At 32.7% G+C, this 72089-nt stretch overlaps 1 non-coding gene across 1 annotated transcript; it reads right to left on the reverse strand.

Moving 5' to 3' along the window:
• Window positions 1-23137: 23137 nt before the first annotated feature.
• Window positions 23138-23324, reverse strand: LOC111721376. Its single transcript, XR_002770609.1, has one exon. It is a non-coding gene; the product is annotated as a U2 spliceosomal RNA (small nuclear RNA).
• Window positions 23325-72089: the final 48765 nt, after the last annotated feature.

The following is a 72089-nucleotide window of genomic DNA, read 5'->3' on the forward strand; positions in this document are numbered from 1 at the left end:
TGGATAGGTAGTCTAGAACTTGATGTAATAAGAAAGGTCATCTTATCATTACCCCAATCCCTATTTTGAAGAAAATGAGACATGATTATGTGATAGAATTTACCATAACATATATATATATATATATATATATATATATATATATATATATATATACACTAGAATTTGGGATTCCTAGAATTTGGGATTTTCAAAAAAACCTTTTTTCTCTTTCTTTCCTTCTTCCTTTCTTTTTTTTCTTCTTTTCTTTCTTCCTTCCTTCCTCCCTTCCTTCTTCCCCCTCCCTCCCTCTCTTTTTCCTTTCTTTTCTTTCTTTCCTGCCTTCCTTACTTCCTTCATTAATCCTTCATTTCATTCATTCATTATTATGATTATGATTTATTATTTTAATGTCTCATAGACATTCCCATCCCCAAATTTTACACATTTTAATAAAAAAGAACAAATTTCCCAAAACAAACCTACATAATCAAGCAAAACAAATTTTTTTTATTGCTTATGAAAAAAGGAAGTATTTCTAAGCCTGGATTTTTAAGTTCATCACCACTCTTACAAGAGATATATTTCATAATTTATATTTACTGGTTATTCCCTTTTATTTTCTAATACCTCATGTTGGGTTGGTGAAAATGTTTACATCTCATTTGCCAAGGAAGAAAATATAAAAGTAAAAGGGAAATAAAGGAAGCAAAGAAGAAACCAATCAGCAATCATATGGAAGTAATCAATAGACAACAAGACAGAATTAATTAATCAGTTGTAAATATTTCCACTTGATCTGTTGGGCTTCCTCTGGGGAATTTTCTTATGACCTTTTGAACAACAGTTAAAGACAGAATCGGAAAGCAACACATTGCAACTGACACTTAATGGAAAAAGGAATAGTTTTAATCAATAGAAAATTATCATGTAATTTATTTTTGCTATGTTTATATTTAGGAAGGCAGAAGTAAAAAAGAATTGGAAGGAAGGAAGGAAGGAAGGAAGGAAGGAAGGAAGGAAGGAAGGAAGGAAGGAAGGAAGGAAGGAAGGAAGGAAGGAAGGAAGGAAAAGAGGGAGAGAGGGAAAACGGAAAAAGAGAGAGAAAGGAAGAAAGAAAAAGAGAAAAAAGAAAGCAAGAAAGCAAGCAAGAAAGAAAGAAAGAGAGAGAAAGAAAAAGAAAGAAAATGTAGGAAGGAAAGAAGGAAGAAAGAGAGAAAAAAGAAACAAAAATAAGTAAAGAAAGAAAGATATACAGAGAGACAAAGAGGGTAGAGGGAGACAGAGAGACAAAAATAATGAAAGGGATAGGGAGAGGGGGAGGGAAAAGAGAGAGAGAAGCTTCAGGTAATAATTAAGACAACTCTTTCTTTAGTTTCATCAAATGGAAAAAGAAAGAATGACAATCTCCTGTATAAATAAATTTTAGATTAAAGATTGAGAATACTAAAATGCAAAAGTATCCAAAGTCAATCTAGCAGAGAAAAAGAAGTAAAAGGAACACATTTCATTTGAGTTGAGTTTATAAGGAATTGGATTCCTTATAAACATCATTGTGAATGTGGTTTATTTTGTTTGTTATTAGTAGAATTATAAATATGTATGATATGTAATTTCCTTTCATCATTAGCAGTAGCAGCAGACTCCTCATAATAATAATTAATGCCAAAATCTCTGACAAGATCAAGTGAAATAATACATGTGAAATAAGTTTTGAAAACTAAAAAACTACATAAAATTGTTAGGGATAATTACTAATATGTGTGCAGGAACAATGTTGTTTTCTTGCACCTCTACACTTGGCAGGTGTATTTGACAATTTATTGGGAGGTAAAAAACTAAAGGAATTCCTTCTCATTATATAGGGATATATTACTATGGCTAAGTTTTCTCAGATCTTCTCACTCTAAAAGCAAAAAAATAATTGAATTATTTCTATGACTCCATTCATATTGCAGAACTTATAGGTTGGCTACACTGAAACTCCTTTCCATTTAAGATGCTCCCTCATGCTTCTCTATATCAAAGTCACCATCCATCTGATCACTCCAGAGAACTCGTCTGTATTCTCATACCAGACCTCTCAGAAGTTCAATTCTATTTGTAGAGTATGTGTATGTAGATATGTATATATGTACATATTTATTTAACTGTTCCAGAACATAAGGTTACCAAGATGCTGAGCTTTTATCATTTTAAACACCTGGTTACTTTTGTTCTTAATGTTCTTATTTGAGTTAAATCCAGTTTTCATCTTGAGCATTCTTGGATGCTGCTGTGATGCACAAAAAGCTAACCTCAATGAATCTTTAGGCAAAATTTCTTCTAAAATGGACAAAAAACTTAATTTTTTTTCCCAAACTCTGATCTCTCTCCCCAACCCCTTCTCTTGAGAGAGAGACAGAGATAGAGACAAAGACAGACAAAGAGGGAATTTATATGACAGAAAAGTTGCATACTTTGTGCCAGATTATTTCACCTAATCACTGTGGAGTTAAGTGTCTTGTAGGGAAGAACTCTGCCTATAACACAAATTATCATTTTACTAACTCAATTTATAATGCCACATATATTTAATGAGGTGTGTTAGAAAACAAGTAGATTTTTAAATATTTCCGGTTTTTCCTTGTTTAGAGATAATATTATATCCTTAGCTGAAACTTTCTGATTTAAATGGAACAATTGGCTTTCTACATGTTAATTACCAATTCTATGTCATTTCTCCTGAAATTTATATACCTAGAGTCTCTCTCCACTTTATTTATATCTAATCCTACCCACCACCTATTTCTACCTCCACTTCAAAATATCAAATCCTAAAACCCTTCCAATCGACATCTTAAAATATCACCCTTGGAAAATATTTTTGGTTAAATATACCCTACTCTGATCAATACTTACCTATTCTTTTGGCCATGGATAAACTGTGGCTATATAATTCATCTCCTTCCCAGTCCATCTTTTGTACTCCCAAATTACCCCTCCTTTTACATTACTTTAATAATATTACTACTGCTTTAAATCATTCATTACTATCTCCTCTATATTATATTTCCTATTGTGCAGTTATGAATTTCTTTTATAACTACAATTTGTCTTTTCTAGTGACAAGGAAAGAAAATGGTAAATTCTGCAGAAGTTGTGATAAAACATACATATATAAGCATTGATGAAATTGTAGATTGGCACAACTCTTTGGGAAATCAACTTGCTCCTCATGAATAATGCAAAACACAATTTCATCATTTATTCAAAAATCAAAATAAAATAATAAAATCTTTGAAATAGCAACTTAAATTGAATTTTTAAAATCTATCCAAATACAGTTGCTTTGTGAAGCAATTCAGAGTTCTATTGCTGGAAATCCTAATCACTCTAGGATTAAGATCCCTTGAGTTCCCTCTCACAAAAAGTTCATAAATGGCAATTTTGAATAACAGAAGAGAAAATATTTTGGCAGTGTAATTTTAAAAAATCTATAAATGATTAATCACATCTGTCAGCATAATTGATGTAAATTAAAAATCTATCAATTTTCTCAAACTTTAGAATGATAAAATTGAAGTAAATAAAATAACCTTAATTTTCATAAATGCTAACTAGAAGAAATGTTGGATATTTATAGGTCAATTGATAATGCCAACTTTTATTACTGTATATCTAGATAGAGTTGTAAAAAGTTCATAGTAATGGCTATCCACTTAGTTCTAAATTGAAACTACTGTTTTCATTTCAATTTAATGTGGAAGTTTAAATATTTTTAAAAAATAATATCTGGAGAAAGGTGAGATAAGATAGATCTAAGATATCATTTCTAATGTAATTTATTATATCAGTATTTTGGAGTTTTACATTTTGCTTTCATTCCAGTGTTTAAAAATTAAGTAGCAACCTAACAGTCACACAAAGAACATACATGACTAGTAGTACTGATATAAATTATATGATTAGAATGAATTTACTTCATATAAAAGTTGTACTCCAGCAACAAGTCTACTTTGACAGTTGTAAAATAGAATTGTCAGAGATTAACCGGTCCCTCTCCCAAATTTTCCTGTTGAAACAAACAAGCCAAAAATGTCAGGAGCAAAATTATTCAAAATACTCTAAAATAGAGAGTAACTTCTTTCAGAATTATTAAGATTTAAGGAGCAGAGAAATCTAAAGCTAAAGATAATTATATTAAACATTTACAGGCATTTTAGGGTAGGGATAAGTGCTCAACTTTTAGCCACTAAATCATTATAAAGGGAAATTTTGCTGGTGTCATCTGTGATAACAATACTTGGGAGTGATATCCTCCCTTATTGACTTCATCCTGTTGAATTTATGTGATTTACAATTTACTAAAAGACAATGATGATATAACAGATCAGAAAATCAGAGATTTAAAGCTGACAAAATGTCAATAAACATCTACTCCAAAGTCCTTACATTAAACACAAGGAAACTGAGGCTAAGGGAGATTAAATCATTTTTCCAAGGTCATGAATATAAGAACTAAAGTCTTTTCCATTGCATCACATCATCTATCAAGGAAAACATCATTTAAAAATTCAGAACATTGACCAATGCACTTAATTAAAGGACTACTTTTAGAGGACAGAAATTGAAACCTATATTCCACCTTTTGACAGATGTCATAGACCCTTGGTAGAAAATGACACATATATGTTGCCATACATGAAAAAATAAAAACTTCATCATTTTCCATTTTTTATAATGCAGACAAATTTACCTAGTCTTTGTTCTTTATACGTGATATTGTAAAGATACTAAATTTGGATGTACCAAGTGGCAGAACAGGTACATTCCTAGAGAAGATTTTAAGCCAGTTAGAGGAAGAAATAGATGCAAAACTATTTTAATCAGGGACATCAACCTTCTCATCTTAGAATCAGACAAATCTAATTATAAAATAAACAAGAAAGAATTAGGGAAGTTAATAGGATTCTAGAAAATTTAGATATGATAGACATCTGGAGAAATCTGAATTGAGACAGAAAGAAATACACCTTTTTCTCAATAGTCCATGGCACCTACACGAAAATTGATCATTTATTAGTGCACAAAACCTCACAATCAAATGCAGAAAGGCAGTAATAGTAAATGTTCCTTTTCAGATCAGAATGCAAGAAAAATTATATTCAATAAAGAACTGATGATAGACAAAAATCCAATTGGAAATTAAATAGGCAAATTCTAAAGAATGAGAGGATCAAACAACAAATCAAAGAAACAATCCATAATTTCATCCAAGAGAATTCTAATAATGAGACAACATACTAAAACTGAGGGGATGCAGCCGAAACAGTTCTTAGGAGAATTTTTTTTTTTTGTCTCTAAATATCTACATAAATAAAACAGAGAAAGAAGAGATCAATGAATTAGACATGTGTGATATCTAGGTTAGCACACTGGATACTTTAGAATCAGCCAATGTCAGGATTAGCAAAAGTCCTTGATCTTTATTCTTTGTGGATGTGATGGGAATGGCAATACAAGTGAGAGCAATCTCAACAGGAATCTGGCCAGGGGTCACTCTCACTTTCTCAACCCCACCTTCTAAAATCTTCCACCTAATCTCCTATATAACAAATAAAGCTCTCACAGAGTAGTGGGCAGGGCCATTCTTTCTCCAGGTGTATACTAATAGAGTATTGTCCAATTGGTAATTAGCCTCAAGTGCTGGGATCTCAGTGTATGGGCTCCGTTTCAGCCCATTACAGGCATGCAACCAAAAAAACTAGAAAAAGAACAAATAAAAAACTCCAATGAGATACCAAATTAGAAATTCTGAAACTCAAAGGAGAGATTAATAAAATACAAACAAAGATGACTATTAAATTAATAAACAAAGCTAAGAGTTGGTTTTATGAAAAAACCAAAAAATTAATTGTTAATTTGATCAGAAAAAGGAAAGGGAAAAAAAATCACCAGAATCAAAAATAAAAGGGGAAAAGGGGTAAACTTACCACTAAAGAAAAATAATTAACGTAATAATTATGAGCTATTTTGCCCAACTTTGTGGCAAAAAATCCAAGAATCTATCCAAAATGGATGAACATTTACGAAAATATAAATTACCAGGTTAACAGAAGAGGAAATAAAATAATCAACTAATTTCAATTTAGAAACAGAAACTGCATAAGTCATTAATGAACTTCCTAAGAAAAAAATTTCAGGACAAGATGAATTCACGAGTTCTACCAACAATTTAAGAACAAATAATTCCAATACTATGTAAACTATTCAGAAAAATAGGTAAAGAAGGAGTACTGCCAAATTCCTTCTATGACACAAATATGGCACTGATACCTAAACCACAAAGGGCCAAAACAGTGAAAGAAAAATACATACCAATCTCCCTAACAAATATTGATGCAAATTTTAAAAATAAAATATCATCAAAGAGGTAATAATAAGTTATCATCAGGATTATACACTATGAGTAAGCAGGATTTATACCAGGAATGCAGGGCTGGTTCAATATCAGGAAAACTATTACCATAATTGACCATATCAATAAAAAACCAATAGAAATCATATGATAATCTCAATAGATAGAAAAAGCTTTTGACAAATATAGCACCCATTCTTACTAAAAATACTAGAGAGTTTAGGGATAAAAGGAGCATTCCTTAAAATAGTAAGCAATATCTAGCTAAAACCCACAGCAAGAATTATATGTAATGGAGAGGAGCTGGACATTCCCAATAACATCAAGGGTGAAATGAGGATGACCATTATCACCACTATTATTCAACATTGTATTAAAATTGTTGGCTTTAGCAATAAGAAAAGAAAAAGAAAATTAAAAGAATTAGAATAGGCAATGAAATAAAACTATCATTCTTTGTAGATGATATATGTCCAACTGATATACTTAGAGAATCCTAGAAATCATTCAAAAACCTATAGGAAACAATTCATAGCTTTTTTAATAGCTTTCATAATTTTGGAAGATATAAAACAAACCCACAAAAATTGTCAGTATTTTTATATATTACTGACAAATCCCATCATCAAGAGATAGAAAAAGAAATTCCGTTTAAAATAACTAGACTAAATAAAATACTTGGGCATCTACTGCAAAGACAAACCCAAGAACTATATGAACATAATTACAAAACACTTTTCATAGAAATAACATGAGATGTAAACAATTAGAAAAATATAAATTGTTCATGGATAGACTGTGCTAATATAGTAAAAATGACAATTTTGCCTGTTAGTCTACTTGTTCAGTGTCATAGCAATTAAACTGCCAAAACATTATTTTATAGAATTAGAAAAATAACAAAATTCATCTAAAAGAAACAAAAGTCAAGAATATCAAGGGAATTAACAAAAAAAAAATAAAAAATTCAAAGGATGGTGGTTTAGCAGTACCAAACCTTGAACTGTATTATAAAGAAGCAATCATCAAAACCATTAGGTTCTGGCTAAGAAATAGAATGTTTGATCAGTGGAATAGATTAGAGACACACAACACAAGAATAAAGACCTATAGCAATGTAGTATTTGATAAATCCACAAATTCTATCTTCTAGAATAAGAACCTACTATTTGACAAAAATTGCTGGGAAAGCTAGAAAATAACATATCAGAAACTCGGTATAGACCTGCATTTCATACCACATACCAAAATAAAGTCAAAATGTCTATATGATTTGGGCACAAAGTATGATAACATAAGCAAATTAAGACAGCAAGGGATAATTGCCTATCAGACTTTGGGGAAAGGAAGGAATTTATGAACAATGAAGAGCAATAAAACATTATGAAAGACAAAATGGACAACTTTGATTACATTAAATTAAAAAAAGTTTTCCATAAAGAAAGCCAACAGAAACAAGATTAAAAAGAAAATACAAAGCTGGAAAAAATCTTTACAGCCAGTATTTTTGACTAAAATCTCATTTCTAAAACATATAAAGAACTGTATCAAATTTATAAGAATACAAGTCATTCCTCAATTGATAAATGGTCAAAAGATATGAACAGAGGTATGTGAAAAAATTCTGTAAATCATTATTGATTGGAGAAATGCAAATAAAAACTACTGTGGGATACCATCTCAAACTTCTCAGATTGCCTAACATGATAGGAAAGGTAATGGTAAATGTTGGAAGAATGTGGGAAGACTGGGACACTAATGCATTATTGGTGGATTTGTGAAATGATTCTGGAGAGGAATCTGGAACTGTGCCCAAAAGGCTATAAAACTGGGCATTGCCTTTGCCCAGCAAGGTCATTAGTCACTCTTTATCCCAAGGAAATCATAAAGAAGAGAAAATGACCCACATGTGTAATTGTTTGTAGCAGCTCTTTTTGTGGTAGCAAAAAATTGGAAATAGATTGGATACTCATTAATTGGGGAATAGTTGATCAAGTTGTGGTACATGAAAGTTATGTAATATTATTTTACTATAAAAATGATGAACAACCTGATTATAGAAAAGACTGGAATGATTTACATGAACTAATGTTGAGTGAAGCAAGCAGAAATAGGAATGCATTGTACACAAGAACAGCAAAAATATGCAATAATTTCCTATGAAAGACTTGGTTCTTCTCAGTGGTTTGGTTCAGTGATCCAATGTAATCCCAATAGACTTTGGACAGAAAAGGACATCTATATCCAGAAAAAGAACTAAGGAAACTGATTGTAAATCAACACAAATTTGGTTCACTCTTTTTCTTCTTTTTTTATCTCTTCCATGGTTTTTCCCTTTGGCTCTGATTTTTTTCTTCCAACATGATTCATAAAACAATGTGCATTAAAAATATAATACAATAAAAAATAAAAGTAAAAAGGAATGAATCAGAAACAGAAATACATATATATGTATGTATGTATGTATAAAAATTTCTTAAATTCAGTAGAAAAAATTGAAAGTCTCTTACTTTAGTGAAGCTCCATTGCCTTCACTAAAAGATGATGCTGAGTCTCATTGGATAGTTAATTCATAGTTGTAACGCCAGGTCCTTTGAGTTCTGGAATATGGTATTCTAGATCTTTGGATCTTTTGTTGCAGAATCTGTCCTATCCCTGGGTAGATAACCCCAGTTATCCCTGGATAATCCTGACTTTTGTTCCTTGATATTTCAATTCTTTTTGTGTGACAGCTTCCAGCACTTTTTCTTTAAGATTATAGTTTTGGAGTTTTGCAACAATATTCCTTGGGGTTTTCCAGAGGTGATGAATGGATTCTTTCAATTATTATTTCCCCCCTCTGTTTCTAGAATATTGAAGTACTTTTCCTTAATGATCTCTTGTAGAATGCTTTCCAGGCTTTTTTTTTTTTTTGCTCATGGCCTTCAGGTAGGCCAAGAATTTTAAATTGTCTCTTCTGGATCTATTTTATAGGTTGACTCTTTTTCCAATGAGGTGTTTCACATTTTCTTCCATTTCTTCATTCTTTTTAATTTGCTTGGCTGATTCTTGCTGTATCGCAGAGACATTAGTTTCTATTTTCCTTGTTCTAGTTTTTAATGTGTGGTTTTCTTTAGTTAGCTTTTATATATCTTTCTGTTTGGCTAATTCTACTTTTTAAGGTGTTTTTTTTTTCCAGAAATTTTTTTCTTTTCTTTTCCAAGCTATTGACTATTTCATGCATATCTCTCGTTTCCTTTCTCATTTTTTTCTTCTACCTCTCTTATTTCCTTTTTGAAGTCTTTTTTATGAGCATTTCCAAGAAGCCCCTTTGGCCTTGAGACCAATTTATCTCACTCTTTGAGATTTCCTCTCTGGACATTCTGTCCTCATCTGAGTTAAATGTTTTGGTCTGCCCTGTCACCATAGTAGTTTTCTATGGTCAAGGCCCTTTTCTGTTTCTTGCTCATTTTCTTTCCTTTTCTTTTAATTCTTCCTTTTTAATTTACTTTTAAGATGGAGCTCTGCTCCTGGGATGTGGATTGTACTGTCACAAATTTCTTGTGCAGCTCTGAGCACAGGATACCTTTGTGTTTACAGGACATATCTTTGGCTGCTCTTTTCAGGAAACAGTCTGTTTGCCTTCTAAGCTGGGACTGGAGGCTGCCCCACTGATTTGCTCCTCTACTGAGCCAGGAGTGACGATTTTAGTTGCTGATTTGATGTAATTAAGACCATTTCACTGGCTTTCCCACAATCTATCTGAGCTGTATTGTATACCCTTTTCACCCAGTAAATCTGACCTTTCTTATAGTTTTTTCAGTCTATCTTGAGTTAAAGAATGGTTTCATTCCATCATACTAGAGTCTATTCAGAGACTTGGTTTCATGCAGTTTTCGAGGGAAATGGAGAGAGCTTTCCACTTTACTGATTTTACTCTGTAATCTTGGCTCTACCCACGAAAGTTCCTAAATCTTCTATATTCATAAATAAGAGGCATAGGTGATATTGAGGGAGGACAGGATGCAGAAGGGATTTTAGAGGGAACCCTACTCACATCACATGCATGGGTTAAAAAGAGAACAATTTATAAATTTGTAAAGAAATAAAAGTGGGAGAGAATAGGAAAAGGGGGATATAGACATAAAAGGGTATGTAGATTAATGGGAATGTGATAGAGGAGCAAAGGATAGGATAGCAGATGAGGGAGGGATCCTTAGTGGAAGAATAAGTTAAGTAATAGGAAGCAAGATAGTAGATAGAAACAAAGCAGAGGAATCAGAAGGGATAGAAAATACAAGACATACAAACATAATAATAAAAAAGAGGTAGAATATATTAGTTTTAAAAAGCATTGGTAGTAATCATTGATCTCAGACAAAGTTAAAGCTAAAATAGTTTTCAAAACAGAAAAGCAGGAAAAGGTACACTACATGTCAGCTATATTCATCAATATTTTAGACTATTTAAAATAATTAGCCAGTATAAGGTTGGATATTGCTATGGTATAGGAACTTATGAGTTGATGGAATTAGAAAAATATGAAAAGAATTGATCCTAAAAGAGATGATAGTATCTACCTTAAGAGAAACTGAGTACAAACAAGTATAATATGGTCTTATGTAGCTGTATATTAATGTATATATGTGAATGATTACAGATGACTATATAAACATAAGTATGTCTATATATACATACACATATGTATACATATGTGTGAAAGTAATAACAATAAATTGACCTTTTTTGATATCTATAAAGCTGATCCTTAGTGAAAGAGCTAATTCACTTCATTTATGTAAATCCTTATTGGATTTTTTTTTTTTTTTTGCTCCTATAGTAAAAATCATCTCTCTCTTAACTAAACAGGTTAAAAGGATATTTTTTGGCCATCTTCCTAAATCTGAAGTACATGAGTTGCTGGACCTAATAGATTTGGGAGTTTACTAGATGATATGGAAGGAAACTCTGAGCAACTATAATGAGCCATGTTTTCACCACATTTGAACCTAATAAAAAATTTATTTTGTTTTGACTACATTCCCTATATCTCTTGTTGATTTTATAGTATTGACTGAAGTTAAATAACAACATTTTGTTTAAAAAGATACATCAATTTTAGGAAAGAGGAGAAGTAGAAATGGTATTTTCTAATTGTATCCTATATTATTTCTAATAGTTAAAGCAAGAATTAGAATAATATTGCAAAAAGCTTTTATGATACTGGAGCAAAAGATAACATGTTGAGCTTTATTAAAATGTGTGACTCATCAGGACAGGGAATAATTTATGCCTTTCCAGTCTCACTAATGTTGAATTTTAAAGCTAATTGTAATGCCCTAAATGTTGGATGGGGATGATGAAAAGGCCAGCTGTGTGTCTCAATACCTCATTAGGAAGCTGGTTCTTAGGAGCAGGAGATCAACTCTAAGTTGACTAAGTCGGTATGAAGACAGCTTCAGTTACTCCTTTGTGAGGCTATTTTAACAAAAACCTAGTGGGTGCTCTTTGTGTATAGGGAAAAGAGGAATCTGGAGAGAAGCCTGGAAGAATTGCATGTCTTTGTCTATTGTCTTGCCTTTAGGAAGGATTTGCCTGATCACAGAAAAGGGAATCAAATGATGGGTTTTGATTTTTCTTCTTTTGTTTTTAAAAGAATGGGATGCTTTGTAATAAATCAAGAGACACCAAACCTTCCTGTACTAGAATCTGAAGGTAGTGGAAAATGACTAATGTAGTACATAGTTATATAAGGATTTCTGAAGTCCTTCCTTGGATCCCCAAGCTATTCTTGTGAGCTATTCCTTTATACTGTACCTTTAATCTAAACTCGGCATCTGTTTCTACACAAATTCAATTTTATTCAATATAACAAGATTTCCTTAAGACTTTACAATGTGCCAGGCACTGAGGATACAAAGTCAAAAAGGAAGTAATTCCTGCCCTCAAGGCACTTACATACTACTTAGATTGCATCCCTTTAACAAACAACATATCATTTCCCCCTGGAGACTCAGAGTAAGGATTAAATTTCCTACCATCAAAAAATTATTATTTTAAAATTGTATCCTTTGTCTAGGTAGGAGGGATTTTTTTCCTTTCCCTTTAGAACAGGGCTTCTTAATCTCCTTAATGTTATGGACCTTTTGGGAAGTCAGATTTTCCTTTCCCAAAATAATATTTCTAAATGCATAATACAAACTACATAGGATTATAAAGGAAATGCAAGGTTAGTGAAAATCTGTATGTACTTTTCCATCCAATTTTGTGAACCCCTGAACTTGATCCAAGAACTGTCCTGGTTAGTGATGGTGGTAGTAGCCATAGTTGAATGCTTGTTTAATCTACCTAGAACGCCGTTGTTATCATTTCAATCTTCTGCTCCTTCCAATGATAGAATCAAAGGCACGCATTTACCCTTCCATAGCTTAAGTCCAAAATGAATGGCCAGTATAATTACTTGTCACTTCCCACAATGTACCCCCCTTCTGTGATATTTCCCTTAATTAGAAGAGAAGCTCCTTGAAGGCAAGAATTGTCTTATGTTTTTGTTAGTTCCCAGCCTATAACCAAATACTTGGATTATGATAGCAGATTCATAATTTTTAATCATTTTGAACAGGTCAACTACCTTACTCTCCCTCCAAATATGTCATGGTCATTCTCTATACTCTTCTTCATATTGCTTTCTTTATCCAGAATAAATTATTTCCCTCCATCTCTATAATTCTCATTCATTTTCAGTCTCAGATAACATCCTACTTAAATCTGAGAAATCTTTTTTTCTCCAGAATTCAAAGATCTTCTCTTGATTTTCACAAAATTATTGCCTATTGCATCCATTTTAGCACCAAATGATCTGGCCATATTTGATCTGGCAAATTAAGATATTGTTCCACAATTGAACATTCATTTTACCCCATCTCCTAACTATCCTATAAGCTACTTGATAGCAAAAATCATGTCCTATATTTCTATATCCAGTCATGCAACCAGCAAAAAGCTGAGCATACAATTCACTCATTGAATATTGGTTTCTTGGTTGATTGATTAGGATGATTCATCCCAGAGCAGTGTGTTTCAGAACAAGCAGGGACAAATCTGCCAGGCTCAAGTCAAGCCAAAAACATGGATCAGAGCTCCTGGTAAGGGACTTAACCCTCTAATGAACAAAGAACTATGCATAGACTTGTGGTGGAAGTTTAAGGACTTTCATTATTTTTATCTTACTGATACACACAACAGAATCATAATTATATTGGGGAGAGGGCTGATCTGGGGTCAGGAAAGCATGGATTCGTGGACACTTGATTTGGAGATATATAATAACTTTGTATACCTAAGAACATCACAACCTTTCTGAACTTCGGATTTGTCAACAATATAGGGGATCCTGATGCCTGTAATAACTTATGAAAGTTCAGATCATTCATGCACGGCATTTTGTAAACTTCCAACTGCTAAACAAATGTTAGTTACTGTTATTAGGATATGTGGGTATTTTTACAGCTGATTTACAAATGAAATGAGGATCCTGAGATTTAGAAAGTTGTAATAACTTTCCCTTATTAACATGGTTTTTTGGGGACTGAATCAGGGCCTGAATTCCAGTATTTTGATTCTTTAACATTGTTTTCTACTTTCCCTGCTCCACCCCCACTATATCATGGTGCCTTTATAAATCTACTGATTATGCAACTGCTGTTGTTGCTGCTAGTTTCTATTTGATCAGTGATTTCCTTAGTGTGCAGAAGTTAAGGTGAACAAAGTCTCTTTAGCATTATAATTTAGCATCTCCTCTATAATTCAGAGTCTTAGATGTTTGCTAGAGCCACATAATCAATATGGATGAAAGGGAGAACTCGAAACCAAGACTTGTTGATCCTGAAGCTGGTTCTCAATTCATTGTGTAACACTGCCTCTCCTAATATTGCTATTACTGATAACATTGACAATGAAATTTAGATAAAGCCATTTATTTAACTTTACCCTATTGTTATAGTTTTAATGAATTAATTATGTCAAAATGAGCTGTATTTATATTGTTATTGCATAAAGTTGTCAGCTAATTTTGGGTTTTCTTAATACATACTTTATTCTTTGTCTTTGTTAAGCTAGAAATCTTAATTAGAAGTCAAGAATGTTTCTAAGTCTACAATATTCTTTGCTATTCTCTTCAACGTTGGGCATTTCATTAAATCCCTCTTCATTTTAGATTTTTCTGTGTTTGAAGCTTTCAAAGAATCTGTGATTTCATTCATGTATGGGTGTTTTCATTGCCAATCAGATTGCAACTCCATATGCCTATATGATTAGGATCCAAAAGAGATCATCCCCTGGGAGGCTGCTCCTTGGTTGGGTGCTTTGTTGAAAGTAATTGGGATGGTCTCATATCGAGAAACAGACATATTATTGCCAGACCCATAATGCAAGTCTTTTTTGATTAGACAGACAGTAGAGAACTTATTCTGCGTTATGCTTTGAAAAGTGAGGGCAACATCCATGCTACAATAAAATATTAGAATAAGACTGAAATGGAAGAGTTGTTTTTTTTTTTTTTTTTTTCCTAACACTGGGAAAAGAGGCAGAGGAAATGCATCAGTTGAAATTCCAGTCAATATATTATATTTATTTGCTGCTTTCTGATTTTCAAAGTGCTTTGCACATGCACATACACACACACACACACACACACACACACACACACACACTGTGAGTTCGATAACACAATTGTTGAGGGAACTGGGTGTAGTCAGACTGCCCATACCAGACCATGAAGATGTTGAGGTTATCCACCAAAATGATGGGGTACAGGATAATTCCTCAAAAGTATAATGGGGTTACAGGATAGTATCTTGAGTCATCTCAAAAGAATGAGCTTAGACATCCTCCAAATCAAAGAGCAAAGATTTTATTGTGCTGCAGGAGAGGTCTAAATCCTAATTTAGGTTATCTTCTCTTTTCTTTTCTAAACTCTCATTGCCCCTCTCATTACCACTCCACCTCCACTATTCCCCATGCTCTTATATAGCCTCTACAATCCATTTTATCAGGAGAATAAGAATTCAGATCTTAAAAGTCAATAGGACCTTAAGGTAAACTAATGCACTGTGTTATCTATACAGGAATATTTGGGTTTTAAAGAAATGACTCCCTAATGATAGCATCAGGGGATGGGAATTACCTGGGGACAGTGGGACTCTGCTGCAACTCATCAAATCAAATGTTATACTCTGCCTTTGCTTAATGTCTATCCTTTTTACTAACAATAATGATAATTATATAGTTCTTGCCATATTGCTTCTGGGAATCACATTATTCAGCTTGGCAACGGACCAGGTCACATCTACATTAGAAAATTGTATCACAATTTTGGCTCAATATAGCTGGTCAATGAAGTGTCACTGCAACCCTTTTAGGAAGTGGAAACTAGGTGTTATCATAAGTTCCTTCCTGTGTGAATAAAACCCACACGTTTGGGCCAAGCACCGGGTAAAATATGTTTCTTTGTCTCTGCACAGTTTGGTTAATTTCTAATTAAGAATAGCATGAATTGTTCTTTACAAAAAGGCTGCTCCTGCTCCTACTTTCAGTCCAATTGCACCATTATAAACTTCATACAAAAGACTCATCTGACCTTTGGTTGATGAGAAAAATAAATTTAAAATGCTAATTAAGAGGGGAAATGAGACTGGTCTTAAAGGGAAGCAAACCATAAGTCACCTGAGGAGCAGTAGCCCTTTAATAGTTGCCCTCTCCTACCTACCCAAGGTAACATCAGGAAGGGCTGAGTTATATATACTAGCTATGCAACCTTCAAAAACTCATAAAATTTCTCAGTCTCAGGTTTCCCTTTTGTAGAATTGGGATTATTAATAGTACCTACCTCATAGTATTGTGATACTGTTGGAATAAGTTAGTATATCTAGTGTTTTGCAACTCTAAAAGTACTCTATAAGTGCTTGCTTTAGCCAGAACTATTTTAAATGCTATGGGGAATAAAAAAGTGTAGTTGTCAATGACTTTATACAATTTTGGGAGACGAGTCATATTCACACATGAAATGAGGAAAGGATAACAGACAATAAAGAGAGTGAAGAGTCACTTAATCACTATTTTGATTCTGTTTTCTTTTACTAAAAAGAATGATCTTAAGACCAAAAAGTTTAAAATATAGTTCAAAAGTAATGTAAGGAGTTAAGAAATAGTTGAAATGTTCTAAATAAATCCAAATTTACTGGTCAGGCTCTGGAGAAACTATATGATCACTAAATCATCATCAATTACCATTGAGGAATAAAGAGGAAGAGAAGAAAACATGAGACAAGAAGTAAGTAAATATTTTGAATTTCCAAAGAAGAAGCAATTGGAAAACTCGATTGTGAACTTTGTGGAAATTCTTGGGGGGATGCCAGGGTACATTTTTATTAAAGTCATATATTTATCATCATCTTCTTCTTCAAGAGAAGTCATGTCACTAATAGCCAGAATGGATTCAATAAGAACAAGTCAAGGAAAATGATTCTTTTTTTTGGACAGGTCTATTAGGGCAGAGCAAATAAGGACGATACTGTAGATACTGAATATTTGGGATAAAGTAAGGCATTTGGTTAGATAATGAGTAGGAGAAACTCCTCTTCCCTTTATCAAACTCAATTGGAAAAGAGAAGCATGATTCAGAGGCACAGAAGAAAGCAAGGAATATCCTGTGGCATGGGGGGTTATGATAATGATGATGATAAAACAGCCTGGAACATAGCCCCATGGTAGAAGATAGCACCTTAAGTTTGAAAGGTGTTTAACATACGTTTTCTTATTGTCTTCCCAATAACTCATTATTGTTCAGTTATTTCAGTCGTGTGTGTCTTTATAAACCCATTGGGTTTTTCTTGGCAAAGATACTAAAGTGGTTTGCCATTTTGGACTCCAGTTCATTTTACTGTTAAGAACACTGAGGCAATGGCCTCAGTTTGCCCGAGGGTTACCTAACTAGTGTCCAAGGATAAATTGGAACTTGTGAAGATGAGTCATCCTGATTACATGGTCAGTGTTCTACCCAGCATTATGTCCATCCTGATTTCATGTTCAGTGTTCTATCCAGCATTATGTTCATTTTATGATCAGAAAACATTGAAGCTAAGAAAAATTAAGTTGCTCAGGCAATATGTGAGAGGATAACCTAGGTGTTCTTGACTCTAATTGCAGTATTTTTAACACTATTTCAGAGAAGGTAGGTGGTACAGTGGAAAGGGTGCCTGGAGTCTGGAGTCTGGAAGTCATGAATACAGTTTTGAAAGTAATATGTAGAATTTATTATACACTTTTCAAAAAAGTTGCCTGTTTGGAATATACATTATAATCCTTTCTTTAAAAAAAAAATTCCTATGTGCAAGAATATGTTCTTTTTTTGAGGGTGCTTATGTTCAGAATTTTTTTTTGTTATTAAAAAAGAAGTGTGCAATAGAGAGAAGAAAGCAGATCACTTGGTAATTGATAATAGGCCCAGAATGTAGGTATAAATTACTAAGGATTTTAGCATTCTGAAAAGAGTACCAAAATAGGAATCAGAAGACATGACTTCTGATCTCAATTCTGCCACTGTGACCTTGGCAAGTTATTTCATCTCTTTGAAAGTCATGTTCATTGTCTGAAAAAATGAAGGCATCACATTGAATAATCAGTAAGCAAAATTATGTTTTAATGATGCTATGATTTTAATGCATGATTATGATACTGAAGAAAACAAAAGAATAGATATATCAATAGATCAATGTATGTGTGCCTTAGCAACATTTAAAATGAAAAAAATCAGGATTTTGTCACTAAGGCAAGAAAGATGAATGGATCAAAGATGCCTGGAATGGCAAATGTTATTGTCCCAAAATGGGAGAAAAAATAGAATGAAATTTTCTCCTATATTAAGCATTTTGGAGGACAGTAATAGAAAGTTATTCTCACATAGTTTCCTCCCCAGTGAAAACTAATGCACACAAATAAAATAAAAGGCATAATTTAGCACAAAAAATAAAATACAGTGTGTTTCAAACTTTCCATCATGCAAACAAATCCTTAGCTTCCAAATTTAATTATATCCTTCAACCATCATATTGGTAGTCTACATTGTTTATCACTAAGAATATGATATACAGCTGAGATGAGTAGAATTTGATGAAATTAATTAGTAATCTAAAATCCTGAAATATAATGTGTTTAAATATAATTAATAGAGATCTTTCCACTAGCTCTCTACTTAACATGAATCCTTTGGTACAAAAGTAACCTCTTTCATGATTGAACATATTAAAGGAAATTAGTGTTCATAGGTTCTCTGCCCCTTTATCGGTCTCAATGTCCTGCCTGTTTCATTTTATTCATTGAATTCTTTGTTGAAAGTATATTTTTTCTATGTCAACTTGTACCTTCATAATCGCAGACAGCATTGTCTAAGGCTGGCTTTGGAAACAAAAAGATCATAATCAGCCAAGACTGACAAATAAGCTTTACTAGGCAAGTGGGCTATTATTGTGAAGATTTTCAACAACAATAAAAAATATTCCACCGGATAGTTCCCCAATACTATAAAATACCAAATCAAAAATTAATAAAAAGTATGAATTACTGAATAATTTTTAATAAATGAGGTTTGATAACTCCAAGTACATTTGGTCATTAGCAGACTGTTGCCAAGTTGAAGTCCATAATAAGCTGCTTTTGTGAAGAGATAAGAATATTTTATAATTTGGAGATCAATGCATTATGAACGTATACTTCCAAAGTGCCTATTCCCACACCTAGACTAAATTGTCACCTATTTAATGTTTAGTTTTTATCAACTTGCTTACTCTATTACCCTCCCAACCTTCTTTTCATTATTTAAATAAAAATGAATGATAGACTGGCTTTTTTTGAGCCATGGTTTAAAGAAAATTGTGGGGAGTGTAGATCTGGGTGGTTTCTCTTACACATCACAAGGTGAGGGGATTTAAACCTGAAAGGAACTTCAAGTTCGTCTGCTACAATCCTTGAATTTTGCAGATGAAGAAGCTGAAGACAGGAGATCACAATATTTCTATTACATATCCTATAGAATTCTTCAGAAGATTAACTGAAGTAATGTATGTCAAGTGCTTGGCAAATTTATAAAATCCCACGTTAAGTATCTTATGATTCCTAATTTGAACATTGCTTTAAAGAGGTGTTTATGTTGTTCAGGATATTCTTTAGCTAGCTCTATGGCAATCTTTTACATTTATAGTTGGTCAATATTTTAAAAGATTGATAAAGCTTAAAGAAATTAAGCTGCAAATAGATAATACAATTAACAGTTTAAAAGTACTAATTACCAAAGCTACTTAGTAATGCTTAAAATAGAAAAGTCCATAAAACAGACTAGGCAATGAAAAATCAAAAGTAATTTAACAAAACATTCCAAACATAAATTATGTGGGAAAAAAACTTTCTAAATATCCAAAAATTTCTGAGAAAACTGAAAGAAATTAGAATTAGACAAATGGCTTATACTGTGCAAACCATAAAATAGAAATAGTCAAACTATTAAAATTCATACTATTTCAAAAAAGAAATAGACCAGGTAACTTTTACTATTATGTTTAGGAAGTTAATTCTTAAACAAGCACAGTATAGAGATCATTGCAAAAGATAACTTTGAGTACATGAAAATGAAAATGTTTGAACATGAATACAACTAGGACAAGAAAATATGTAGTCATCTAAGAATATATATGGATACATATTTTATGCTATGTAACAATATATGTTAAAATTAATTATTATGATCTGATATCCAAGCCATATGGAAAACTAAGAAAAATTATCTCTTCTATAAATGTGGTCAAAGTATAATGACAAATTGTTCTCAAAAGAATAGAAAAATTGAATCTTATGAAACAATATTCCAAGTTATTAAGAATATGAATAATGATAAGCATAACAAATCAACTGATCTTTTACCTCATATTTAGCAATTTGGTAAAAAAAAAATTAGCCATTGCTATGGGAGTTTTGAAAGAAAAACACACTAAAACATTGTTAGTGAATCTGTAAATTGGCCTGTCATTTCTTGAAAACAATTTAAATGGTAAGAGAATTAGTAAATTATTTACACTTTTCACTCAGCCTTTCTATAGTTAAGTAAAAATGAAAGGCTGCATATTTATATTCATATACATAGTATATATTCATATGCTAGTAAAGAACATGACATTAAATAGCTGCCCATGGAGTAGTGAATAGCTAAATAAGCCACAAATGTAAAACACGATTTCTGTGCTGTAATGCAAAAACTCATTATCAGACATGTGAGCTGATAAAAAGTGAAGAAAAAATAAGCTAGAAAACAATATGCACAATAGTAATCATGAATTATATGGAAACAAGGAAATCGGAACTACATGTTATAATATAATAATGACCAAGCTTGGGCCCAAAGAAGAAATATGACAGGGCATCTCTCACATTTATTCACAGAGGTATTGAACTACGGGTATGAAACACTGAATAAAAATAACAAATTTTTGACATATTGGTTAGTTTTGCTGATCCTCCCCCAGCTCTTTTTAAATTTTGTTATACAAGATTTTGGTTGCTTCCCACTAATTGTTCAAAGCACTGAAAGGTTATGCAAACTAGCAAGGGTCATACAAACAAAAAGTGTCAGAGCCAAAATTTAAATCCAGTTCTATTTGAATTTGAGGTTAGCACTTGTTCCACTACGACACAGTACTTCTTGACTGAATTCATACTTAGCCCTGTTTGTTTGCTTTTTGCCAAGCTGTAAGAGTATGACACAAACCCAGAAGAAGCTTAGAATGTGAAGTTTGGTTCTGAAGTCCTGAATGGGTCCTTGATAGCAAGAAACCTGGTAACAGTTGGAAAATTAGTTATTTAGTTAAAAAAAAACATTTATAAAGCAACTACTGTGTACCTAGCACCATGGGATATAAATGTAGAATCAATTCTGGCTTAAAGCATAAAGAGTACATAATATGATTATAAATGTCAGCAGGTTCTGGGTTGAGAAGGTTCTCAAAGATAGTCTTCAAGAGCAGCCAATGATGAAGGATGCATAGAGGCTAAGGTTTTGTAGTATTAGGCACCCCTATTTTCCTAGACATTTAGAAGTTACAGAAAGATGACTTATCATTTCTTCATACAGTTCTACAATAAGTGACAATTATTGCCTCCATAAATGCCATTAGGTTTTTGGCAAGTCGATTTCCAAATTCAGTCCTTGGGAAAGGCTCAACTTGGTTTACCAGCCCTAATCAGTTCAAAAAATTCAGCCCTGTATTAGCCCAAATAAGTAGCAGTATCTACCAAACACTGTACAGCAAAAAGTAATGGCCAGTTTCACTTTGTATTTGAATCATAGACTTACTCATTATGAGATCAGTTCCTTGATTCTACAGCCAAAAATCACTGGCATTGGAAAGCATTTTGGAAAGACTCTGATGATTTCATTTCTACTGGAGAGCAAAGGGGCATTGCTCAGTTAATGAATAAGGCCCAGGATTCTTGGTGCAGTGACACAAATCAGTCACTAATTATACTGAATAAGATCCTACAACCATGGATACAACCAACTTTAGAGACCATCTAATACAACCTCCTCATTTTATGCAAAAGTAAACCAGAATGGTTAATTGACATCTCCAAGGTCATGTAGGATTTAAGTACCAAGTGTAATATTTGAACACATACCAAATTAAAAACCCAATACTCTTTACCATACTTTATTTTGTTTTATCTTATATATTCTCTTAAATGATCTGGCAATGAATAATTACTGTATTTGAAGGATAGGAGTTTAAGGGTTATACTAAATTACTCTTATTTATACCAGCTTTTGTTCACTTTGGAGGGGGTTTATAAAAAGCACACATGGTAGATCAGCACATGTAGAACAAAGAGAATTCCCATACCCATCAGTTTTGCTTTTCTTTTCAGCAAACCTACTATTGCATTGTGAGGGATAAAGACTGTTGTAGTCTACCAAGATCATTGCTTTTTTATGATTTCTAGTTATATAACACCACTGAGGGAATACTAGAGTTAAATATTGATTTTTTGCCAATAAATATTTTCAAGTTAATTGCCAGGCATTGTGCTAAAGACTGAGGATACAAAGTTAGGCAAAAAGCAGTTCCTTTTCTTAATGTGGTTGCTAAAGATTACAAAGGAAGCAGAAAAGTGGATCAGAAGAGCATGAGGGAGAAAGACAAAGGATTAGAGCTGGGAAATGAAGAGGTGGCTGACCTAAACTTGTTCCTTAAAAAGAAATTCTTAAATGGAAACTCCTTAAAGCAAAGTTCCCTTAAATGAGAAGTTCAAAAGTGCTTTCTGTTCTCTTTAATGAGAGGGATGGAATTCTAGGGACAGAGGGTACTTATGAGATGTTATTTCCCAGTTTGAAATTGTTCATACAAGATAAAGAGAATCCTGGGCATAATAGAGATGTATAGAGAAGTATTACGGGGGGGAAATGAAGAGCAAATGTGAACATTTAAGTACAAGATGGATGAAGGTATACATAAACAAATGGATGCTCTTATCTTGTAGGACTAATTTGGTTTCAAATATATAAAAAATAAATAAAATGCATTTTTATTAAGCAGTTATCCTATGAAAAGTATTGTTTGGGTGCCTAAGGTAAATTCAGCAAAAAAGGAAAAAAATCTAGAAGCTTATATTCATTTTCAAAATACATCCCCAGCTGACAAACACTAAATGTAGCTCTTTTACATGGAGAGTAGTTCCCCAAAGAGAACTCCCATTCTTGGAGGTGCTACAATGCTGAGTCAATACATGAAGTGAATGGAGTAGGTTCCTGTTCCATCTCCCAGCTTCATAAATCCATTTGTTATGTTGTCCTCATATGGACACAGACATGTTAAACTTGTAGGAACAGATACTCCACTTGGTCTTCTCTGGAAGAATGAGAAGAGTTAAACAGCATCCCTCCTACTCTCCCTACCTTTCCTGAATATCCCTTTCTATTCACACCCTATAAAACCTCTGACCAAGTCTCAACTGCCTTCAACTACTTCCTTCACCATACAAAACCATTCCCAGCCTTGTGCATTTACTGAACCAGATCATTGCCTGCTGCCCTTTATCAGTTTTTTAGCTCTTTCTTGGGCAAAACACTTTCCTGCCACCCAGAATCCCTTGCCTACTGTTTTGTTCAGCATTGTATAGCCCTACTCCCTTTCTTACACACTTCAAATTTCCCTTTTTTGAGGGCCTTCAAAAGAAAAATCCACATAGCAGGAACTGAGCCAGATTGCCTTCACAGGGAACCATCCAACATAGACACAGTTACTTATTGATGATGAAATATTCCTGGGCAAGTAAAACACATTAGGAACAAGCTACTCCAGCTCCCTTTTCAATAACCCATTTCACATCTAGTCTTTGGCTGGATGACCTACCAGATTTCCAATCCATAAGCACAGATATTGACAGAAAAGACTGAAAGCATGTCAGGCAAGTTTTCATCAAAATCCTCAAGAGCAGCAACTGTGTTTTGCCCCTTATTTAATCACCAGCATTTAACCCAGATCATGGCCGGCTGGTCAATCAATGTTTCTTGAGTGACTTGAGAGAAGTTGTTTTGTTTAGATGAGGTCTCAAAATTAGGTTATTTGTCAAGAGGTGGACTGGGGTGGAAGGGAAGAATTATAGATCTCTACATAGGAGCAAGCTCCAGTTCCATCTCCCTGTTCCAAAAATCCAGTCAATGTTTGTATATGTTTGTGTGTGTTGGTGTCTGTGTATAGAATATATATGTGTGTGTGTATATACACATGCCTACATATATAATGGAGAAAATAACAGATATTTTACCTTCAATCAATCCTTTTTAAAAAGGTGTACAGATTTACAGATATTTTTAGTTCCATAGTTTCCTTCCATGATTTTTTTAAATGAACATATACTTGATAATGCTAAAATGTGCAGATAGAAAAATATCTTAATGTATGAAATATAATTAATGATCAAGCTACATATTAGGAAATATAAATTGGCAATACCACATAGGTTATCACACCTACATTAAACATAGAGAAGAACATTGTAGAAGTCAATGAAATTAAAAGGGCTTAAAATGACAATGACAGATATGGATGTTACAAATACATATAGCTGCACATATATAATTTACTTATGATTTTAAAACATAATTTATGAAGAATTTATAATGAAGACAAAAACATTCATGTGGCCATTAAATAAATTAATAATCCCGTCTCAGTTCTTTACTGAAATTCAATTCATTCCTGATGCCATACATTTCTTTTTGATCATCCAACTTTATCCACTCTGGTGATGAGTCCCGGTTATTTCCATTCCACTAATTATATTAGGAACAATCAATTTGTATATAATCTTCCAATATGTTGGATAAATTTTGAAACTTGATAGCAACAGCAACAACAACAATAAATGAATTAATCTCTGTGAAACATTTTAAAATACACAGAAGAGAGAAGACTTTAAATAGATAGAAATATTGAAATGTGTATTACTATTATTTTAAATTGAACAGAGGCTTTAAAAACTGGAATATCAGTATAGAATCAAATCAAATCTTTTTTTTCTTCTTTTTATTTTGAAATGCTCAAGGTTGTGGGGTTCATAATAAGAAAGAAAACATCTTTAAAAATTTTACTCACAAGTACAAAAGGAAACTTGATTAGAACCCTGAGACCTGGGGAACTTCAAAAGATTTCCCATATGAGATGACATTTAAGCACAGGCTTAGAAGGATGCTAAGGATTCTAAGAGGCAAGGATGAACAAAGAATATATTCCAGGAAAGGGAAAGTATCAGAATAAAGTCCATGAAATGAGACATGTAAACTTGAATTAACATCTGGTTGTCTAGTTTGAAAGGAACATTGATGTGTATATAAGGGAGTACTATGAAATAAGACTAGAATAGCAGACTACAGCCATAGTATTAAAAAAAGTAAACCTGAGAAAACTGAATTTTATATGTCCTACAGAAACCCTGGCAATTTTTGAAAAAGAAAATAACAAGACCTATAGGAGGGCAGTTTGATACCCACCTTTGGTTTGTATACTTCTAGATGTTCAATAAATGTCATTTAAAAAAGAAAAAAAAAAAAGAAATGTGCTAGTGAACAAAAGTGTTGTGGAAACAAAATATCATAATGTGTGTAAGTCATTTTGAATTCCTTGGAAGAAAAATACTATTTCAGTTGGAAATTTTATTTTTACTTTTACATTAAAGAAAATACTCAGATATATTTATTCAACAGATAAGACTACTTTCTACAAATGAATTGATAGGTTTTCCTGAAAACTCTACAATCTTCATTACTTACCATTGTTGTTATTATTAACATTATCTCAAAACAACTACTAATTTTAATTGGTTTTTTTGCTAGTACATTTTTAAAAATGTAATGTTGCCTAAAGCAATAAAAAATTAAAAATTGGTTATCAGAGCTAGAATAACTCACTCCTCTTCATACATGAATAAAGCAAAAGCAATGGAAGGTAAAAAATAATTCATTTCTCAGGGCAACCACAGAAAAGAAGAAACAGTGAGGAGACTTATTTTGCTGCTTTCAGATAAGTATATCAAAACAGAACTTCTTCTGCATTACAATGTAAAGAGAAAAAAATTAAGAGGGAAATCACTCTGGACTATATTTAATAAAGGTTTCAGATTCCTACTGAGAAGGCAATGTGACCTATTTCTTGTCTTCCATTTTTGTTTTAAAGAAAAAAAATTAACATCTACTCCTGACCTCAGAGGAAACCTAAATTTTATTGATTTGTTGATTCCCAAATGTTTTTGAAGTGCCCATTATGTGTAGGACGTTGTACAATGTATATGGGGAATTGTAAAAATAAAAAGACAATGGGATAGAGATGAGTTGTTCACCAATGAGTCAAGCAGTGGAAGGGAGGATAAGCCAACATAATATCAATTTGATGATGCTCATGTAGGCAACTGAACCATTTTTACAACATTTCCTTTGCTGGTCAGTGTAAATCTTGGTTTGGTTCCTAGAGGTGATATTCTGTCACACATCACTTGATTTCAACCAAGGTGGAAAATAGAATAAAATAGATTGAAAAATATTGACAACCTTCTGCCAAAGGCTTAAAGAAAGCCTGAAGAATAGTTTCATGGTAAATTATACAATAGTCAATTTAATTCTCCCATATACTAAGTACAATGAGGTAATGGACTTTGTCTCATTTAAACTCTGCATCTCCCCCAGTGTTTAACAGCTCTACACAGAGCTGTTTTTTTTTTAAATAAAAGATTACTGAATTGAATTACTTTTCATTATCACCTTTGGATTCACTCTTTCCTTCTCACAATTCACCCATCATCTTTGTCACCTTGTCCAGTTTTCAGTCTACTTTTTCATATATACCACAACTTACTAACCATGGAGAATTCAAAATTCCCTTGTTCCCCAAAGACACATCCAGACTTTCCATTAACCACTTTCACTTAAGAATGTCATCTTCTTGGGAGTTCACACCATCAAAATTTGTCATCTCATCCAGACCCTAGTTTCAGATATTCATTAACCATCAGAGCATTCATCTTTCCTCAATAATTGCAATGCCCCATGGGGACCTCAACATAAATCTTTTTACCACCGAAAATGCCCTTAATTATTATTTCCTTAATCTGCTCACTTTCCATGTGTGAACCACTTCTCCAGTCCTCAGAGAGATGACCACTCCCTTAAGATTACAATTGATCACATATTCCATGTGTTCAAACTCCAAAAAGCATTTATTCAATATCCAAATCTGTAATCATAATATCTTTCTCCATTTCTTATAACCCCTTGTCTTATTCTTATTTCCATCATGATATTTATTCCCTCTATTTGTCAGTATTTTATCAGGCACTGGACCCATATCCTGATCTTTCTCTCCTATAAATCCATTTGTGAACCTTTTCAACTCTATACTATTTTCCAGACTTGATTTTTTTTATTCTATCACCAATCTATTTAATGCCTCACCAATCTACTTCACTCCTATTCATGTTAGTAGAGGTAAGAGAGCTAATGAGACCACGATGATTGGTCCCACTACAAAATTTTGTTATCTAATTTCACCTGGTACTTTACCACAGCTAGGCAAATGCCATACATCTACCTAACTGATTCCCTCTTCAAAGTAGCTAATAAAAAACTTCTCATCTCTCCTCAATTCTCCAACTAAACTCCTTCTCAACCTCTCACCTAAGATTCACCTAATCTTTCAATGGCTGCAGCAGCAACAGCAGCAGCAACCACAAAAGAGGTCATTTTCTAAGGTTCTACTTTTTCATTCTACAACATAGATCATTCATTTATTTTCTTCTACTCCTTCTTTACTTTAACCTCAGATGAATAAGTGGCCTTTCTTCTTACTAAGGGAAAATCTCTTTCTTTATGCACACTCGATAACATCTTTTCTCTATAGTTCTAGCAAATTTTCCTAAATAAAAACTCCAATCTCTCTTATCTTCCATGAGTCAATATCACACCTGAATACAGCCCAATTGGGCTATTGGATACAGCAAATTAAAGTCAATGCTGTGAATAAGTACACTTATATTGCTATCATACTTTCCACAGATGTACCTATAAATGAAGAGTCTTTGGTAGGCTCCTAAAGAATTTTGGAAGAGAAGAGGTAAGAGGCTATCTACTAAGCTGAAGGTCTACAGAGACATTATATATTGACCTATTTGTTCTGAGTCTTGTGAAAACTTGACAGTCTACCAGCTCCATCAAAAAAAATGAATTGTTTCTATTTGAATTGTCTTAGGAATATTCTGAAAATCACCTGGCAAGATAAGGTAACAGCTGCTTAGATCCTTTTTTTAAGATGAATTGGCAAGCATTCAAATTCTACTGCGGTGGTGACCATTTTGTCTGAATGCCAAAAATTCATTTCTCAAAAAGGCTATTTTACCAAGAGCTCAAATAAGGGTATTCACATGGTGGTCAGAAAAAAATAGAAGCACTCTCTCAAGGTTGCTGAAGAACTTTGGTATCAGTTGTGAGATATGGAAGACACTGGCACAGGATCATCCAGCATGTTGTGCCCATCAAGGAAGACACTGAACTCTGTGAAGCTGATTTTCAGTATCTCAAAAGAAATGTGAGATGCACAGATTTAAAGAAATCTCCCTCCCAAGTCATCATATTGACTATTTGTGCCCAACATGTGATAGAGCTTCCTGAACTTGCATTGGTATGATGAGACATAGCTAGACACACAACAGACTTTGACATCATACGTCCTTCAAACCTGAAGGACAAACAACAATAACAATACTACCTATTATCCTATTCACAACAAATGTTATCATGTCTATCTTATCCTTTAAAAACTTTTACATGAACCAGCCATTCTGAATATGTATAGTTCTTCATCACTATTCCTCTTTGAGACTACTTGGGAAATCTACTTATATCTCTCCACTCTCACTCTATTATAAACTCTCTACATGATATCATTCAAATTAAAATGCTCTTTTCAAAGTTATCAATAACTACATCATTGTATCTAAGGGACTTTTCTTATTTTTATACTCCCTGATTTTTCTACATTATTTATCATTGTGAATCAACATCTCTTTTTCTTGATCCTCTCACTTCTCTAGGTGTTCATGATACTGCTGTGTCTTGTCTTATCCTCGGACTCTCTATTTTTAGCTCCCTTTTCTATTTCTTTGTTTATGTCATTCCCACCTAACTTTGGGAGTTTACAAAAATTCTAGCCACAACACCACTATCCTTCTATATCATTTGATGATCTCATTTGCTCCAATGACTCCAATTATGAACTCTGTGTAGACAATTATATACTCATATACCCTAATCGGCCTGCTGAACATCTCCAATCACCCTTTTAAACTAGAAGTCAATAGTCATCTGTAATTCAATATCTATAATCAAACATTTCTCTTTATGCAAAACCTTCCATCTCCTGAATTTTCCTGTATCAGCAGCATCACTATCCTCATTGAAACCATACCTAAAACCTTTATATTGCATTATACTTCTCATTCCCACTCATCCCAAATATACAATAAGCTATTAAATGTCATTTATAATGTCATATTATCTCTAATATGTCTCATTCTCTTTTTCATACAACTACAGTCCTAATTTGATCCTCATCAACTCTCTCATAGATTAATGAAGTACTCTTCTAAGTAGTTTTCCATCAAGGAATTGGAAATTGCTCACCATTTGGAAAATGGCTGAATAGGTTGTGGTACATCAATGTAACAGAATATTACTCTTCTATAAGAAATGGTGAACAGACTCACTTCAGAAAAACCTGGAAAAACTTACATGAACTAATGTTAAATGCAGTAAGCAGAAGCAAAGGAACATCACACACAGTAACAAGATTATATGTTGATCAACTGTGATGGACTTGACTATTTTTTTTCTAAGTGTCTAAAAGTAGATTTTTTAAAATAATAATATCTTGTATCTGTCAAAATACATGAAAAGATAGTTTTCAACATTAATCTTTGCAAAACTTTGTATTCCAAATTTTCTCCTTCTCTTCTTTCTCCTCCTTCCTTAGACAATAAGTAATTCAATGTAGGTTAAACATGTGCAATTCTTCTAAACATATTTCCATATTTGTCATGATCAAATCAGATCTAAAGGGGGAAAATATGACTTGGCTCTTTCCAACAATAAGGTGATACAAGACAATTCTAATAGACTTGTGATGGAAAATGCCATCAATTCCAGAGAAAGAACTGTGGAGACTGAATGTGGATCAAAGGATAGTATTTTCATCTTTGGTTGTTGTTTTGTTTTCTAGTTTTTTTCTCTTTTGATTTGATTTTTCTTATTCAGCATGATGAATATGGAGTTATATTTAGAAGAATTGCACATGTTTAACCTATATCAGATTGCTCACTGTCTTGGGGTAGAGGGGAAAGAGGGAGAAAAATTTGGATGGAGGGTTTTGCAAAGGTGAATCTATTTGGAAAAATAAAATGCTAAATAGTTTCCCATTTTTAAGTCACTTATTATTCTATCTCAGTCCCAAGATGATCTTTCTAAATTACAAGTGTGAATATGTCAACCTCTAAGCTCCAATAGTTCCCATTATCTATTGGAGAAAATATAAATTCCTCTATATGACATTTAAAGTCATAATCTTTCCCTTTCCTACATTCCCAGACTTTTTACATCCCTTCTATGATCAAGTACACTATAGTACTTGAAGTTTCTTAAATATGATGCTACATCTCCTTGTTGAGCCTTTGTACCGCTGTTATCCATGTCACCATGAGGAGGGCATTCAGTTTTTCTGAGATTTAGACAATTTTCTAAAACTTTAAATTATAGATGGTTTATGACTTGCCTTGACTGAAGGAAATACCACAAACACGATGTGTGGGGAATTGATGAACTCAAAAGCCCTTTACTTATCATTTTATCACACTGCAGTCACTCAAGGTTGAAAAATTAGTGGATTAGTGACTGAGTTTCTATAACAGAAGTTGTAAAATGCTTATTTAACCTTGACAATAGAATAGGTAGATTTTTGATTTCTTCATTTACTTAAATGCAGAAACTTGATGTAATATATGGAACATGGTAAGAATTGAACAAGGCTAGGTTTTATCCTAGGAAAATAATAAAGTCAAAACTTTTGTTCTTTATTTATTAGGGGATAGGATAATGTTTGATACTTGGATAAACATTTTTTCAATATATCAGCCTTGAGCTTAAATAAGCTGTTCTCTAAATATCAAGCATTCAGTTTTTAAAATAAAGGTCTTTCTAAAATGTCACCTTAGAGTTCAGTTAAAATCTCAAATGGGTCAGTTTAAATATCAACACAATATCTAGCATTTGACTACATTATTCCCTGTGATGTTTTATTTTCTCAACAATTTGTCATATGTTAACTATAAAATAAGAAGCAGGATAATAAAGAATTAGCCTTAGAGTAAGAAATACCTGGCTTCAAATGCTGTCTCTGACATAATGGCCTAGTCATTATATGAGTCACTTAGTCATTCAGTGTTCTAGGGAAGCCTTTAAAATCACAAATTAAGGGAGACTTGCAAATTTATATAGATAGAAAAGGTTTCCTCACTTGTAAGTCCCTAAATAAATGTCAGAAGAGTAATGGGGGGAGGAAACCTCGCTTTTATGAATTTAAAACCATTTCTAGGCAGAAATCATCTAAGATAAGGCGTATTAAGATAACTTTCTATATTTTACAAACACAAAGGAATACCATTTTTATCATTTTTTACTGGATGGACTACTTTATTTTCCAAAGTAATTATCCATTAGTCTCTCTCTAAGAGAGTGATCTGATTTGATCAACCAGCAAAAGAAATGAGGAGGAGGCACTAGATTACTTCAAGTCAACCAAAGTGAAACCAAAGGTTGAACTGGATGAGTAAGAAACCTCAGAATCCTTCTCAGAGTTGAAGCAGATGATTTTGCCATTTTGTCAGCATCTTAATGTTTCTGCTCAGATACATAAATATCTTAGTGGCAAAGTCTCTTCTTCATCCATAAAATGGCAATGCACCACAAGCAGTTTGTTAGAAATGCCTGAAGGAAAGTAGGCACATAATGAAGTGAGATGCTGAAATAATAGACCGTGGGTAAATATGGGAGGCAAGAAATTGATGAATCTCCAACTCTAGTTAAAACCTTTGCTGCTGCTTGCTTCTTTATCCTTTCTTATTTTATATTCTGTCAGCATGCAAAATGACAGAAAGGCATCCCAGAAGATTTAACTCATTCAGTAACAGCAGTAATATAATTGAATATTAAAATATACAGAAAGCATCATGTGGAAAATGCCATCCACATCCAGAGAAAGGACTGCGGAATCTGAATGCAGATCAAAGCAGAAATATTTTCATTTTTTGTTGCTTTTTTTTCTCATGGTTTTCTATTTTTGTTGATTCTTCTTTCACAACTTGAATAATGTGGAAATGTTTAATATGACTGTATAGAGAGGCAGAGCCAAGACTGTGGAATAAAAGCAAGAACTCACCTGAGCTCTCTCCCTAAAAAAAACAAATACTTTTAAATAAAGACTATAAACAAAATTAGAGAGCACTGAAATACAGCATGAGCTGTTTCCAGCACAATACAACTTAGAAGGTCACAGAAAGGGTCTGTCACACCAACATGAGAGTGGACCACAGTCCAATACAGCTTTGTCAGCATAGTCCCAGCCCCAGAAAATCAGGAACACAAATGGTTAGCCGTTGAATTAGTATTTATTTTGTATATATTAGCAGCAATATTGTATTAAGAATAACTGTGAATGACAACTATTTTCAGAAATACAGACTGAAGACAATCACAAACAACTGATGAAAAATGCTCTTCATTCACCTCCAGAGATTTTTTATTGTTGTCTAGATACAGACTGACGCACAAAATTTTTCACTTTCTTCCCTTCCTTCCTTTTTTTCTTTTTTTTTTTTTTGGGGGGGGGGTGTGAGGTGTAATGGGCTGAGGCTTGAGTTGATGCACTAAGGTCCCAAGCGGACTATACTCTATTAATATACATGCTTGGATAAAGAATGGCCCCCACCCACTCTTTGTGCAAGTCCTGATCTGTTATGTAGGAAATGATGATTTTGGTGGGTAGAGGCTGAGAGAGACAGGAAGAGAAGCTGGGAGAGATTAGGCCTGGATTCTATGCTCCTAGCTGATGGTCCTGTGGTTGCTGGTCTAGCTAGCTTCTTGACTCAGCTACACACATTGCTATTGCCCATTCTCTTCCACCTCCGATCTTTCTTCACTGAGAATAAAGAATGACGATTTTCCCCTAACCTGAAATTCCTGACTCCAGCTGATTTTAAAATACGCGGTCTTCACAGTGAGGCTGTTCAAATAGAGAAATATGTCTTGCATTGCTGCATATGTATAATCTACATAATACTGTTTGCCATCTCAGAAAGAGGAGAATAGAGAAAAGAAGACATAGAATTGGAACTCAACTTTTTTTCAATTAATGTTTAAAATTGTTTTTTCATTTAATTGGGAGAAAAGAAGACATAGAATTGGAACTCTTTTTTTTTTTCAATTAATGTTTAAAATTGTTTTTTCATTTAATTGGGAAAAAATAAAATATTATTAAAAATAAAAAGGCCTAAAATAGAACTAGCCAACTGGAAACTAAAGACTTTGTTACACAAAGAAGCAATATAACAAAGTCAAAGGAATGAAACAAAAGTAAAATAATGAAATATTCCAACAAAAAAATCTAACCTGGAAAATAGATTGAAAAACACAATTTAAAGGCAAGGACTTTAGACCACTTGAAAGCTGTGAAAAGAAGAAGATTCTAGCCATCAGATTTGAAGAAATTATCCCCAGTATCTTAGATTTGGAGGGTAAAATAGAAGTCAGAAGTATCAGCTGGTCACTTCTTCAAAGAGATTCCAAAATGAAAATTTCCAGAAATTTTATAGGCAAATTCAGAGCTCCTAGATCAAGAAGAAAATATTTCAAGAAGCCAGAAAGTGTATTTAAAAAACTCAAGTATCATGGAGCCACAGTCAGGATTACACAAAATTTATCAACTTTGATTTTAAAGAAGCAGAGAGCTTGGGATACAATATTGCTAACTCAAAGGAGTTAGCAATACAATCAAGAATAATTTATCCAGCAAAATTGAGTTTAATCCTTCAGGTGGAAAATGGATATCTAATGAAATAGACAACTTTGAAGCATTCCCGATAAAAAAGAACAAAGCTAAATAGAATGTATGACATTTAAATATGTCTCAATAGAAGCATAAAAGGGTAACCATGACAGATAAATCTTTGACTCAATAAGATTAAATTGTTTCCATTCCTTTATGGGAATGTAATGCCTAAGAACTTTGTAATTACTAGGGCTATTAAAAGGAATTTATGTAAAGTACATGAGGCTGAGTTTATGATGTTAGAATAATCATCAAAAAATGAAGCTGTGAGAAAGATAGCAGTACTGGAAAATATGGGGAGAGGTAGAATGGGGGGAATTTTGTGATATAAAAGAAGCATCAAAGGAAGACATTTTTAGAAAGGAAATTAGGAAGGTGATAGACAGTGCTTGAACCTCATTGTCATCAGCATTGGTTCAAATGGGAGAAAATATGTGTGGATGTATAATGTTGTGTATAGAAGTCTATCTTACACAATAGGACAATAGGAACACAAGGAGAAAAGAAAGTGGGGGTTGATAAAAAGGGTGGATTAAAGGATGCAATAGCTAGGAGCAAAATAGACCTTTGAGAAGAAAAAGGATAGAGAGGGAAATATAATAGCTAATTATCATAAATGTAGATGGGATGAACTCACTCATACAACTAAGCACTATTAGAAATGATTAGAAATCAGAAATTATATTAGAAATCAAAATTTGAGAAAGATACATAGAAATTTTAATAACTGTATGTGTACAAGTAAATACATAATTGGTATCATAATGCTTGTCTTCTCAGTGAGTTGGACAGGGTGTGAGAGGGAGAAAGATAATTTGAAACTTGAATTTTAAAAAGAATCATATTAAAATAATAAAAATTAGAAAGGCAAAAATGCATATCATTAGTGGCACCAATCCAGATTATGATTTCTCCACATCTTGAAAGACAGCTTTTTGCGAAGATCGCGTATTTTAAAATCAGTCGGAGTCAGGAATTCAGGTTAGGGGAAAATCGTCAGTCTTTATTCTCAGTGAAGAAGGATCGGAGGTGGAAGAGAATCGGCGATAGCAATGTGTACAGCTGAGTCAAGAAGCTAGCTTGACCAGCAGCCACACAACCAGCAGCTCGGAGTCTCGAACCCAAGCCCAATCTCTCCCAGCTTCTCTTCCTCTCTCTCTCTCTGCCTCCACCCACCAAAATCGTCATTTCCTATACAACACATCAGGACTTGCACGGAGAGTGGGCAGGGACCATTCTTTATCCAATCATGTATATTAATAGAGTATAGCCCAATTACTATTTAGCCTCAAGTACTTGGGACCTCAGTGCATCAACTCAAACCTCAAGCCATTACAGCTTTTGAGAGTATATAAGACTGATGGTGTATGATACACAATTCTCAATACTAGACATATTTGTGCAAGGAGCTCAATTACTAAATACATACATAAAGATTTCATAGATACCAAAGTTTTCATAACAACACTTATTTCAGTAATAAATGGGGGGGGATATATCCATCAATTGAGGATAAAATTATGAGAATATAAAGGAATTTTGATCATCATATAAAAAATAAACTTCTGAGAGAAGTATGGAAAGAATTATATGAGAAGCCACAGAAGAAGTAAGAATGACAAGGAAAATAATATATACAATGAATATAATTCTGTTAACTTTTAGATGGCAAAGTTTTAAAATAGTTGATGACAGTAATTATATCCATTTCTAATACCTTTTATTTTCCAGATCTTACCTCCATGGGTCTCAGAATCAATCTTTATATGACAGGGATATTCATCTCTTTGCCAAACTGGTCTCGTATTTCTAGATGAATTCCAAGTTAGCAATACCTTGTTGAAAATAAAGTACGATACTTCACATGTAGCTACAATACCGATATAGGCCTCAAATTTAAAAAAAAAAAATTGTTTAGATTCAGGCTAAAATCTCATTCTTATAATCCCCATCAGGAGCTTGGAGCTTTCAGTTCACATAAAAAGGAATGTATTCCAGATGGAATGTTTCTAGTGCTTCCATTCAGAGAATTACAAAAGCAGAGACTCATGGACGTCAATGCTATTTCCCCTTGAATACAGGAGCGCTGTAGTTATGCAAAGAAGAATAAACCCCTAGATATTTTAAAGTATTCCAATGACATTAAGTACTGGGTGCTTTTATATATTTATTTGTATTGGTAAGTTTTATTCTTTTATTCCCTCCTCCTTCAATTCTTGTCTATGCTTTTAAAAACACACAACACCCTTAATTTTTCAAGATTGCATTATGCTAACCCACAATTATAAGTGATATAAGAGAACAAGAGGAAAGTAAAGACCATGGATCCTTCCAAAACCCATTCAAGCGTAATGCCCAATTTTCCCCAATTATTACCATTTCCTTTCTGTACAGAACATCCTGTAACATTTGCCAAGAACCCTTTAGAATCAGAATCAAAGCAGAAATGTGAACCTTACTGATTTTTGGCTGGTAGAGATAGCCGTCTTCTGTAGCAACTTATAAAGTTGGCTTGCCCCATTGGAATGTCGTTTCCGGAATGAAGGTGAATGAATCACTTCTATGGGCTAAGTGTCTTTCTCTGTATATCACACTGCATTATTAATGGCTGATTCAGTTTTGGCTAGCTGGAATTAGGGTTCCTTCCAGGGTAACTAAGGTTAGATTCAAGAGACTGTCTTGAGAATTCATTTATTATCACTCTTTTCTACTAAATGTGTATGAAACATTTCACTTTTTTATTGCTTGAATCAAATGCACCTATGCCTTAGAAGTGAATTTCTGGAAAGTATTTGCAAAAGATGCTTCATCTAAATGGCAGAGCCTGCTATTAAGCAATCCCTATTAGGCTTGGCACAAACTCAATTGCTAATATATAGTTGTTAGTCTTTGGTCCATGAAAATCCGCAGGAGCATAATATTTATTTTTCTGACTCTCTCAAATTCAGTGGAAAATTAACTTTGCATTCTTACAGTGAAATAAGTGTTTTTGAATATTTACTGTTATAACAGCAGTTCTCAATTTTGGATAAGACTTCACAATTTACAGAATGCTTTACCCTACTTTAATACTAACTTCTGTATGTAATACATCAATCTTTACAAACTATTTTCAGTATACTGTCTTCTAAGGTAAGTTGTAGGTAAGACTGGTATTATCACCATTTCAAAGATAGAAAATTGGTGTTGAAACCATATGAATACTGTATGTGCAAGAATGTTTGTGGTAGCCCTTTTTGTAGTGGCCAGAAACTGGAAACTGAGTGGATGCCCATCTGTTGGAGAATGGCTGAATAAGTTGTGGTTTATGAATATTATGGAATATTCTTCTTCTGTAAGAAATGACCAACAGGATGATTTCGGAGAGGCCTGGAAAGACTGACATGAACTGATGCTGAGTGAAATAGGCAGGACCAGGAGATCATTATATACTTCAACAACAGTACTATATGATGATCAATTCTGATGGACGTGGCCATGTCCAGCAATGAGATGAACCAAATCAGTTCCAATAGAGCAGTAATGAATTGAGCCAGCTACGCCCAGAGAGAAATCTGGGAGATGACCATGAACCACTACATAGCATTTCCAATCCCTCTATTTTTGTCTGCCTGCATTTTTGATTTCTTTCACAGGCTAATTGTACACTATTTCAAAGTCCGATTCTTTTTATACAGCAAAATAACTGTTTAGATATGTATACTAATATTGTATTTAATTTATACTTTAATATATTTAACATGTATTGGTCAATCTGCCATCTGGGGGAGGAGGTGGGAGGAAGAGGGGAAAAATTGGAACAAAAGGTCTTACAACTGTCAATGCTGTAAAATTACCCATGCATAGAACTTATAAATAAAATTATATAATAAAAATAATAAAAATAAAAAAGAAATATGTCCATTGCCAGATAAGCAATTTCTATCAAACATTTATTTTTTTATTTATTTAATAGCTTTTTATTTACAGATTATATGCATGGATAACTTTACAGCATTAACAATTGTTAAACCTCTTGTTCCAATTTTTCACCTCTTACCCCCCACCCCCTCCCCTAGATGGCAGGATGACCAGTAGATGTTAAATACATTAAAATATAAATTAGATACACAATAAGTATACATGACCAAAACATTATTTTGCTGTACAAAAAGAATCAGACTCTGAAATATTGTACAATTAGCTTGTGAAGGAAATCAAAAATGCAGGTGTGCATAAATATAGGGATTGGGAATTCAATGTAATGGTTTTTAGTCATCTCCCAGAGTTCTTTTTCTGGGCATAGCTAGTTCAGTTCATTACTGCTCCATTAGAAATGATTTGGTTGATCTCGTTGCTGAGGATGGCCTGATCCATCAGAACTGGTCATCATCTAGTATTGTTGTTGAAGTATATAATGATCTCCTGGTCCTGCTCATTTCACTCAGCATCAGTTCGTGTAAGTCTCTCCAGGCCTTTCTGAAATCATCCTGTTGGTCATTTCTTACAGAACAGTAATATTCCATAATATTCATATACCACAATTTATTCAGCCATTCTCCAACTGATGGACATCCATTCAGTTTCCAGTTTCTAGCCACTACAAAAAGGGCTGCCACAAACATTCGTGCACATACAGGTCCCTTTCCCTTCTTTATAATCTCTTTGGGATATAATCCCAGTAGTAACACTGCTGGATCAAAGGGTATGCACAGTTTGATAACTTTTTGAGCATAGTTCCAAACTACTCTCCAAAATGGTTGGATTCGTTCACAACTCCACCAACAATGCATCAATGTCCCAGTTTTCCCGCATCCCCTCCAACAATCATCATTATTTTTTCCTGTCATCTTAGCCAATCTGACAGGTGTGTAGTGGTATCTTAGAGTTGTCTTAATTTGCATTTCTCTGATTAATAATGACTTGGAGCATCTTTTCATATGACTAGAAATAGTTTCAATTTCTTCATCTGAGAATTGTCTGTTCATATCCTTTGACCATTTTTCAATTGGAGAATGGCTTGATTTTTTATAAATTAGAGTTAATTCTCTATATATTTTGGAAATGAGGCCTTTATCAGAACCTTTGACTGTAAAAATATTTTCCCAGTTTATTGCTTCCCTTCTAATCTTGTCTGCATTAGTTTTGTTTGTACAAAAACTTTTCAGTTTGGTATAATCGAAATTTTCTATTTTGTGATCAGTAATGATCTCTAGTTCTGCTTTGGTCATAAAGACCTTCCCCTTCCACAGGTCTGAGAGGTAAACTATCCTATGTTCCTCTAATTTATTAATAATTTCATTCTTTATGCCTAGGTCATGAACCCATTTTGACCTTATCTTGGTGTACGGCGTTAAGTATGGATCAATGCCTAGTTTCTGCCATATTAGTTTCCAATTTTCCCAGCAATTTTTATCAAACAGTAAGTTCTTATCCCAAAAGCTGGGATCTTTGGGTTTGTCAAAGACTAGGTTGCTATATTTGTTGACTGTTTTATCCCTTGAACCTAATCTATTCCACTGATCAACTAATCTATTCCTTAGCCAATACCAAATAGTTTTGGTAACTGCTGCTCTATAATAGTTTTAGATCTGGTACAGCTAAGCCACCTTCATTTGATTTTTTTTTCATTAATTCCCTTGAAATTCTTGACCTTTTGTTTTTCCATATGAATTTTGTTGTTATTTTTTCTAGGTAATTAAAATAGTTTTTTACACACACAAGACACAATAGTCAATGACCTATTTGATAAACTTGGAGATTCTAGCTTCTGGAATAAAAACTCACTATTTGGAAAAAATGTTGAGAAAAACAGAGAAACGAGGCAAATACCAACACTTACCACCCTATATCAAGATAAGATCAAAATAGGTTCATAATTTACACATAAATAATGAGATTTTAAGTAAATTCGTAGAGCAATGGATAGTTTATCAGTTATATCTTTACAGAATGAAGAACTTTATGATCAAACGAAAAGCAGAAAAGATTAGGAAATGCAAAATTAATAATTTTGAGTACATTGAATTAAAAATGTAGTCAAGAGTAGAAGGGAAGTGAAAGCTGGAAACAATTTTACAATCAGTCTTTCTAATAAAAGGCCTCATTTCTAAAATATGTAGAGAATGGAGTCAAATTTATAAATATTAAAGTCATTTCCTAATTAATAAATGGTCAAAGGATATGAAAAGTATATATTCAGATGAAGGAATTAAAACCATCTAAAGGCATATAAAAATATTCTAAATCACTTGATTTGAGAAATGCAAATTAAAACAACACTGAGATACCACCTCATACCTAAACTAAGTGAGGTGAAAGGAAAAGATAATCTTAGAGGATGTAGGATAAAAAAAAGCCTGGTTATTGGGGTGTGTTAATCCAGCCATTTAAAAGGGTAATTTGGAACTTTAGCTAAAGGAGAGATCATAAAAAATGGAAAAGGACCCACATGTGCAAAAATGTTTCAGACCCTCTTTTTTTATGGTGGCAAGGAATTGGAAATTAAGTAGATGTCCATCAATTGATAAATTGCTGAGTAAGTTGTGATATTTGAATGGAATGAATTATAATTTTTCTATAAGAAATGATGAGCAGATTGATTTCAGAAAAGCTTGGGAAGGCTTAACATCAACTGATGCTAAGCAAATTGAGCAACAGGAGAATATTGTACACAGTAACATCAAGATTGTGTGCTGCTCAACTATGATAGATTTAGCTCCTCTCATCAACAGAGTGATCCATGATAATTCCAATAGATTTGTCACATAAAATGCTACTTGCATCCAAAGTAACAATCACAGAGACCATAATACAGATCAAAACATTGTATTTTCACCTTTTTATTTTGTTTTTATTTCTCAAGATTTTTCCCTGTTCTGATTTTTCTTTCCAAACATGACTAAAACAGAAATAAATTAAAAGTGATTATACATGCATAATCTATAATAGATTGCTTGCTATTTTGGGGAGGGCAGTTGCAAAGGAGGGAGAGAAAAAAAAAAACTAGAACTCAAAATCTTACAAAACTCAATGTTGAAAACTATCCTTATATATAATTAAAAAAATAAAATACTACTAAATTAATTTTAAAAATCCTCCAGTACCACCTTTTCATTCATTTGATGAGAAAACTTTGTCTCAGAAAAAATCAATAGCTTGTGTGAGATCACATGGTAAATGACTGACATAGAGAGATCAGAATCTAATTCAATTCAACCAGTATGGTGTGCCTTGCACTCTTTTAGGTGCTAGAGATAGAAAGACAAAAATAAAAATGTTTTCCCTAGAGTTTACATTGTACTGAAAGGAAACAATATGAACAAAGAACATTAAATAAAAGATTCATACTATGCAATTTTTTGAGGGAGAGAGCAAGTAAGTGGAATTAATAGAATAAGCTTGATATTAGAAATGATATTTGTGCTAAGCTTTGAGGGAAGATGGGATTCTGTGAGGAAAGCAAGAGAGTTCCAATTCCAGTTCAAAAATAGGCCAAGAATGACTAGGATAGAGAATGCATGAAAGAAAGGAATATACAAGGAGCCTGGAAAGATAGGCTGAAGCCAGATTGCATAGGGCTATAAAAGTCAAGCAGAGAAATTTATATTTTAGCCTAGAGCCTAGAGAGAGCCACTGAAGTTTATTCAGAAGGGAAATGACATAGTCACAGTTGCCCTTAAAGCAGATCCTTTTTGGCAGCTGTGTGAAGAGTATATTGGAGAGGGGAAAGAGGAGTCATGGAGGACAATCTTGAGGTTATTGCAGTATTTCCAGAAAGAGGGGGTGAAGGCCTAAAGTAGGGAGATCGCTGTGTGTTGAGAGAAGAAATCAATGTGAAATATATTGTAGAAGAAAAAGAACTGGCAGCTAAATATACATAAAGGGAGTAAGAAAGCAGGAAGACTCAAGCAAGGGTAACTGTCATTGAACGGATGAAAAATATAGTGGTACCCTCAACAGCAACAATAAAAAAGAAAATAATAGTAATGGAAAAATATCTGAGAGTGGTAAAGGAGGGAACACGGGTCTACTAATTTATTGTGTTTTGCCATGGTTGATTCATCCATACATGAATCTTATAAATGACTTTTTTTTTTTTTTAAAAAAAGAGCAGTCTTGCCCTCAAGCTTTATTAATATGCATCTACTTAAACTGGCCTTTCCCTTCCCCCTCATTAGTCTTTATGACTAATTTCTGCACTATCTGCAGAGCCAGTACTTTCAAATTATACTATTAAAATGACAAAACATTTCAAATTACCTTCTAAAATTAAACATGTATTATTTCATAGAAATGATATTATGGGAAAAGGTGACTTGGGTCAGAGGCCAAAGAAAGGACACTACATGCTATTAAATATTTAACAGCTGGCTTCCTTGGGGGAAAATAGGCTCAACACACTTTTTAAGTTTAATCTGCATTTTTTACATTTATTTTACATTTTCTCTCCCTTTCTTAAGGGTAGACGATTCCACAAAACAATAAACCCAGCCCTGATTTGTAGCATTTTCCAGTTACCAAGGAGTAAATACTTGCACTGAAAATTTAACTATCAGCATAAAATAGAGAGTATAAGTAGCCTCTTGCACACCACTATAGTAAGATTTACAGATTCTTGTTTACAGAACAGAGAAAAAAAGAAATATATATATATAATATATATATACATACATACATATATACATATATATCTTCAATAACAAAAAATTTAATTGCATAAAGCACTAAATCTGGGGTTAGAAAAATCTGAGTCTAAAACCTTGTCTCATACACTTTGTGACTGCAAACAAGTCATATAACCTTAGTATTCCTTAGTTTCTTCATTTGTTAAATCTTCATAATAATAACACCTATTTATTTCCCAGGGTTCTTGTAAGAAAATGAGATATTTCTAAAGTATTCTAGAAATTTTAAAGTCCTATATAAATGCGGCTATAATTTTCTAATTATTATAGGAAAAACATGAGGATTTTAGACTGAAATACTGAAAATAATGAATTTAGAGTAAAATGGTTTCAGTGTATCTAAAGAGTAGGCATTATTATTACAATTACCCTTAGTTTTTTGAGAAGAACTACTTTTGAGGTGAAAATGAGTGACATTGAATTCTCTCACCTAATTGATAATATATGACTCCAAGTAATTTTTTATTACTCTTTTTGTTGGGCTTGCCAACAAAAAGGAAATGAAGGAACATACAAGAACAGCATAGGTTCTTAGGACAGCTATGGGACTGGAAAGAATTGGAGCTTGAACAAAATTGATCTTCAATTCTCTGGGGTTTTTTTGTTGTTGTTGTTGTTACATCTACTTCCTTATGCAGTACACAAATGCAATGCTCTAAGAACTTCTCCACCTTTTCTTCCATCTAAACTTTGCCTCAATAAAAGATCAATTGATTGATCCTGAGATATAGCCCTTTATTATTATGAACCAGTGCTGTGAGAAAAACATTCAACTATATATTAAATTACGTAAAATAGACATCTTTTGCTACATAATGGTTCTTTCCCACAAAAATAGAATGAATTCTTTTTAGTAAAGTTGAAAAGTACTATTGTTATTCCATAGAGTATCTTTGCATTTTAACAGGTGACAGACTAAAGTAAAATTAGTCTTAAACAATGTCATTTTAAAACCTAAGTATTAGAAATCATCTCTTCTGATCCTCTCATTTGCGAGATGCAGAAATTAACTTGGTCAAAGTTAATTAATTTGAATGATATTTTTTAAAAAAATTTGATGTAGTTGGAGAACAGGCATAAGAACTTAAAATTTTAAATCTATAGTATATAGATTATTTGTCTATCCAGCAAAAATATAATGACAACATAATGCATTATACTATATTGAAGATTGTATTCAGGAAATGAGCCATCCATTCAATAAGCACCTAATATATGCAAGGCAATAAGCAGGGTTTATGAATTATTTTTATACAATCAAAAATTATATTTTCCTGAATTTCTTGAATCTTTGGAGTTGTTTAAATTAAAATTATTGTGCTAATTTACTACTAAAACTTTATTTTATTAAATTTATTAATTGATTTTATTCAGTCAATAATTTAATAGATTGTGTTATTAAATTATTAAGATTATTCAATTTTATTTCAAAAAGGAAAACAAGCAGCCAAAAACCTTTCTCTGAGAGACAGTTATTGAGTATAAAAACAAAACCAAGCATTTTAATTTTTTATTGAAATGCAAATATTCCAAATTCAACCAATATTATAGGTACCAAATATCTCCATTATAGAATTGACAACCTCACTGATTAACACATGCATAAAGTGGCACCCTTCCATATCTTTTATAAGATATTAATAAGTTAACTTAATAAAATTATTATTTGTAGTGCTCACCATCATAGAATATTGCCTATTTAGCATATGTATTATTTATATTATTGATTATAAATAATATAATATAATTATATATAATATCATATATTATATGATTAATCAATTAATTGTTCTTTCTTTTCTCTTCCATTCCTGATATTGAGGTAGTGCATAATTCAATCAATCAAGAAAGTGTGTACTATGTGCCAAGCATTGTGCAAAGGAACAAGATGGTTGTTATTCCTGAAATATGCACAGTCTAAGGGGAAGACAATGTGGGAACAATCATGCAGAAGCAATCTCTCTCTCTCTCTCTCTCTCTCTCTCTCTCTCTCTCTCTCTTTATATATATATATACATATATATATATATATATATATATAAAATATATGACAAATAGGAAACAATCACTACTAAGAAGGCACTAGAGTAAAGAAGAAGTAGGAAAGTATTTCTGTAGAATGAGGGATTTCAAAGAAGCCAAGGGATCCAGGAGGTAGTGATGAGGAAGAAGAGAAGAGAAATATTCTAAAGAGCAGAAGAGGGGCAAATGTGGCTCAATAGAGAGCTATAGTCCAATTTCTAGAGAAAAACAAAATACAGTATTTTGATCCTATATTCTCACTTCAAAACCAATACCTACAAAACAGAGACCTGGAGTTCTCAGAGCAAAATTTCATTAAAATGAGTCAAGTGAGTAATTTTAAATTTAAAGTCTCCTTTTCCACATGAAATATAATACTAAAAGGTGCACCTTTTTTACAGAACAAATTTCTAATCAACAGAATTTTTCCCATATCCCGCTACTGATATATTTGCTTCCTTAGGAGCCTCTAAAGCTCCTGCAGGTGCACAACGTAAAACTGTGTATTTCTTACAATGAATGCCTCATCTGTTTTTAAGAAGCTTCTTGCTGATTGACAGCACATTGCTGAGAGTCATTTTCAAATGCAGTACTACTCAGTCCAACAGACTATTTATAGTCTCATAAGCTACAAGTGCTATGTTTAAAATGCAAAGGTAAAAGTGTTTAATGTGCTTTGCAATAATTTTCTCTTTATATAGCTTTGAAAAGGAAATACAATCTCTCCCTTGAGTTTATTCAAGACCCTTATGGATCAAAATCAGTAATGTTTAAACATTTGTGAAAGAACTTTAAATATAAGTCTTCAATGTTTCAATATTCCAAGTAGCTTAGATTTTTGTCAATATGAATATTGTCATTCAGAGTTGTTTTGATCTCAGAATTCATATCTTTGAAGTTAATCTTGGAAAGAGCACTTCCCAATTTAGTTGGAATCGTCACCTGAAAGTAGACATAGAGGCTATTGTCAGGCTCAAATTGAAGTATATAAAGATGGTGGGTAAGGCTATTAGAATATGAGGAAAGCAGAATATAATCTTTAAGAATTCATGGTTTCCTCCTCAGTAAGATGAGGTACAAAGTTAGGAATATAATAATGATTTTTCAACATTTTAGTTGCTTTATTTGTCCCCACAAAAAGTTCCTATTACCCCTTATCCTAAAGTCATTGAACTCCCCCTTATAATAATAGAATCAATGATTTTTAAATTATAATTAAGGGAAAAGATCTGATAAAGTTATTCTGACAATACATACAACTTTTTGATATAGAAGAAAGTAGTAGTATTTGTATCTACTGTGAGGAGGTAAGTATGCTTCCTTATCCATTTTTTTCTATCATAAGTTATTATTGAGTTACTCTAAGTTGATATTCCTTTTAGAGATGTTTTCATTTTAAATTGACTTAATGCACATGTTTATATGTATACATGTCTACATAATTATAGAGTGTTTATTTTATATCCATTTATATAAATCTTTCAGTCTTGTTCAAAAATCTTCATATTTGTCATTTATAATGCTATTCTATTTATTTATATGAGGTTTTTATTTTCACCATTGACCAACTGATGACCATCCCCTTTAATTCCTGTTTTTTTTCCCACAAAAATTACTGATTGTATTATGTTGCTGTGAATAATGGACAAATAAATCTTAGTTAATAGATAGATAGACAGACAATTTTTCCTTTTCATTTCCTAAAAGTAAAATACAATAAAGGGATTTCTGGGCAAAAAGGTTTAGTGGTGAAAACAATTGTCATATTTCTTGTGTAATTCTAAATTAATATTCAGAATTCTAGAACGTATGAATCAATTCAGAATTTTGATAATCTATTAGAATTTCTGTTTTGTCACAATTCCATTAAATATTTACTCCTCTTTTTGGTCAATTTTGCCCATTTGCAATGTGAGGTAAACAACTAAGCTAATTTCCATTGTGTATGTGGGTTTTATCTCTGTTCTAATTATAAGAAATATTTTTAAAACTGTTTATTAGTAAAGAAGTACTCCTATGAAGCATTTAATATGTTCCTGTGCTCAGAGCTGCATTCCCATCATTCTCATCTACCTTAAAGAGTCATGAGTATGGGACTTTGTAACTGAAAGAATTATTACATGCTTCTTAAACTGGAAGGAAGGTGGCAAGCACAGAGAAATAAATAATAAAAGCACGTTAATGGATGCTTAGTGGGGTAAATTAGTGCGCCAGTTTCTGAGATGCCTATGTATCATGAAAGAAGGTTTCTAGTTCTTTGACCTATTTTCCAAATAAAGCAAATAAAGACAATGCATGTGTTTCTTATACTCAGTCCTTGTTTATGTGCTTTACTCAAAATGGGGGATTAAAAAAGAGGGTCAGAATCCAAACTATCTATTAGTTGGAATGTAACCTGGAGAAAACTTCTCTTCTGCCTAGAGAATCGGGCAGTTCCATTGTACAGTGAGCAGGGAAAGATACTTGAATTCACATCCTACCTTAGCTGCTTAATCACTGTGTGATACTGCCTGTCAATCTAAGCCTCCTCATCTATAAAATGGGAATAATAAGAGCATTTAGTTGACAAAGTTTGTATTGAGGACCAAGTGAAATAATATAGGTAAAGTGCAATTTAAATATTAGCTTTTATAAGAATGTGTGATGGTCATCTATGAAAAACTTGGTTCTTCTAAATAGTTCAGTGATCCAAGGCAATCCCAATAGACATTGGATAGAAAATGCCATCTACATTCAGAAAAAAAAAAAAAAAACTATGGAAGTTGAATATAAATAAATATATGCTATGTTTACTTCTTATTTATGTTTTTCTTTCTCTCCCATGGTTTTTCCTTTCTGCTCTAATTTTTTCTCCTAATATAATTCATTAAGCAATGTGTCTTAAATAAATAAATAAGGGAAAAAATAAGCTATTATAATAACTAGCTTCTAAAAAATGGAGAAGACGTAAATATCTTACCAATAGTCTTTGTTACAAAATTCAGGACTGTCTTGTCCCCCACCAAAACTGCCAATGGAGACACCCAGGGGAAGACTGAGAATTGTCTACTACTCAGCCAAATTATGCCAGAAAAAAAACTTGATTTTCCAGCTTTTCTCACCATTTGGGTAAAGTATATGGGTATAGAGTATGAGAAATAGTACTAGAAATATAGGTTATAAGCCTTTGCTTTGGACATGAAGCCCATCTTGGGAAGAAATTTCACAGTCTAATCTGCAGTTAAATATCTCTTCAAACAGTTTCTTCAGTCATTCTCACTTTCTCTGGTTGATCTCTTCTGAAACACTCATGGAAGTTCCTGACTCTCTTTCTGTGTCCCCATTTTTCTGAATCCAAATGCATATTCTAAATATGCATTTGGTACCTGCCATTAACTTAATTAAGCATGTCAGTAACAGCCGTAGTTATAGCACAGAGCACTTTTTGGTTATTTTAAGGCCGCATGTTCTAGTTCTGGGGCTGCTTCCTAATGCTCCTTAACACTCAACTCGGATTACAGTCATTTGAGGAAGGAAGGATATCTGCCTTGGCAGGAGACAATAACTACCTTTGTCTAGTGGCACACGATGCACATACTCTCAATGACACTCTTGTGAGGTTCCATTAAAAGGTCAGGTTAAATTGACTTTAATCTTATTATACCTAGCAAGATAATGGACATTACAAAGAAGCAGAATTCCTTTTCTCCTGGAATACTCTGATACAAAGGGCTGGGTAGTAATAATCCAAGGTTCCAGATTTTTTCTCTAGCACTGTATTTTATAAAATGCTTGGGAGTCCATGAGACTTTCTGCTCTCCTCTTACGAGAATTTACCTATACTTTGCCGGGATTGCTATTGATGATGCTGCCCAAGTTCTGGTTGTAACTGATATTCCTGAAACCACATATGACTTATCAAGTCTGTGCTGCTGAAGGTACCACCTAGGGCTGTCTTCGGACTCCAGCATTTTAATCCCCTTCTGCTCTTCCTCTTTGAAATCAGTAAGTGTATGTGTAATCAAAGAACAAATATGAGCTCTCAATGAAATTAGTGGCTGGTAAATTTAGAGCTCAACCCTGATATAAGACTTCATGCAACGATGAGTTTTCATCTTTCTCTGCATGCTGTGGAGCTGAACTAAATGGAAAGTACAAAGGTTTTCAAAAGCAGCTCCACATCCAGACAAACACTAAGAAGCCATAGGGGAAAGAAAGAGTCCCAAAGCTGTATAATCAGTTCTCTTCCCCTGATTTTATGCATTGTTCCAACTAGATTATGTGACTAGATGATTTCATGACAGATGTCAATTGAAACATTAGGAAGCAGAGTGGTACAGAGCACTGAATTTGGTATGAGAAAACTTAGATTTCAACCTAGACCCTGTCATTTTCACATTTGTACTCTCAATCCTCTCAAAACCTCTGAGATTCAGTTTCCCCATCTGTAAAATTAGGAGTTTGAACTAGATTGCATCTAAGACTTTTAGCTCTGGATTTACAAGTATGTAGTATCTGGCCTATTTTCATATGTAGGTATTTTAGTATATGAAAAATCAATAAAATAGTAGTTGTCAGAAAGCAAGAAGAAACCAAATCAGTCAAATCAGTTATTTTTTATTGAGTATCTACTGTTTATAGGGCACTGTCTGAGTCACAATGAAGGATATAAAGAAGAAAAAATAATGCTTTCCATCAAGGAGCAAGCTATAAGTGAATGAAAAGATGAATGAACAACAAATTTAAAATGGTATATTGTATGATGCTAATGTAGTAGGATAAATGTCAAAAATATAAATTCTGAAGAAAGATAAATCCCTGTGAACTAAACTGATCAGTACCCACAATGCATTTTGTAGCTTGCTTAAGAGCTTATTATTATATATTATTTTCTATTAAGATATGTTTATTGTGCATTCTATACCTAAAATAGACTGTATGCTCAATGAGAACAAGGATCAGAGCCAGAACAAGCATTTCTGGCACTTATAACAAACCTTGTACAACAAACTGGGACAAAGAGAAAAGGCGTTTGAATGATAGCCTCCATGATGATGATTTGTCAATAAAGGGCAACCATTTTATTGATCATGTAAGGGAGTAGGACTTTGGGAGGTAGAACCCACCTAGTGTGTTATATCTGGGAGGTGAAATCATGTGCATCTGGTATTTTCCTACTTTAACTAATTGTTCTCTATAAGTACATGTTTAATTCAGTCTCCATATTAGCATAACTGCTATTATTCCCTACTCATTTTGGTATTCTGGAGCAAAGTACTAGACTTGCAACATATTTTATAACCTAGGAAGAAAGTGTGTCTTATTGAAAAATAGTATCCCTCTTGAGTGCTTAATACTTTTTTTCTGAATAGATTAGGCACTTAATAACATTTTGTTAAAACTGTCTTCTTGAAAGAAAAGGCATTTGAAATGGTCCTTCCAAAATAAGTAGAATTTGGCTAAAGAGAAAGGAGTTGAATAGGCACCCCAGGTGAAAGAAAAGACAAGAATAAATCAAAAACACTTATCCAGAAGCAATCATTATCACCCTATTGTCTATAACGTGGACCAAGTGTCCTTCAGATCTCTTTCTGAGGTCATACATCAGACGTAAAGGCTACAGTTCTATACTTTGTCTCCTACATCCTCAGTAACTATTGCCTAATCTAGAATTGTAATGTGAATTTTGATCCCATTCCAACTTTGGATCCATTTCACCCCTTGGTTTTTAGACTTAATGCCAAACCTTTTCCCATGCCCTGGATGACTTTGATTTCTTTTCAGCTCTGTTCCAGCCCCTTCTTTGTGTCTGTGATTACAAAGGAAGTGAATGGAAGAGCCATTACCATCAATGGAAACGGTCTCTCCAAAGGGTCTGCCATCAGAGCAGGTTCATTCCCTCAGCAGCTACTATAGTGAAGGGACAATTTCCTTCTCCCTTGTCCCCACATAGGGGGTGAATCGGGTGACCTCATCCTTAATAGATCAGGCCATTAACAAGGTTGTATATTTGAGGTGTAAGAAGAGTTGATGAGCTGCTCTAAAGCAGGAGGCTATAGTAGAAATAACAGGCTAAAGGTTATATGTATTATACAAAGTAAATGAACAGACTGACAAGCACATAATAATACATGTGTACGCTTGGCTTGTGTAGGACACACACATCCATAAACAGCTTCATTAGCTCTAAAACCCTTCATGGGGCTACTCAGAAAAGCTTCCCTTAGATCTCTCTTTGCTGACTCTGGGTGATGGCCTTGATTTTAGAGTAATTTAATTGTAGATATAGGATTCCTATGAGCTCAGAGGGTCAGGTCTCTGGTGTACTTAGCAGAATACTGGTAGGGGCTCAGGAGAGATATAATTGTACTTGCTAGCTATGCTAATGCAGGTCAGGTAGATGACCTGCCTACCGAGATGAGGAGAGTGGGAGCAGGATATGCTGAATAAGGCTGGGTGGGAGTAGAAAAAAATCAGCAGAAACTGATGATTGTTCAGTTCTCTTGCTGCTGTGTTCAGCACAGAGGCAACTGGCAACCTATCCAGTGGTGGGGAACAGGGATATCAGTCCTGTCAGATGCTGTCATCTTTATTACCATCTCTGGAAATTTCTTTGCGTATCTCTATGATGGTAAGGGCAGATTGTCTCAAAGGTGTCATGGTTGCCACAATGATTTATTGAACTGTTTACCTTTGGTTGTCTTCCCTCTTAATGAATTATAGAAATCCGTTATTGTTAACTTTCAATTTTCTATGCATAGATTTCTCTTCATCTGGAAATGCAGTTCCTTCTGTCTATATTTGCCAGGCACTTCCCTCTCACCAATTTACTTTTGATTTTCCTTTCTTTTTCTCCTTCAGCATCATTAAGCTCAATAAGAGAAATTAGTTAGTCATTTTTGGTGGTTTTGTATAGTCATAAAGTAGAATTATAGAAAAGGAGAATGGAAGAACAAGGTATTCATGTAACATGGAAAATAACAATTTTCCAAATCCATTTTGTTTTTTATAATATCCCTCAATATACACAAAAATTCAAGGCTTTTCTACTCCTATATCTACCTCTACTCTAAATCATTTCCCAAATTAACATCTTCTGTATTCTTCTCTAGAGATTTCATTATTTCCTTCTCTTTTTTTAACTGACCTGTGCTTTCTATGTAGGGAACTCCCTTTGAGGATTTTTTTTCCTTTCAAAGCAGTTCACACCTTCTCATAATTCGGAATCTTAATTGCCTGCAGGCCTTGCCAAGTTAAACAAAGTGCCTAGGATCACAAAGGCAGTATACATCTGGGGTGGGCATTGGATCTAGGTCTTCCTGGTTCCAAGGAACCCTATACCAGGCTGTATCTTTTCTTTCTGATAAAAGAGAGAGAAAAGAAAGAGGGTCATTTAGAAGTTAAACATCAAAGATGGTATACAATAAAATCCAATTTCACCCTCACCATCACCTGAACTCTTTTCTGAGACTGTGTAACTTTGTCAGACATTGATTTCACTTTGTAACTTAACTGCTTCTAAGATATAGTGGGAAAATGTTCAAGTATTACATATTATGAAAATTTACATGGACAACTGACATAAATTGATAAGAGAGGATCAGGCATTTAATACCTGGAATAAATGGTGATTAATGATATGTAGCATGGCAGAATAGATAGAGAACTGACCTCAGGATTAGGGAAATATGGGCTCGATTTTTGCATATGGCTCATGGGCTGTGAAACCTTAAACCAAAGTTCTTGAGCTCTTAGTGCTACAGGTATCAAATATAAACTGATCTCCATGGGATGGCTATTGACTTAGAAAACCATAAATTACCATCATTATATATCCCTAACCTCCAACTAATGATGATATAACAAAAAAAAAAAAAAACTGAATTAAATGGAACTAAAGGAGGGAAAAAAAATCACTCAGAGAAATGTTTCATTGAGATGAGGAAAACTTTAGGAGACATTAAAAAGATAATAATAAAACCATTGGAGACATTTTGATGAATGTTTGTCAAGTAACATTTGAGAAAATAACTCATAGGATCATAGAATGTTAGATGAATCTTAAAAATAAGAGCAAGCAGGTGAATAAGGAAGAGAAAAGGTTCACTGATTAGGAAAGAAAATGTTACTAGATGACAGAGAAAGAAGGAAAAACTCTTCTTTTTATCTTCTTCACCAAAGAGAATGAAATTTAAGTTGGAAATTCATGCTTACATGGACAGTTTGATTTCTTATTTCAAATGTTTGCTGGCTATAGCCCTGGGCCTAACTTATCCATCTGAGCTCCTCTTTTGTGGTCACACAGTAGCAGAATATGGTTTTAGGTGTATGCAAATAGAAGAGGGAAAGGAAATAAATCTCTAAGTCCTTTTTATTTTTTTTTTTAAATCTTAGCTCTTCAGTGTTGCTTGAACTGCTAAATTATCATGATTATAATAGAATTTTGATGTCAGAGTCTCCTTATAGATTACCCAGTCCAATATTTTTTCAAATGAGGAAACTGAGGATCCCAGACTTCTTTCCTGTCTCATTTCCATTAAGATTTTTTGCAATTACATAATCAGCATCTCATTTTATTGTACATTTCATATTAATAAAAGTATCTACCCTTTAAAGAAGTTAATAAATTTTATATTTCTATTCTCTGAAGAGCATGCATTTGAAAGCCCAAGTAAAAAGTGATTGTAGATTTTCATCATATTCAAACCTTACAAGCTAAGGGAATGCAACAGCCTTCGCATCTATCACAAACAATAACCAGTATAAGTGATAAATTGAGGAAGAACACATTGAAACTCATAAAATTGTGATATTTTAAATGGATATTACTCAAAATAGACAACAATGTTATATAGAAGATGTAGCCATGAAAAGGAATAGTTTCAAAATATATGAAAACTCAAGAAGTTAAGGAAATCCTATTATTATTGTTAATATTTTCATATTCATTTTATGATGACTATTCTTGCAAGCTATGCTATGCACATAGCTATGGCTTAGGGCATTTTGTAAAGTTCTTATCTATTTTAGCATAATGATGTATCAGTGCTTGCTATTCTCTATTGACCGAAGAAAATAAGAAGTACCCAAATGAGAGACAACTTTATATGATAGGGAGAAAAAAAAAAGTCTAGTATTAGAGTTAGAAGATAAAGGTTCAATTTTAACCACTGATGTTTATGATCTGAGTTATCACAGACAAATCATTTAATTAAAGTGATCTTTAATTTACTCACTTCTTGTGCTTCTTCATAGTACTGTTGTGAGGAATGAATTTTGTAAACTCTAAATCCTATTAAAAGGGTTTATGGTCCTTTTTTCTTTCTAGATTAGGTTCAAACTTATAATATCCATCCCCATGTGTTATTAATTACATATATAAATGTCAAGAATTATAAAAGCAAAATGTTTTTAATTCTAAAATTAGAGTCTATATTGCTATTTCATAACTTTGGAATTATACTTAATATAGGTATCATCTTGTTCAGGTTTCAATTGATTTTTTTATTCTAACATTTAAGCATGCTGAAAACATTTTATAAATAACCCAATTCACCTTGCAAGTTTATTTTTTCCAAAGGCATATATTAATAGAATTTTTAAGCTAGGAAGAACCTTAGAGGTCATCATGCATAACTCCATATTTTACAGGCAGGAAGCTGTGGTCCAGAGAGATTAGGAAGTGACATTTTTTTTTTAGGTTAATATAACTAATGAGTATAGAATTAAGAATAGCACCAATCTCTCTCAATTCTCAGTCTAATGCTTTTTGTACTGCATCATGCTGACCATTTTGGGAGTAAATGTATAGAATCCTTCATTAATTTAGGCCAGAAGAGAAAACATAATTCAGAGACTTTGATATTAGCTCTACTATTCTCTCTTGTTTTCTGATTAAAAGTCCCCCAATCCCATCCAACAAGCATTTCAGTTTCTATTACATATAACACATAGTGGTATATGCTGGGGATGAATGTAAAGACATTTTTACAAATACCTGTACTAAAAGCATTTACTTTTTACTGGGATTATTCAAAATACAGATATAAGTTAATATGAGAAAGAATATTAGCAAGTAGGGTATTGGTAGAAAGCATGATATTAGAAGCTGTACACCAGTTAAATATTCTAAAAGATAAAGGTATGGAGATAGTGCATTACTTTGTATTGAGGGCAGTTATTACCAAGATATGGAGGATGGAAATAACATTCTGAATTCTGAGAGGAACAATTAGGTCACTTGTCTGGAAAGCAAAGTACATGAAATGTGAAATGTATTTGGAAAAATAAGAAGAAACCAGATGGTTAAAAGTCTTTGTGTGCTATGAATTTTGTTCTTAATTTTTTTTGATGCAATGAGGAATCACTTAAACTTCTTTTTTTTATTATAGCTTTTTATTCACAAGATATATTCATGGGTTGCAAGACCTTTTGTTCCAACTTTTCCCCTCCTTCCCTCTACCCCTTCCCCCAGATGGCAGGTTGACCAACACATATTAAATATGTTGAAGTATAAGTTAAATACAATATACGTATACATGTCCGTACAGTTATTTTGCTGTACAAAAAGAATCGGACTTTGAAATAGTGTACAATTAGCTTGTAAAGGAAATCAAAAATGCAGGCGGACAAAAATAGAGGGATTGGGAATTCTATGTAGTGGTTCATAGTCATCTTCCCGAGTTCTTTCGCTGGGTGTAGCTGGTTTAGTTCATTACTGCTCTATTGGAACTGATTTGGTTCATCTCATCTATCAGAATTGATCATCATATAGTATTGTAATATATAATGATCTCCTGGTCCTGCTCATTTCACTCAGCATCAGTTCCTGTAAGTCTCTCTGGGTCTCTCTGAAATCATCCTGTTGGTCATTTCTTACCGAACAAAATATTCTGTAACATTCATATGCCACAGTTTATTCAGTCATTCTCCAATTGATGGGCATCCCCTCAGTTTCCAGTTTCTGGCCACTACAAAGAGGGCTGCCACAAACATTCTTCCACTCACTTAAACTTCTTAAGGAGAGTAGTGTCATAGGTCTACTTGTGTTTGTTGATAAGGCTTAACACTCTTATCCCACTGAAAGAATGGGATTATTGCCATCATGTCAATCAATGCACTATCCACTATCAAGCCCTGATGAAATCTGAGAAACAAAGAAAATGTAACTAAATAGAAAACTGGAAGGTTATTTATCCATTCACTTCTTTTCATCCTCATTGTTTTGGCTTTTTAGATTTTTAACTGAATGAATTGTACTTGTACTCAGATGTCAGAAGACATTGTGAGAGCATAGGTGGGATAGTTGGTCATTATAAATCATACCAACTCACCTTTGTTGTGTTTCAATGTGTAGGGCAAAAGTCTCAACTAATATTTCACTTCAGACCCCTGCAAACCCACAACAGAAACCACATGTTGCTTTCTACTCTACTTTCCAGAGAGGTCTCTGGTAGACTCACATCACTGAGAAAAAGATGAGGAACAGATATCATAGAATTTTAGAATTAGCATTGCAAGGGAATTTGGAATTAATTCCTTTGGAAGAGAATTTCATCAATTCCCTACCAAAATCTCAAATCTTATAAAAGAGGTCTTAACTTTTTTGTGTCATAAGCTCCTTTGGCAGTTGCATGAAACCTATGTACCATTTCTTAGAATACTTTAAAATATACAAACTAAAAATGTGTAGGATTATGAAAGAAATCTGAAATTAAAATTTAAATATCAAGTTTAAATTAAAATCTAATTTTCCCTTCAATTTTATTCCAATTCAGGGACCCCATAAAAATTATATCCATAAATTCCTTAGGTGTTCATGGACTCTGGGTGAAATTGTCTATCCTGTATACTATTCCTTAAAAGAGGATTTCTAGTTTTATTTTGAAGATCCGCAGTAATAGGAAATCTTTGGATTCCTTTCTAAATTGCTTTTATTGGAGAGATTTTTTTATATCAGTTCAAAACTTGTTTCTTTCTACCTACCATAGATCCTGTCCCTTATTCAAGACCTAAGTCCAATCACTTTCCTACAAATCAACACATAAAGAAAAAAAAATCATACCTCCAACTATCCACCTCATACTTGTCTCCTCAACGATTAGCATACCAAGAAAGCTTGAATCAAGGATTTTTAACAGAGTACCTATTATATTCAAATATGTTACCTGAATATATATGTATATATAAATATACATATATGAATACATATAAGCATAAATGTGTGTATATTTCCAGAAAGCATGACTATATGTAAATATATTTTATATATATTTATATATATATATATATATATATAAATTACATTGCAATATAGATGGTTCCCTTTATAATCCAGTGTTTTTTTGTTTATAAATTAATCACAATAATAATATTCTGATGAGATCTTCTGAATTATCATCAGACTACCATATGGGTGGGTGGGTGGTGGTTTTTTTTTTTTTGTGTGTGTGTGTGTGTGTGTGTGTGCAAGAGAGAGAGACAGACAGACAGAGAGACAGAAACAGAATGTGAAGATTGGGATAAATATGTTAGGGATACTTGGTAAGGAAGACAATGAGACAGAGTTTTATACCCCATTAGTTCAGAAAAAAAGAATGGATGGATATTTGAGAGCCCCAAGGTAGAGACACAGCAAAAAATCATAAATCTTTTCCTGTATATAGGTCATCTTTTATTGACAGAATCAGTGCTAAGATGTTTTTAAACTGTGCATGAAACTTAGGTGTAATTTTAAAGAACATTCCTAGTCTTTGAAATAAACATTTCTTTCTTTGAAACAGCATACATAATAACTACCCTTCTGTTTAATGTTCTTTCTCTTCTCTTCAAAGTGCCTTCAAGCAAATGCAAAAGTAATCCCAGAAAATTTCTTCCAACTGATAATGAAAAAAATTCTTATATTAATATAGTAGTTTATAATTTTCAAAATGTCTTTTCATGTTTTGACTCATTTATAATACCCATATTGAGAAGAAAGGGTCTAAAAATATATTCATAAACTGTGGCTCATAACCCTATGTGGCACCACATAACAGAATGCGGGAGCATTATGATTATCAATAATCTTTTATTTATATACCCATTTATATCCCTAAATACCCATGACCACCTAAAAATGTCTCAGGCAAAAAGGGATTGCAAGTGGGAAAAGTTTAAGAAGCCCTGGTCTTTTAGACATATGTATTTTTTTTAATAAGAAGAGTAATGCTGTTAAGAGAATTAGTAAAACAATGGCATAAGAATCTGAGCATTAATTTTAATTTGGTGCAAAAATTAATGGTTAAAAACTATTAACAAATAAGTGAAAGATGATGTGAGCAATAAGAAGACAAATGATACATCGTCTCCCATCTCCACAGCCCCTCAAATCTTTCTAAAATAGAAATTGTGTTCCAAAGATAAACCCATTTCAGGTGTTTCCATGGTCTAGGATGGTCAGATTCAGATAAAGTGCAGGCAGAAATCTGGTCAAAGGCATGGTTAAGAAGAGAGAAAGGGGGAATTATGGAGCAGAATTTGGTAACACTTTGCCTACAAGTTATTGCTTCTTTGATGGAGCTACATTATGTAGGAAAGGATGTGTCAAAAAGTACAGGGAAAGAGGGAAAAAGAGAGAGTGAGTGATATTCTGGGGTATAAAACTAACAAAGAGAAGGAGATCACCTTTGTGGTCTCAGAAAGAGAAGAGGCTACAAGAGATGGATGAGGAAGAGGAGGAAAAAATTGAAAGGAAGGGAGAAATAAGGAAGCCCTTATGTTTAGAGGTGGAAAGAGATTACATTGATGAATACTCCTATGGATAAACAGATAAAAAGACCTTTACACTGGATGAGACTGATAGATTTGATTCCTGAAAAGTTTACTTATTCTGTGGAGGAGAAATGAAGGGGACAGGGATTGGAACCCCCAAGGGCTACTGGCACTTGGAAGAGACTACACCAAAAAAAGGACTTAAAGAGACTTAAATGAAATCCTAAATAATCAAGGGTCAAAGAATAAAACATAGAAAAATCATAGGAAAAAGAAATTTATAATTATGAAAAAAATGCCAAAATTTCTAAGATGCTGCTAAAGCAATCTTCATATCCATATAATCATATAGTAACAAAATAAAATTAAAGAACTAAATATACATTTTAAATAGAAAATAAATAAGTAAGCAAACTTAAAATGAGTATAAAAACAACATAATTAATCCTATTAAAAAATTTCTATTAAAAATTCAAATGATTATCTAAATAGATGCAAAAAGGCTTCTGATTAATGTTAAAAATTCCAACAAAAATGGCATAGAAAGATTTATTTTAAAATATGTCTCACACACACACATATATATAACCAAAAACAAGAATCATACAAAACTAGGTATTTACTAAAGCCTCTTCCAGTACATTCTGCACTGAAACAAAGATGCCAATTATCCCCACTGTTATTTGATATAGTTACATATATTAGCAATAGCAATAAGATGAAAGAATTAAATGAATAATGATAGGCAAAGGGGAAATAACACTATCGTTTATTGTTAATATAATGGCTTACTTGAAAAGCCCTAGGCAATTAGCAAAGGTACTCTTCAAGAAAATTAATAACTTCAGAAAAGTTACCTACCAGCAGTAGAAAAAAAATACATTAGATAAATCACATTATCCCCCTAGATCTCTTCTATTCCACTTAAAATTTGAGGGAAACAATATTTCCCCTTTTAGGGAATGATTTGAAATGTCACAGAGGATTCTAGATGTGTAAATATGCCATTTCTTCTACCCTCCACCCCCTTAAAAAAGGCTTTTATACCCTATTTTAAGAAATAATAAATGAAATGCAAGCTTGCATTTAGGGAATCAGAATGCAAAATAAAATGTCATTGCTCATCCACAATTCACTACTTAAAATAAATCCCCAAATGAAAAATTCCAAGGAATTGAATAGCCAAAATCCAGAGTTTCTGACTTAAGGGAGAAAAATACTACAGGAAGCAAAAAAAAAAAAAAAGGGTTCAAATACAAAGGAATTATAATCAGAATCAAACAAGATTTGATAGCTATCACTATAAAAAAGAAGAGATCTTAAGAATATGATATTATGATTATGAAACACAAAATATTTTACAAAAAAGAAAATTCAATAAAACTAAGTAAAATACCAGAAGGGAAAAGTGGAATTTAAATGAATTAGAGCAGGAGTTCTTATCCTGAAATCCAAGGAAAACCCCACAGATTTGGCGGATCCATTAATCTGTATAAGGAAAAATACATATTTACTTTGATATAATCATTTCTTTTTGCAATTTTTTATATTCTCTTTAATCCTTTTAAAAATATGATGCTGAAAAGAGGTACATACATTTCATGAACTATCAAGTTTCTATGATGTTAAAAAGTTTAAATAACTCTTAAATTTAAGACTTCTATATATTCTAAATGACAGAATTAAGTAATCACTTCAAAAGCAAAATAAAGATTCCAAGAAACACAGAAAAAAATATATATATATTTTAAAGTATTTAGTATATATCTCCTCATCCAATTGTTGCAATACGGGAATCACAGCCAGAAGCTGCTGGAGGTCTAACTCAGACCTGTAGAATGGATTTCCTCATGTGAAAGGATGAGGATGGTGATACAAGGAGACTGAGAGGCAGTTGTGTTGTCTAGTCTCTCTCCTCTTCCCTCTGTCTCCAATTTATTTCATTCTCAGTCCACAAGCCACACCTATGCTTTGCGATGCCTTCAGATGTTATGATCCACAGCTGTGGAGACTTTCAGAGAATTGATCTGCCCCTTCACCTAGAAATGGTTCTTAACATCCAGGTACTGGAATGCTGAATCAAAAACAAAAAGCCCCTGTTCTAAACGAGCTTACCTCATATAGGTGGACATAATACACACAGATAAATCCAAAGGACTTTGAAAAGGTAGGGAATATTAACAAATAAAGGGATGAAGGGAAATTTTCATAGAATGAGATATTATCTAAACTAAGCCTTGAAGAATAATAAAGACTGTGAAAGGCAACCTTTAGGATAAATCACAACTTAGGCATAGAGAAGAACTGATGAGGATATGTGAATTTAGGAAATGGAATGTGCAGTTTGAGGAATAGTTATAATCTAAATTTGATAATAGCATGTGTTGTAAGCAGCAAAGTAACAAAATGGTTTTTTTTCCAAATCAATTAAAATCAGATCACTAAAGATCTTAAATATCAGCCTGAAAAATTCACATTTCATGCAAAAGGCAACAAGGAGACAGTTTTTTTAGTAGGGGAATTACACAATTGGGAGGTTATTCCAAAAAAACAATTAAAAGATACTGAGGATTTGAACTATTGAGACATTTATGGGAGAAACAAGAAAAGGAACGATGAAAGAAATATTGGGCAGGTAGAATTAATAAAACTAGGCAACAGATTATCTTTCATGTTAATACCTGCCTTTCTAACTTTTATCTATCTTCTTGTATAATCCTTAACCATTTTGCTTCTAAAGAATTCCACCAGTTATCTTTTCAGTATTCCAACATGCCTGTTGAACACCATTTATAAAAATATTTGTCCCCAACAATCCAGACTACAAACGATTTGTTTCAGCATATCCTGTAGGAATCTAGGCTATGTATTCCCATTATGTTTTTCATACCAAGTCTATACCAAGTGTATTATCTTTTTGGTTGTGGATTCTCTTGAAGTTTTCTTAATATCATAAGGATGTTGTTGGAGCATGTATGTGAGCCATCATTTTACTAGAATTTACTATCAACTATCACTCTTACCTTGTTAGCAACTCATTCCTTGCAATAACACAGGAATGTCACATATTTTTCATCAACATATAGACAACATTTTCATTGTCATCAGATGGACAATAGAAAGTCTCTATCCCATTTTCTCCCTATATTTAAACTGAAATCAAGTAGTAAGTAGTTAGGGATCTCTTTTAAGAGTCTCTGCAATCATGATGAAATGAAAACAATTTCTTCAACACATAATAGCAACTAAAGAAATTCACTATAAACAGAGGACCACTCTTTCACTTGAACTCTGGGCCAGATGGACTCTATAACAATGTGGACCACTATTGATGAGTATATGTCCTCATTATTTTATGCCTTCCTTGATCAGAGGGTGGTTAAATAAGGTTCACTCTATTTTATAGAGTACAGGGAAATTTGTCTAATATTGATATAGACATGGGAGATTACTATTTTTTCTGGAGAGCTTTTAAGGCAAAGCCACCAAAATGTGAGATATAGTGCTAGGTATAACAGCAATTAATTCCTTATAGCTGGTGAATATAAAGAGTTGAGTGGTCTCTGTGTAAAAAAGATTAGAAAGATATTATGGAACCATGTTATGAAGAATTGTAAGTGCCAGAGTTTCTATCTGATCTAAGAGGTCCTAGGAGTTACTGAATAAAGAGTAATATGATTAAATTCATGCTTTAGGAAAACTTTTATCACATGATTGAAGAATAGATTGAAGAGCAGGTTATTTCAATGGTAAAGGAAAGAGGTAGTATGAACTTGAACTAGATCAGTGCTTATGTGAGTTGAGAAAAGGGGACATAACAGAGATGTTTTAGAGATAGAAATAACAACATATGACCATCATACTGGTAATGAATGTCACTGTCTAATATAGGCTAGTCCTTAGAAATAACACAGTCCATTGTTGGAGCTGTGAATAAAATCTCCAACATTTGTGCATTTTTAGCACAGCTCTTGAGGAACTGTGGTTATCTGCACAAAACAATGAATCACTAAAGCAGTACTTGAAGCAAACTATTATAATTACTTCTATTTTTTTTACCATAAAAATGATAGATGAATATTTTTAAAAACACAATTTGGATGACCATCAGTAACAGCATTATGATTATGGTTACCATTCTCATGTTCAACAACCTGTATTAACTTTCAGTCATCCATTGGATTATCTTGCTTAATTTAATATTTAAGGGTGTACAACAATCTGAATAGAATTAAATCAATAAATCAATGAATGAATTGGTTAATCAGTGTCAATGACTCAATTCCATTTTATATATTCAACTTACATATACAAATTTGTCCCACCTTCTTCCTTTTCTTAAATTGTAATAACATTTACTATCTATATCATTTCTTTGATATTGAATGTCTTAAATTTAACACTTCATTATACATTATCTTGTTATGTTCTCTAATAATCTCTTGTCATTCCTTCATGTATGTGTGTTTTGTTTTGCCAATAAAATCTGTAAATAAATTAAGGTGACAATCATACTGCCCAGAATCATGAAAATACAAAATTTGAAAAGAGAAATTTTAGTTACAATCTCATTAATGATATAAAGAAAGGTTTATATGCTAATTTAAAAATCTTTCTCTTTTTATTCATATGCTACATATGTTTTTCTACTTGTGATTTCTACATGTGTGCATGTGTATGTATAAAATCAAAATCCAAATAGAAGTTTGATAATAATTTATTTGCACTATTTTTCCCTCGATATACAATTCCATTGATCCCAAAAGTGGGGCCATAATAAACACAATAATACAGAATTGGGTTGGGTAGACCAGATGATAGTCCCATTGTAAATTCCATAGAATTCTACTAATGTGCTTTAAGATAATTCTATTATTTTATACTCAACATATATGCTCTTGATCAGGGCTTCTAAACCTTTTTTCAATCACAACTCCTTTTCACCTGAGAAATTTTTATGGGACCCTGGATATATGGATATATAAAATAGGCATATAAATAAAACCATTACTGATAATAAATCAGAATGAAATTTATTTGAAAACAGTTCTTTTCTATGCATATAATTTTATGATTTATTAAATATGAGAGCAGATCCCCATACTAATGAAATACATATGCTTTTTTATTTTTACATAAAGTATTAAAGTAGGTAGAATATTTGACATTTTACTGATGTCAAATTTTTCATGACTCCCACATTCATTTATATGACCCCCATATGGAGTTGTGATCCACCATTTAAGAAGTTTTGCTTTTTAAATAATTAAAAATAATAATAATTAAACTTGTGCTCCATTTGAGGCAACTAAGTCAAACAGGAGAAAGACCACTGGGACTAGAGTCAGGAAACCTCAGTTCAAAAGGCCTTAGATTAGTACCAAACATGTAACCCTGCATGAGTCATTTAACATCTATCAACTTTAGATTCCTCAATAGTAAAATAGAAATACTAATAGCACCAATAGCATAGACATGCATGAAGATCATATGAGATAACATCAACAATGTGCTTAACACAGTATCTGTCATACAGCTGCTTAATAAATGCTTCTTTCTTCATTCCACTCTTTTTTCTACTGACTCTTTGACTACATCTTTCTATTCTGGATTTATAGAATTGATATTTTTAAGTGGCAGATTTAGTGATTACATTTCCTCTTATTAGATTCAATTTTGTTGAAATCCCTCCAAATCATTACAGTGTCATAGGCTTTGCTATCTACCTTTCTCAACTTTTGTACATATGTTTGTTATATGCATCTGTTATTTAATTTATTATTTAAAAAGAAACCACAAGGTCACAGTCAAGTTTGAAATCCTGAAAAATATCACTAACAAACAATTTTTATTTACTTTTTATCTCTCTCCTTCTCCCACTCCAGTACTAGACAAATACTATATGGTCAAAAAAGATGTGTCGTTTTGAATCATTAAAACACTACCCTAAGTGACGCCCTTCTCTCCTGTCTGGTTCTTGTGATTATATATGAACACTACTAGAACTATCTCAGATTTCAACTTACAAGAATGCCACGAGATCAAGAGAGATTCAAGTTTTAGTATTAAAAAAGATATATATATATATAATTATTTAACATGATAATAAAAGATCTAGTGCTAAAATTATTTATATTACAAATATAAATAAAATTATAAAATCTATTTGTTATAGAATGCTAAAGAGACCTTGGAGCCACACCCTCCATTTTATAATCAATTGGTTAATAAATATTAATTCAGTGCCAGGGCACTAAAATTAGCGCCAAGAGACATGAAATGGTCTATTCAAAGTCACTAACTATATCATCAAAGACAAGTCACTTATCCTTTGTAAACCTTGGATTCTTTATATATGAGGAATTATTGAGATTAATATCCTAATAATATAGTAGCTGTTTTGCAAACTTTCAAGTGCCATCACTGTCAATTATTGTTATGTTGTTGTTCTATTATTACTGGTTTTATAAGTTACTAAAGCCTAGGCAAGATATCTTGATTTTTCAATTCAATGACCTTTGGAGTTACCACATTGTCTCACATATCTTTTGATTTTACTTATACAAAATTAAATTTAAATCTTACAAATAGCTATATTTATTTCCCTTTTAACTATAAGGGGCTATTGAAGGAAATATTATAGTGAATGTCTCATGAGGTAAAATAGTTGCACCTTTGTTGAGCTGGTTAATTTACCTGGGCAGATCCTGAGTCTAGTAATAAACCCTGCAACAAGGACAATTCCACTCTGAACCGGTTCATGTCATTGGGTTCTATGGCCACAGATGGTATTCCAAACACCAACCAGCTGTTTCACTAATTGGTGTTGCTGGAGATTGAATACAAGATCATGGGTGGCTACATGCAATCCATTGTCATTATTTGAAAAACAAGTCAGAACACATGTCCCACTGAGAGTGAGTCAGTGCTGCCGTCTCCATTCTAGCGATGTGCCACAATACAATTCAGTCATTAGCCTTCACAGAATATTGCTGATAGCCAATTTCAGATAATATTCTCATCTCATGACAGTGAACGTGGGAGTTTATGTGTGTTTGAGAATCCGTCTCTATCAGTCTCTGTACGTGAGAATATAGCCAGTTCCCTTTATCTAATTTCACTTTATTAAAAAAATCATTAAAGTGATTTTCTCTATTATTGGGCAAGGTCACAAAAGTTCAAACTTCCCATGTAAGTGAAGTGTAAACAAGATCATAAAATAATAGGCAGTTCTCAATTCGTGTCCTTCTAGGTTTTGCTTTGTTCTCTCTCACTGTGCAGTGGGAGAATGTGTGGCCACGAAACAGTATTGTCCATCAGAGATAGAGACAAATTGAAAGCAGCTGAAAGAAATAGCATCCCTGATCTTCTGTCCCTAAGATAAACACTATGGCATCTCTCCATTTCTTATCAGAGCCGGAATGCAAAGGTCAGCTCATTCACTCCTGCCGAAGTAGAAGACCAAGGCCACCTATCATGTTTATGTTCAGTCAAATGGCATATGTCTGGAGAACATCTTGTTTTCCTCATCTTCATATTTTGCCTTGGCATTTATAACAGTTTGAGGGAAAAACAGTGTGATTTTTCTGCAACAGACAGTCTAATTAAATTTGAGGGGAGGGACAGATGTACAATACTGCTGAGCTGCTTATAATACAAAACATGGCAGCTTCAGTTTGGAAAATCTGGTGAGTCTGTGCCAGCAAATTCTGCACAACAAACTAGCTGAAGTATGTAATTATGTTAAGTTCCCTAAGCTTAATTCCAATTTTACATACATCACTGATGCATTTGAAAAGCGATAGAAGGCTGTTAGATGGGCTATGATAAAAAAGCACTCTTGTAATCGTGAGTCATGATAGCTGATGTTTTTCTGAGTTATATTTTTTCCAATAATAAAAATGTTATTTTAAAAATATTTTTATGTTGGACCAGGGGTTACTTTTTAAAAGATGTTCTCTTAGCTGAGTCACAGTAATATCATTTCTTAAATCATAAGAATGAAAAATCCTGTGAAATAAAAGCTACCAAATGTTATGAAAAGACAATTATTATTAAAATGGAGTGTCCATTAAAAATGGAAAGCCCGAACCAAATCCACTATAACCAAAAGGGCCTATGAGATTAAATAAAGAACAATTCTTGCTTAATTCAAAGCACATTCACCAAATAGAAAAGTAGTTCCTTGAGGTCCTGAATTTTGTCTTTGTATGCCTACCATCTAGAAAGTGTATAGTATACAAAGAAACTCAATAAATCCTCATTAAAAGAAATTCAGTTTGATTACATAAGCACCTACTATTTATAAAACATCATATTAGATGTTGAAAACATGAAAATTGGAAACTTTTATCTGACTTTGAGGAATCAGACCACTGTAGCAGCATGTGACTAAATCTGTACACAAATAGTTAGGAATAAAATGGAATAAAACTTAGAGAAAAGAAGACATTCAAACAAAAGTCAGAAAATTTGAGATGATTCTTCAGATAATTCTAAGGCTATATATATATATATATATATACACATACATACATATGGGGGGACACTGGAATGTTCGACATACTTCAAATGAACCACCTTTCATTTTGGATGGTGCTAGTTCTCCTGGTGATTAACAGTAAAAGACAAAACATCTGGTATCACATTACTATCTTGTTCCCCCAAACTCTATCCCATACAGATTTAAGTCATAATGAATATGTTCACTTTCTTTTAAACAAATAACTTACCTGTTTTTGATGGGAATTCTATTTCTTAAATGAATATGACCGAGTAGTAAAACCATACAATTAAAGTCTCTTTAGATTATCCTATATGTAGTCTATAAAAAAGAATCCACAGTCCACTAATGAAAAAGAGAGTATAGTATGTTTTCTCTTTAAATTTTATTAAAATAATGTTTCATAGTTGCCTATTATATATATATATACAAAAAGTTTATAAAGCTCTATGATCATAATTGTATTATGTTCAAGCACTATTAAATGTATTTAGCAATATGAGTAAATTTAATCTTCAAAAGATTTAAGTTTCTTAGCCCAACCCAAACTGTTAAATATCAATGCTTTAAATTCAGATTTCTTTACTCCAAATACAGCACTTTGTTTACTAGATTATATGCCTGCATAAAAAGAACAACAATTTGTTTCTTTAAAATACATTTTAAAGTATTTTATTAAATAATATTGATTTTCACCTGGTAAATGAAAATATTAAAAACCTAAACTATCAAAAATCACAAGCTTATTATAAAGTGAAAAATAAACTATCAAACATAAAGATCTTCAAAAATTAAATCACAAATGCCCAGACCTGTAGACTGAGTTGCATGGGCTAAATTTTATTTTTATTTTATACATACACACATTGTATAGATTGTGAATGTACATTTATACTTCAGTTCAAAAAATGTTTCAAAAATTCAATAGAGAGGAAATGATTATAACTTAGTTTTGTTGAAAATCATCTAAGGTTTTTAGCTTACTACAACCTTAATTTGAGTTATTGTTGTATTATAATATTCAAAAGAGCTAAGACTGCCTTGAATTGCATTGAAAAACATAGTTTCTAAAAATAAGGAGGTGATTTTTCATGTTTATGACAACATCTAAAATATTATATGATTTCTCTGGACCATAAGTTAAGAAGGACATTGATAACCATAAAGATAAGCAAAGTGATGAAAGTCCTTGGATCCATCTTATATACATACCTTTTGGAAAACTTGTTTGAATAAGAAGAAACATGAAGTAGGTGAATGGTTGTCATGTGGAAGAAGTATCAGATTTGTTTTATATATAACTAGCAATCAGAAACAGGAATAATGTGGAAAGAATTTATAAGAGAAATTTAGAATTGATATAATGATGAAAGCTATTCATAAATAAAACGGTTAGACTTAGGAAGTAGCGGCTAATATCTGCCCTGTGAATTTCAACCCTCATATAAACACATTCATTGTAGTTCTTCAAACAAATTAAATGACAATTTGACAGGTATGTTGTAGGAATGGAATCTTTTTATAGATATGGGATACACTAGATCAAATGGCCACGAAAATTTTATGATTTCTTGACATGTCATCAAGTATTTTTTAATCCTCATTACTTCAAAGGTGTTTTAGAGACCTTATCTCTCCTGCTATTATTCTTTTATGTGGAATAATGAACAAAATATCTACAGGGAATTTTTTTTTTTAATTCTACAATCTTAGTTTTAGGACAACTCCAGAAACAGAGTAGGCTTATGAAAATGATATTTACATCATCCTGTCCCTACATGGTTTTGTTTCTATTTCTACTTTTTCTAGGTCTTTGTATTTTGAAAGCATTAGGCCCAGACAATTGTGGACAACAAATGAACTATTGTTCATTCAGTGATCAGGGGAATTGACACTAGCTTGGTTGTTGAATCCTCAAAACTATTTGGGGGATTTATAATATATTTTTGTTTTTATCTTTTTATGGAAGGTAGATACTTCTGGTATATGGATCTTGCAATATCTTGCTAAGTGTTTGGTAGGCATTAGATGGCTAATCTAATGTGATATATTGCAAAATTTCAGCATATTATTGTGTGAATCATAGATGTTGCTGTGAGGCAAGGTTTGACTGAGAGGCTGAAAATAGGAAACCCTGTTGTAATACTTCACTGCAAATGTCCATTGCTCCTCTCTCAGAAATTCTACTCTCCTCATCTAACTTGAAATCAAAAGTTCCACGATTCTGGATGCTCATGATGTTGCCAGTAGCTTTCCTCAGATTCTCAGGACTGATTTGGGAAATCACTTTCAAAGAAGTTTTGTTTCAATTTTGGAACTTAAACTCCCATCATAGAATTTTTTGCATCCTTTAGCAGTTTATCACATTATCACAATCCTCTTAATCCAAGGTCTTTAAAGAAAAAAAATTGTAATTTCTAGAACTAATAATATGGTCCTTAATTACCCCCACAGTCAAGCTATCTGACATTAGCCATTTTTTGAAGTTTCTTTATTAGCATATTATGTATTGATTTAACATTGCCATCACCCATAAAAAAACTTTTTGATTCCGTGCTTGAAAAATAGCTGGGGTTTTTTTTAATCCATCCACAGGTAAACCACTTTCAGTTATATTCAACAAAAATCCTAGTTTATATGTCTGAAGACAGTTTATACTATTATTTAAAAAAATAAGGATCCTTCTTCCAAAAGTATTTTGGTTAATTTTAACCTGTTTATTATATCCTATGAAAATTTCTATCAACATTCTTTATTATTTCTGATGAGAAAGTGCTCATCTTTCAATAATATCCTTACAATGATGACACCTGTATTTTATTAATATTATGTAAACTGTGTGAGATTTTATCAAGTTGTCTTCTAATCCAGTATACTCCATTTTATAGCTCTAAAAGTACACATTAAAACTGATACTTAAGAAACATTATTTTGAATGTGTTCTTCCCATCAAACCTTGACTTCAAGTTGTCACTAAGTCTCTGAATATAAAGTCATATCTCTCGCTTTTCAGCTTTATAAACAATGTTTCTTACTGAGAATAAAAAACAAGGTATTTGTCAATAATGTTTTCATTTTTTGAGTCAATGCAAACTCTGCAGTCATGAGTTAATCATTCAGTCTTCATGTTCTTTGCTGTACATTAATTTTTATTTTATTGATTCAAATGAGACTTTATATTAATAGGGAAAGAAACCATGTGAGAGAGAAGGTATTTAATGTCATTTTCAGTAAAGCTATGTTGATTGATGTCATCTATTAAAATCAAATGTTTAATAAGAAGTTTTGTTATGACTGTCTTAAACTCAGAAGTCTTATTCAGTTCTATTTAGGGGAAATAATATTAAGTTTATGGCTCAGCAGAATCATAAAAGGCTTAAGCTGTCTCCTTGAAAAATGCCAAATTTTACATTAGTTGTTCTTGTCATTATTGTGTTGGCAGCATGGTTTCAATAGAAAACAAGTTTCCATGTGGGCACTTTTGCCTCACTATACTTGGATCTATTTTATTTTATTGTGAAACTGGATCATAGAATACATAAATAGCAATGTAATGATGATTTGGGGCAGTTTAACAAAGTACTTAATCAATAATAGGTTATTCTTTATACAACCAAGGAATTTTGATACATCTACTTTTATTCCTCTATGAATATACTATTTTATAAGTTTATAGGTTATGTTTTAATCATAAAGTTAAAATTATGTATAACATATAAATATTTACTTGACCTCTGTGGATGGGGTCACAATTAATTTTTTTTCAAGTAAGAAGAAATTTTTCTTTTTAATTTATTCCTCCTACCACTACCCATTCCTATTTAGCAAATTTTAAAACATCAAACTCCTCAATATCTATCTATGTAGTCTAACAAAACAAATTCTTACATCAGCCATGTCTGGAAATGTATTTATTTTTCTGAATACTGTGTTTATCACTTCTCTCTCAAGAAGTAAATGACAGGAAGCACAACTGATACAAAATCATACCTGTAATCAGGAAGACCTGACTACAAATCTGAACTCAGACACTCTGATCCTGGGCAAGTCACTTACTCTCTTTCTGGATAATTTTCTTCATGTATATAATAATATATAGCATCTACCTCCCATAGTTGTATAATTTTAAAGTGCCTGCACAGGGCTTTCACATAGTTTCAAATTACTTTCCAGAATGGCTAGATTGACATTGTACCAAAGTTTCCTGTTTTCTCACAGCTTCTCCAATGTTTGTTAATTTCTTTGTCATATTTGCCAATGTGCTGTATAAGGTAGAAAATCAAAGTTGCTTTAATTTGCATTTCTCTAATAATAATGATTTTTAAAAATTACTTTTATAAAATTTTTGATATCTTCTATTTCTTCCTTTGAAAACTACCTATTCTTGCATACTTCCTTATGTCCTTTTGGTAGTATTGTGTACATATTGTAAACATATAAACACATACACATGTATGCATTTATTCTTTTATGCAAATGTATGTATCTATGTGTATATAAATACATGTAGATAATTCATTAAATTCATATTTATGATGTACAGGCTTTTTCTTTATCCATCCAATGTGCCTTTTTCATTTTATTGAGAAAATTAGATACCTAGAAGCTTTTCACAATCTCTCTTTGAGTGTTCTCTCTTTAGTTCTTGGGACACTAATAAAATTTCAATTGCTGCTGAATATCTTATTTTGTACCTTGTGTTGTTTTGCTTCCTAGAATTGTCTTAATCTCATGACTTTTTCTTTTAACTGCTGACTAATAAAACTACTAATAATAAATCTTGATTCTTTTCCATGAGTCTTCTATTATTGTTTCTCCTAAGTAAACAATGATGTAGTGATCAAGTTTTCATTCATATGCATATAGATATCATAGCTAGATATATAAGTAGATCTTTTAATCATCCAATGACTTTGCAGATCTTAAATTGCTTTTTTTTTTTTTTTTAATTTTGCTTTTGCCATGGAATTGCTTGAGGCCTGTAGGGCTCAAAACTTAAAGGCTCCAGTTTTTTTCCTATGATTAGTGGGTTAAAGGATACAGGTACTGAAATGCTTTTATACTGTATG

Source organism: Sarcophilus harrisii, chromosome 6, assembly GCF_902635505.1.
Source record: "Sarcophilus harrisii chromosome 6, mSarHar1.11, whole genome shotgun sequence".
Lineage (NCBI taxonomy): Eukaryota > Metazoa > Chordata > Mammalia > Dasyuromorphia > Dasyuridae > Sarcophilus > Sarcophilus harrisii.